Here is a 61,219-nt window from a genome sequence, read left to right on the forward strand (position 1 = left end):
GTAAAGGATAATAGTAAAATAAATCATTTTAGGTTGTGCATAATTAATTGGCTCAAACTAACAAGGCCAATAAATAACTCATAAAAGTCAAAATTAAAATGTTGTGGTAAGCAAGGCCAACTTTCTACACTATACTTTAAAATGTTTGGTTTTTAAAAATAAAAGTGCATGTTCAATCAATACACATAACTCCTTTAAATTACATATATATCTCATCACTCTTTCTTTTTTTTTTTTTTTTTTTTTTTCTGATGAGAGAAACTTACAGTCATTATTTAATAGTGTACATTGGTCATTTGATAAATTTATAATTTTGTAATAACTTGTAAATAAACTATACAAAGATAAACCAGACTATGATATATTCCGTCAGTTCTTATGTATAGTAATCGAGATTTTCATGATGGGTGTTAGTAAAAATTTTCCAATGATTAATTATTGCAATTAAGTTGAGCACTAGGCTCATCAACTGGAAAAGGCAGATCTGAGTGTGGAAACTAGCTAGAAAGAAAGAAAGAAATGGCAAGTGGTCAAAAAAGTGATGAGCGTAGGGGCCTTAGGCCTTAGCTGTTGGGATAAAGTTTCCCCATCACCTCCTCTTTATTTACCTTTTGCTTTCGTATACACCAAAAATCATAAATGTATTTTCATAACTAATCTAAAAAGGGAAGGTCCATCTCGCGATTTATTTTCACCAAATAATATAAAATGTGATTCCATGGGATTCAAACTCATAATCTCCCACCTAATAACACAAGTACTAACTACCAAAGTCACTCAAAATCTTGTATACTAACGGAGCATTTAGTTGGAGAGAGGGAATTACGTGGGAAATGAATTACAATTCCATGAGAGCTGAATTACTCAGAATAAAGTGAGAATTTAAATTCTAGTGTTTGATTCACATGAATAAAATTATTGGTAATTCCAATTCCAATGTTTGATATACATAAGAAATGAAAGGTAATAAGTAGTATAAAGTCCAAAATACTCATTGTTGTTGTCAGACATCAATTTTAGGTGTTGTCTCATCATTATCTTTTTTTCTTCCTGAAATTAATGGAATTAAAATCCCATGGGATTTTAATTCCATGAAAATGAGGGAATTATAATTCGGTCCAACCAAACTAAAAAATTTAGTGGTCTTTGGAATTAGGTGGGAATTAAGTAGGAATGAGATTTAAATTCCCTCCAACCAAACGCCCCATAAAGGGTAGGGAGCTCCACTTATATATGGGAATGCGCTAGAAGCAAAGTAGTGGGGAACACGTGTGTGGTCAAGAATGAAGATTGTTCGATATCGTCCATTTGTCAATTATCTGTGAGTCCTTCAACAATATAAATAGAGTGTCTTCCCTCCCATTGAAAACCACATCTTGAGCTCACCAAACCCCTTTTAGCTGAGTATTCTGAGTCTTCTCCATCTTACTGACATACCAAAGTTCGATTCATAGTGTTAACGTTGTTGTTGGGCTTTGTATGTACTATTTTAGACCTTTAAAATAATATTATTCTCACTATCTATCTAGTTTTATTATAGGAAGAAAAAAGAAAATAAAGTGAAGTGATGGATTTAATCGCTCACTGACTAAATTGCCATTGATTTGGTTATTGAGAAATAAAATTCATACTTTCAATAATAATGAAATGACTAAGTCTATATAGCAAATAATTAATAGACTGAATCTACCCATCGGTTACAATAGAGAGGTTAAAAAATCATTTTTAATGAATACTCCGTACATAAAAACGTAGTTAAAGTATATCACAAGGTGTAAATTTATTTATTTATTTAAAGTGTGGGTACTTGAAGTATTATTACTCGATCTACACAAAAAAACTACGCTCATCTTTGCCCATTATAATATTCTGTCAGTCTCATCATAATCATTCGTCACTTAAAAAATACATTTCTTCCTCGAGAGAATTTGCAATTTTCAATTTTGATAGGAAAAAGGATTATCAATTATGGGCAACAGTTTTGACTCAGTGCATGCCCACTACTGGTGACTGGTGAGGTTAATAATGTATTTGGTACGTACTTTTTTCACAGTTTATAAGTAGGCAGAGAAAAGAGCCAAATGGTTAGGTACTGGTAGCAAGCAACATTTGGCTAGCTATGTGTGGCAATGCATCATTACTTTGTGTTTAGTCTTAGTGTCTTACACAAAGTATGAATCAGTTTAAAAAAATAAGAATATGGTAATTCTGTAAAAAGTGATAATTGATCACAGTCATCCTTCAAAATTTATTAATAATTACAGAGTAATAATTAGTAAAAAAATATACACGGGTCAATTTTATAGTTATTGTAAACTTTTAACTTTATATAATATTTATAAAATTGAAATAGTCCATTTTCTCATTATTTTTTAACAATCATCAACTATTGATTTACCTAAATGGATTAATATGATCAATCTTCACTTTTGTATGTGAGCATGTTATCGCTTAAACCTACATACGTGCGTGTGCATATGGAGCATTATTCTGTGTATGCATGTGTTCTGTGCAACATATGAACATGCTTAATATGCACACATCATAATAGTTCATATGCACACCCGCGTTTTTAATTCTCCCAATTAATCTCATTCATAGATCGATTTTTAATGTACCAGCCAGATTGGTTCTCATGGACTCATAGAGAGGTTGGTTCACACACACACACACGCACACGCACACACACACAGGTGATATGAAAATAATATTTTCTGCAAAATATGTGAAATAATAGCATTCGTCTATTTATGTTGATTAGTGCTCGGAAAATAAGGACAAAATGTAGTGATATCTTCGTAATTGTTATGACGCAACAAGTAAAGCTTTAAAATACATATGTTGGGTCAAATTTAAAATTTTGCAATTTTCAAACCAATTATCCAATCAACTTGACTAGTCTTCCCTGATTATCTTATCTTATGTTTATGCAACCTTACTTGATTTACTTAATAATCTAAACTAATCTTTACAAGTGTCATATCTTATTCATTACCATTTATCAAAGCTCATCAACTTAGTGGCATGATTGAGTGAAAAAAACTTATCCATCTTTAATCAAACATAAAATGTTCAATCATTAACTTTAAGTAGAGAGCAGCTACACCCCAAAAAAAAAAAAAAACAAAGTTCATCCTAATTAATACAACCGTTGAAATCGTGGGGTTAGTTATGTCTTTTTAAATAAGTTCAATCTAACATGGATGAACCTAACGCAACTGGAGGAAATAATGGTTTGTGTTTTGTTTTGTTTCCTTTGTTTCCAATGGGCAAATCATAAAATCATAGGAGTTGAAGGGAGTAGAATTTGGCATCATTTACACTCTAAAGTGAAGACAATCCGATGGTTAGAAATTGAGTTGATGGAGACTTTTGGTCCCCTTAGTCCATTTGAAGACTATCAAATTTGGTTGAGAGATGTTTTCTATATATGCATGCCACCAACACTTTTTAACCTTATTATCTCAAAAAAAAAAAAAAAGACACTATTGTAATCTCCACCCTACCAGGACTATGTGGTCTAATGGTACCCGGGTTGGACTTCCATTTGGAAGGTTATGAGTTCAAGCCTCAGTGGAGGCGTTATTGATTATTTGTGTTTCAGTAGGTTGAGAAAGTATATGAACAGATACTACAAATAAAGTACAACGTGTTTGGGTTATTTAATTTAATGAATCTAAAATTGAATAATACCTTCAACAAATAGTTATTATCTATGTTGTATGATAAGATTTGTTGTGATTAAATACACTATTATTATCAAATGAATAATAACTCCTAAAGAGTCTTGATATATTAATTATTCCTAATTTATTATCATTACTTAAAAAAAAAAAAAATACAATGCATGAGTTGCTATCTTTTGATAGTGATATCCCTCCTGAGAAACAATAATAAATCTCATTTTCAAGATAGTGGATAAATGATATATGTACTTAAATATAAAATGTAATGACATTTTTGTCAGTATATAAAATTTTAATGAGATAATACATGTTTTGGCCCCTCGACTATGCAATATTACTTAATTTAGTCATTTACTTTGAAAATTATTTATAAAAAAAAAAAGTTGGAATTCAATTTTTGTTGAATGTATGTGAAATGTGACTTCATGACACTTGAAGTGAAATATTACACATGAGAGTGGAACACTATTGTTCATGGTTATGATCATGTGCTATTTATTTGAGTGATTTTCTTTTTCCCTTATATTTTAGTTATTTCTAATTTTGCTGGGACTGATTTGAATTTGAACAAAAAAGTTTGCTACATTATATAAATAACTTATAAAAGTCTCATTAAATGAACTTGATTGAACTCAACGGATACAGAATGGATCTTCAATCCTAAACTATCAGTAAACAAAATAATTGATTAATTAATTATTTGAGCTTGAACACTATGAAATGTTGGGAATTGAGATTTTTAAACCGAATTGAAACCGATCTTTTTTCAAACTGAATCAAAACCAAATCGAACTAGAATGTTAAATCGAATGGTTTCGTTTTTTTAAGAACCGAACAAATGGAAATCAAATAGTGAAACGGCCCCTAGTAGGGATGGCATTTTTTTTTTAAAATTGTATTTCAAGGATTGAAAATATTAAATATGTAAAATTTACATAAGTAATTATTTGCCATTTTTTTGACACCAAATTTAAAAGCTATCTCATTAGTGTGTTAACATAGTGATTTTTTTTTTCATAATTATTGTTTTATACACATAATATTGTTGTTACAAACTTGAGTTTTTAAAGAATGCAATTATTATATCATGGTTGCAGTAGGCGGTAGACGCTAGTCGGGCGGTAGCGTAGTGCCTAGTGCCTAGACGGCCTAGGCTGTCACCTAGGTGGCTAACTTAAAAAAAAAAAAAAAACAGTGCACATGTGTGAGTGTATGTCACACACACACACACACACAGACAAACACACACATATATAATGAAAAAAAATTAGTAAGGCCGAGTTAGGCGCCTAAACAGCCGCCTATGGGAAAATTTCCATGGCTTAGGGGCGCCTAGGCCTAGGCCAATTTCTGCAAGAGTGGGTTATATTATTTTTCATTTGGTGCATTAATTTTCTAGCTATTACTTTTTCTTTTAATCTTTTTAAACTTAAGTTATCTCAGCTTCGCCGAACTCTGCACAAGATATCCAATCATGCCCATGGGACTTTTTCCCATTTTTCCATCATGCTTCTAGTGAGATTTGAATCTACACTGTCACTTCAAGGCTCAAGCCATAACCTTTAAGTCAACCGATGAACCAATTACGTTAATCCCCGGATATAACCATATACTTCAATTAGTATAACCCAAAGGTAGTTGCATTGTGTTGTATTTGTGTTTGTGCATGATATTTTTATTGTTTACGAGTGACAAGTGTATATCGAAAATATTTTAAAAATTCGAGAATATATATATATATATATATATATATATATATATATATATTTGCATTCAGCATATGATTTACCTCTCATATGTAACTTATATGTTATTACATAGAAGTTAAATTTATCCCGTACATACATTAAGGTAGTAGTTGTGATTTCACTCGTCAATCGTCATCCAACAAATAAAGAGGGTCGATTTCAGATCCTACAATTGTCTCCCAGATACAGTGATTTTTAATAAATATATTTCTTAAAATTATTTTTAAGAGATTTAATTGGTTGAAAAATATCAAATGGCCATTCAAAGTGAACGGTGGGTTCTCCGCATTGGGGGGAAATTTTGGTGACAGTTGCTATAGAGAAACTCTATATGCATTTTCACAACAAAAAGAAAGAATTAAATAAAATAATAATATATTTTTTTTCAAATAAAATAATACTGTAATAATAATAATAATAATAATAAATATAATAATGAAAACAATTAAAAAAAAGAGTGGATTTTTTAAGGGGAGAAAAAAAAAAAAAAAAAAACAAAAGGTAGAAGAATGCGAAGGGAAAGCTCTGAAACAAGTCTTTTAACAATGTCTGTCTGTCTCCTGTAAGTCTCTCTCTCTCTCTCTCTCTCATCTGTATCTCTCTCTACACAGCACTACACTACACACATGGTTTTACACTTTCAGCTGCAGAACTACTCTGCACTGTTTTGATAGTTGAAGCTTGCAAACTTACAGTGTAACAGTAATACCTAGAGTTAAATCGAAGAGGTTGAACAAAACATTGATTCAATTCCCGAGATTTTCTTAGGGTTTCTCTCCCACTTTATGCTTCTAGGGTTTTGTACCAGCTAAATCTCCGCTCACTTTTATCCTCTCCAGAGAATTTTAGCTAATTTATTCGCCTGTTTTTTTCTTTTTTTCTTAAAAAAATAAATAAATAATTCAGTGTAATTCGCGGTGGTTGAGAAAGGGCGGGTCTGGGCTGGATGTGTTGGAAGATCGGGGAGAAAGATGATAGATCTTAGTGCGGCATTGAGATAGGAGGTTGGAGTTTGGGATGTTAATTGAGAGTTGTTGCATACAGGAAGGGCCTTAAATCAGTCTTGCAAACATGCCTTTTGCTAAGCTCGATGACTCTCCTATGTTCCGTAAGCAGGTTGGCTCTATATCTCTTTGAGCTGCTTCGAGCTCTCAAGTTTGAGCTTTGCTTGATCAAATCTCAATTTAGCTGATTTCTATGTTTTTGAGTATTGCCTTCTCTGTCTTTCGGTATGACTGAGGAAATGGTGGATTAAAAGAGTGAATTTCGTGTTTATTTATTGTAATTAACATTTCTGATAGTTTGGCTGATCTCTTGTTGGATACATGTAAAGGGAAACAATTTAAGTTATATGTTTAGTTGTGGGCTACCACTTAAATTTCTGTAAGTGATCTATGCAGTAGTTACTGGGTTCTGATGCAGACTTTTCATTTTCAAATCTAAACATTCAATCTTGAATGAATACTGATACATTGAACTTAAAAATTACAATAGGTTATTGATCAAAGATGTTGAATACTAGTTGAAGTTCCTCCTAGGGAACTGAATGAAAGAATGATCTATATGAGGAGCTGAACTGTAGAATTATTACCTGAGTCTCTGTCAATCATCCTGTTTAGGAATGGCCTAGCCAATTCATGTGTTATATGTGTAGTGTGGTCCATTTGTTTTCCACTAGAATTTTGTCATGTGTTATGAAGGTTTAAACTGTTGTCTTTTTATTCTTACCCATTAGCATCCTATATCATTTAATCTAATTCAGATAGTGTTGTCATTTTGTTTTTGGATTTATGCGTAATTTGTAGCTAATGTGCATTCATATAGTTTTTCTCTCTAATACTTTCCGTTGTTTGTTATTATCTTTGTACTTTTTGCTAGGTTTTAGGGGAGTGATATATCCTGGTTTTCACTTTATCTTATACTTCTGTCATTTTAACAAACAGCTGCAAAGTTTGGAGGAAAGTGCTGAAACTTTGAGAGAGAGAAGTTTGAAGTTTTACAAAGGATGTCGAAAATATACGTGAGTAAAAATTTAGCAGGTTCCAGTTGTTTCTTATTATATGAACTTGAATATCCTCATTAGGTCATGTTTCTGAGGACATAATCTTCATATCCACTTCTCAGATACTCTCACTTGAATTCTTGCACTGCTATTCTTCTGCTTTTATAGTACAATTTAAATTTTTATCTTTCATTTAAGGCTGGCTTCATTACTTGATTTGTCTAGCAGATCATACTTTAGTGAAAATGTGTTTGTTTTAAAATGATCTTTTCTTTACTTGTCTTTTTTTTTTTTTTTTTTTCTTCTTCTTCTTCTTCTTCTTTCCAAGTGCTGATGACATCTGCTTTTCTTTACTTGGTTGGTTTAAAATGATCTTTTCTTTACTTGTTACTTCTACACCATATATTTATGATCTATGCTAGATTTCTATATTTCTTTCCAAGTGCTATTGTTGGTTTGGTTTACTCTGGTACTCTATTCAGCATTTTATTCTTGAACTTGCAGGGAAGGGCTTGGAGAGGGATATGATGGAGACATTGCTTTTGCAAGTTCTCTGGAAACCTTTGGCGGGGGGCACAATGACCCCATTAGTGTTGCTTTTGGAGGTATGCCTTACTATTGGCACTATCGTTATAATGTTGGATCATTTATTTGAATGAGATCCATTTAAGTCTTGCATTAATGATGAGTTGAATTCTGTTGTAGGTCCTGTTATGACTAAATTCACTATTGCACTGAGGGAAATTGGGACATACAAGGAAGTTCTTAGGTCTCAGGTACAATTTTCACTTGTCAGTTTGCTCTTAAATAGTTAAACCTCTACCTTCATGAGGGCTTAGCATTTTCTCGTGCTGTACAAGCGGCTCCTTCTTTAGTGAAATTCATGAAATGCCTTACGTCAAAAGGTTGTTTGCACAAGTTCCAGTATTCTTGTTACATTTTGATTGATCAACTTCCTTGTTCTGTTGGTTTTCCAGTATATTTAGAAAACAATCTCCTGCATAGTTCACTAATTTCTATCATTTTCATGTTAATAATTTAAATATTTGTTTCTTCAACACCGCACCCCCCCCCCCCCCCACCCCCCACTTCTCTCTCTCTCTCCCCTCTCTATCCTCACACACATGCATGCAGACAGAGAGAGAAGAGATGGTCAAAAGCACACTATTCTTCACTGACATCCATGAAATATATTGTTTTTTTTCAGGTTGAGCACTTGCTGAACGATCGATTGCTGCATTTTGTTAACATAGATTTGCTAGAGGTCAAGGTACTAATATTCCTTTGAATTTCAATCTGGTTTATATGTTGCCTTTGTGGATCTCATTTGTTTTGATTTGTATTTGTAAGTGTGGATTGCTTCTGATAATTATGTTTTTTTTATGCTTCTGGTTCTAAGTCGATGATCAGTGCTTTAATTTCTTTGTATAATTTTCCTAGTAAATTTTTCCTAAGGGGTGTCATTAGTGCAGGAAGCTCGAAAGCGCTTTGACAAGGCTAGCCTTTTATACGATCAGGTAATCAACTTATTTGCTGAGTTGAGTACATGTTTTATTTGTAGAATGATAATAATGATTGTTGTCAAGCGGGGGAAGTTAACAGACAGTTTTTTCTGAAGGCACGTGATAAGTTTTTGTCACTAAGGAAAGGCACGAAGAGTGACGTAGCGAGCATGCTAGAGGAGGTATTCTGATAAGCCCATTATGTTCGGTGCATAGCTAAATGCCACTGTTTTGTAGTTATTTTGTGTTTAGGCTTTAACATGGCATGGAATTGGTGTAGGAACTTCATAATGCAAGGTCAGCCTTTGAACAAGCAAGGTTCAGTTTGGTGAGTAAATTTGCAACTAACATAATTTGATTTCTCAATCAGATTGCTTCTTATAATTCTGACAAATATCTCAATTTTCTTGCAATTTGGATGCTTGCAATGCAGGTTACTGCTCTTTCAAATGTTGAAGCAAAGAAAAGGTTTGAATTCTTGGAAGCAGTTAGTGGCACGATGGATGCCCACCTTCGTTACTTCAAGCAAGGCTATGAACTTTTGCATCAAATGGAGCCCTACATCAATCAGGTTGGTGCTAGTGTCTTTTAGTAGTCGCAAGGTTGAAAATCATAAACACCATGTTGCGCTGTTTAGTTTTTAGTTAGGATTCCTATTAATTGAGGTTATTGGTGGCATACTGACACTGTGCATGTTACTAATTCCAATGTTTGATGTCAGGTTTAATATCTTACTAGGTGAATAAAAAATCATGTTCACTTCCCTTCCTTCACAATTTTTTTTTTTTTTTTTTTGGTGTGTGTCTGTGTGTGTTGGGGGGGGGGGGGGGGGGGGTGGATCTTATCTGGCAACCTGTCAAAATGAATACATTTGAATGCTTCCAAATTTTAGGATGACGTCATGTAATTGGCTTGAAAAGTCCTGGATTCTTGACTGGTTGAGTGTGTGCTATTGCGTTGGTAGGAAGTATTCAAGCATCGCATCATTGTTATTGCAGGTATTGACATATGCACGGCAATCTAGAGAGCGGTCTAACTATGAACAGGCAGCTCTTAATGAGAAGATGCAAGAATACAAAAGGCAGATTGATCGAGAGAGCAGATGGTCTTCAAGTGGTTCTAACGGATCTCCTAATGGAGATGGTATACAAGCCATTGGTAGAAGTTCACATAAGGAGATAGAAGCAGTTATGCAATCTGCAGCTAAGGGGAAGGTAAGAGATTTACCCATTATGCATAGAAACTATTTAGAGAAGTTAACATTTCTTTATTCCTTTTCTCTAGCATGATTTACTATTCTCTTCTTCCTTTTTGCACGCTATGTGCATTTAACAACTGAGGTCATTTTTCAGGTTGAAACCATCAGACAAGGTTATCTTTCCAAACGCTCTTCAAACTTGAGAGGTGACTGGAAAAGACGGTTTTTTGTTCTTGATAGCCGAGGAATGTTGTATTACTATCGCAAACAAAATACCAAACCATCTGTGAGTAACATGTTGCAGTAGTTGTGGAAAACCTGAAAATCTAGTTTACTCCAATTCTTTCAATTCTTAATTTCTTATTGACTCTGAGTTTTGTTTCTTTAGGGATCAGGTAGTCAACTTTCTGGCCAGAGGAATAGTTCTGAGCTTGGTTCTGGACTGTTGAGTCGCTGGCTTTCTTCCCATCATCATGGTGGGGTGCATGATGAGAAGTCTGTTGCTCATCACACTGTGAATCTATTAACATCAACAATAAAGGTTGATGCTGACCAGTCAGATCTGCGGTTTTGCTTCAGGATTATCTCACCAACAAAAAGTTACACATTGCAGGTGAATTGTCATAGTTTCCTTTTAAAATAATCTGACCATTATGTTATGTTGCTATGTAGTTATTTTGTTCAGGGTATGCAAATTCAACTTTCTCCCTTTGTGTGTGCAGGCTGAGAGTGCCCTAGATCAAATGGATTGGATTGAGAAGATTACGGGAGTTATTGCTTCTTTACTGAGTTCTCAGGCTCCTGAAAGGGTAACCTACATTAGACAGATATGGCAGTATTTCTAAAGTTGTCTTTGAATCTCTGCATAGTTGAACAAATATTGTTGTCTTGTTGCAGCGTTTGCCTGCTAGTCCAATGGGCAGTGGACATCATCGATCTGCAAGTGACAGTAGTTCATTTGATAGCTATGATGTTGACCCTGATGAACATGCATCTGAGAGATTAGCCGCTACCCATCTTGAACGCCCCTTAAGAAACTCACAACAGTTACAAATTGCTGTGAGAACTGAACAGCCAATTGACACATTACGGAAAGTATGTGGGAATGACAGATGTGCAGATTGTGGTGCGCCTGAACCTGATTGGGCATCCTTAAATCTTGGTGTTCTTGTCTGTATTGAGTGTTCAGGTGTTCATCGTAACCTTGGCGTTCATATATCCAAGGTAAACTTTAGTAGTTCCATCACTTGTTTTATTTGAAGGCCTTTTACATCTCAGTGACATACTAAATTTCTTATGTTTGGGATTTCTCATGCTGTTTAATAAAACATGAAAGCGGGGAATTTGCACATTCTCACTTAACCCTTTAGGTGATTGCCCATGTACCTAGCGCTGACCTAGCACTTTACACGCTAGCTATTAATTATTCCTCAAGACTTAATTAAAGGAATGGATGCAAATGATCGGATAATTATTTCTCCGAGTAAAGTGAATTTTTTTGGCATATCCACTAGTCATTGATGTTGAATGCATGAATTGGGTGGAAATATTTTTAATTGAAGCAATGGACTGAGATAATCCAATAATTATTTCTCAGTGTAAAACTGAAAATTTTTAATGACATATCCACTAATGGTCAATGCATGGATTTCACATTCATACGGGCATAGAGTTGATTTGGTGGAGATATTTTTGGTTCCCCCGACTTGGTTTGATTTGTTTTTTATGAGTGTCAAAATCATCTGAAATCATATCTTGCATCCTCTTGGTTTGTAGTTCTGAATTATGTGCTGCTACAAATTTATGAGGTTTTATGCAGTAATAAATTGAAAAATGTATGAGGTTCTTTTCATCCTCTCGTAAAGGTTGTTTTAGTAAGGTGTTTTTGTTGGGTTGATGCCTATCTATGGGATTTCAAACCTAGGTTTTGAACTAATGCACATTGTCAGCTATGGGACAATAGAATTTAAAGTAGTCAAAACTGAACTGGCTAATTTGGTGAGACTTGCTTAGTATGTGTGTGTTAACCATTGGAAATTTGGAATGCACTATTGCACTTGCTATAAGGTGCTCTCTAGCTTCAGATTTGGTTTGACTTCATTTTGATAGATTTCACTATTTCAGCATGTTAGAATCTTGCCTTGCTGATGAATGTCTTCTTGTGCTGTTGCAGGTGAGGTCACTGACTCTTGATGTTAAAGTATGGGAGCCTTCTGTCTTAGCCTTGTTCGAGTCTTTGGGCAATGCATTTGTAAATTCAGTCTGGGAAGAGTCACTGCAATCAAGAGGTGCCTTCCAGGTTAATCTTGGTCCTACAAGGTAAATATCCCCGTTTCACCATTGAATTATTTACTTCTAAAATTAGTTCTTTTTTTCATTTCTTGCCTTAGTTGAACTTTGGGTTGCTAATACCTGTTACTTTCGAAATTGAAGCTTGTACAAGTCTGATAAACAGCAACTTCTTTACATTTGCAAGCCAAGTAAGGGCGATTCAATTTCAACTAAGGAAAAATTTATTCATGCGAAGGTCTATTTTCATGTTTTTCTTACGACTTCTCCTTAAATTTTTGTGCCTGCATGGTGCTTGTGACTTAAAAATTCTGGTATTAATTTGTGTGTTACTCATAATTATAGTATGCGGAAAAAATGTTTGTCCGGAGAAGTAAGGACTATCGGCCAGTGGCACAACAGATGTGGGAGGCTGTCCGGTCTAATGATAAGAAAGCTGTGTATCGCCTCATTGTCAACTCTGATGCAGATGTTAATGCCGTTTCGAAGCAGTTACTGAACTCCTCTCTAACTCTTGCCAAAGTAATGCTGCTTCAAGAACAGCCTTGCATCGATGAGAATCCTAGTTGCATAGATGTGGGTGCAACTCCAAGTGAATGCCAATCAATCGGAGATCTTGATGGGTGTTCCCTGCTTCACCTTGCTTGTGAAACAGCGGACATAGGAATGTTGGAGCTGCTGCTTCAGTATGGTGCGAATGTAAATGCTCCTGATTTGAGAGGCTGGACACCATTGCATCAATGTATTATCAGGCACAAAGCCACATTCGCAAAGTTGCTTCTTACAAGGTAACATCAAAAGATATTATATTCATTCTACCAATTTCTTCTTGAGATTCATGTGCACAGATGTGTGCATGCACCTGCAGACCCACCCAACTTGTTCTTTTTAATCAATAATGTCTTGAAACTAAGAGAGGTCGGGAGTTCAAACCCCCTCTCGTATGGAAAAACCAATTTGGCCAGCACTTTGCCCCTTTAATTGGGTCGGCCCAGTGCGAATGAGGATTAGTCTGAGTATGGTACGAGCTTAAAGGTGCCTCCTACAGTTAGGGCCTGCTCAGCACCCCTCATGGTCTAATTAAAAAAAGAAGAAAATTGTCTTGAAACTAAACCTGAAAATATTCATTTCAACGACTCTAGGTTAGCTAGTCTTTTGAGTCCGTAGTGAACTGCTGTTTCATAACTAAACATTCAAACTGAGAATTCTGATGTAACCGCAGGGGAGCTGATCCGCATGCTGTAAATGGGGAAGGTAAAACCCCGATTGATCTTGCAGTGGAATCACATTTCAACGATCACGAGGTCCTTTCTATACTATCAAACGCAAATGGGTAAATGGACTTAACAGAGGAAAGTGTGAAGGTCGAAGAAGAAGGATTGACGCAGGTTAGCCCTGGTTTGAGAAGGAATTCAGGTTGTCTGTATTTTGTAATTACGTTTGTAGATCTAGGGCCCGATCAATCCTCGCCCATAGACGCTCCTCTATACAAGTTTAGGGCAGTCTGAGTTGGTGGTTGGCAAGAACGCTGGGATTTGCACCCATGACTCTGATATGGATGACATTAAAATTAAAGCGAGGCGCTTGACCTTTTATTGTCATCACAGAGATATTTCTCACAATGCCATCCCGGTCGAGGTCATTCATATTCTATAGCGCTGTTATTACATGTTCATTATTCACCTTGTTTCCGATTTGAGTGGGTCGAGAGGTTTTGTGTGAGGTTTTGTGTACATTATCTTTTAGAATGGGAATGTCCTCTTGGTGGTGATGTATCCTTATTTTCAAACATCATGGATCCAACCTTATGTGGTATATGTCTGCCCTATTAGCGTGCTGATAAAAGTGTGTATTTTTGTAAAACCCATATTTTTATCTGTCTTTTTGCAGGCAATATTTTTGTTGTCTCTAAATAATGAGGAGACGACGAGTACAATACACAATTGATATAAAGAACCAAGGAGTATGTTCAACTATATACTCTATATGATAATAAAGAATATTTTTCATTGTAGCTTACAAATAATTCTAAATAAATTAGGAAAACTAGAGAATTTGAGAGAGACGAACTTAAAATTTTATGATTACTAAATTAATTATTCAATTAATCTCGGTTGGTTACCAAATTAATTATTCAATTAATCTCGGTTGGGAACGCTCCCAAGTCCTAACTTTAGTCTTACTATTGTTTTTAGTGTACAATTTTTATTTTTATTTTATCATCATGTATTTAACTGCTACCAATTCAATTTAATTGTTACTCCCTCTGTCTCATTTTATCTGTCCTACCTAGTATTCATTGGTTAAAATAACTTTTTCTTTTTTTGTTTATTTTTTTTTACTCATTTTTAAATTTAACTTTTTATGTGTAATATTATTTTTAGTGTAGTTTCTAAATATATAAATTTTGTATACTAACACTAAATTTAATATTATGAAAATTTGAATTAAAAATAACTTCAGTCAAGTCTCGTTAACCGAATTAGATACATAAAATGAGACGGAAGAAGTATAATCTAACCCGCTCTTTCGAACAATCATTATATTACTGTGAATCATGAATTACATTATAAGGTAAAACACTGACATCTTTATTTTTTGTGTACTATAAATTAATTTTTTAAAAAATTATTTTTAACGTATTGCATAAAAATGAATATTTAATATATTAAAAATAAACATTTATTGATGATCCATAATATATTTCACACAGTATTCTGTGAACTATAAAAAAATACATTTTTAATATATTAAAAATATATTTATATATTGAATATATATTATTCAAAATAATGTACTTTCAGTATTTAAATATTGTCATTTTCTAAATACAATGTATATTTTTAATATATTAAAAATACATTATTTGTGTTTTTTTTTTTTTTTTTTTTTTTTTTTGAAATGTACATTACTTAATTATATATAAAATAATATATTTTCTGTACATCTTTATGAACTTTTTATTTATAATCCACCGTACTAAATGTCATTTTATAGGTAAGAATCCTTATTTACGGGGCAGAGCCCAGTTGTGACCCGGTCCTTTCTCTTTCTATGACAGTCTTCGCAATCGGTAAGGAAGACCATCAATGGAGAAGAGAGACAGCTCGAAGATGAATATCGCGATTATCCATCCCGATCTTGGAATCGGTAATTATTAATGCTTGCAAAAATTCTTAATTTTACTGAGATCCTTGATTTGTTTTTCAGTGTTTTTACTCGTGATCAATTTGTTAATTCTCTCTGTTTTAACTTAAGATTAAATTTTGTCTTAAATTGCAAATGCACAGTGTTATCTGATAATTCTCAATCTGCATACCGAAGCTCACTAGCTATCAGTTTGGTTTATATTAATCTATATATTTAGTATTTAGTACTGAGTTTTTAACAGTTGTTTGTGTTATTATGTTTCTTCTAAAGATCATTCCATGTTGCTGAGTTGAATAAAATTGCTTTATGATTCATTCATTATACATTTATATGAGAAGAACTCGAAATAATTGTCTGTTATAGTGTTATGTAAAGATGAATTTTGGCCACTTGTTGTTCTTATGCTGTTTTGAAAATTTGAGGTGCTCGGATAAAAAAAAGTTAGAATCTTGGTTGTTATGGAGTAGATTGGTTCAGTGGCATTATGCATTGAGTATCTTAGTGCTTGTTTAGATGAAAAATGAAATGGTCTTCTAAATCTTTGAGTAATTGATATGCAATAATTACATTTTGTATTGCTTAGTTGGTAGAGTTTTTTGGTCCTTCATTTTCACTTATGAAAGGGTATGGCTGTTATTATGATATTTAGAGATCTATTCTTTTACTTATCTCTCTCTCTTTTTTTTTTTTGAGAGCTTTACTTATCTCCTAATTACCGCAATATTTAGGGGGAGCTGAAAGGCTAATTGTTGATGCTGCTGTTGAACTTGCATCCTATGGACATAATGTTCATGTTTTTACTGCACACCATGACAAAAATCGCTGTTTTGAGGAGACTCTTTCTGGTTGGTTTCTTACTTCTTGTAATATTTTCTGGTTAGATTTTTCTCTATTATTTCCTGCACTAGCTTTTTGTTTCTCTTCTTAATCCAATTGATTTTAATTACACAGGCACCTTTTCTGTAAATGTATATGGATCATTCCTACCCCGGCATATATTTTATAGACTCCATGCAGTATGTGCATATTTGCGATGCATTTTTGTTGCTCTCTCTCTGCTGTTTCTGTGGCCATCGTTTGACATTATACTGGCTGATCAAGTTTCTGTTGTCATTCCACTTTTGAAGCTAAAAAAGTCAATGAAGGTACTGTGTTTCAAAATTGAATCGCATTCTGAGTTATAAGCAAAGTAATTTATATTATCTTACACCTTACACAGGTTGTTTTCTACTGCCATTTTCCAGATCTTTTACTGGCTCAGCATACAACCATTCTTAGGAGGATGTATCGGAAGCCTATAGATTTTATAGAAGAAATGACAACAGGTCTTTTTCGGTTGCCATACTTATAGCTCTTAACGTTTCTTTTCACTCCCATTTCTTAGCTACATTCAAGTTTATTTTCGCATCATCATCTTCTGACTGTGTGATGAACTGTAGGTATGGCTGATTTGATCCTAGTTAATAGCAGGTTTACTGCATCCACTTTTGCAAAGACATTTAAGCATTTAAATGCACGTGGAGTTAGACCGGCTGTGCTATACCCAACAGTAAATGTTGATCAGTTCAGCAAACCTAATGCTACTACTAAGTAAGAAGCTTTTCCATTTCTAATTGATTGGAGGTCTGATTTCAACACATTGAGATGCATGTTTCTTCTTCTTCTTATTTATTTATTTCTTTTTTATAATTTACAATTTTAAATGGGGTGCTCTCCCTTCCCACACACCACTACATCATCACCAAAGAGAAGGAAAAAATTGTAATAGATCCAAATCAATATTAGTACAACTTTCTTAGAGATTTAGTATAACTTTGTCTATCCACTGTATTTAGGTTAAACTTTCTATCCATCAACCGCTTTGAAAGGAAAAAGAATATAGAGTTGGCAATCTCTGCATTTGCCAGGCTCCATAATCATGAATTGAACGATTATCAATGTGCTAGCGTGGCTGATGCTTCATTGACTATTGTAGGTATGGGTTTTGTTCATTCCTTGGTACAGTTGGTTCAGTTAAATAACTAATCTTACATTTGCATTTTCTGTAGTTCTGTCTCTGCAAATGAATTGTTGATTTTGAAATATCACTTTTAATACTAGATAAGTCATATTATATGATAGTTGAGGGCATTCTCTGATCTTTCTTTCCATGCATATGGCTATTGCAAGTTTGCAACTATTTCATAGTTTGAGCTTAGAACTTCAGAATAGGTTTGTACAATCACAATAGACTTAAAAGATTTTCAATTTCTTCAGCCAATATTGTCAAAATTGTATTTCGGGGTGGGGGGTAGTGTAGAATTAATTGTTGCATTTGTGTTTAGGTTTACAAGTACATCCCTTAGAAGTCTGGCTTTCTGCATAGTAGATCATTACAGAGTTAAATAACAATGGGGGTAGGGCAGAATTAATTGTTGCTTTTGTGTTTAGGTTTACAAGTACATCTTTAGAAGTCTGACATTCTGCATAGGAGATCATTACGGAGTTAAATTACAAATGGCAAGATATGTTAAAGAAATCATTTCAAGTAAATTTCTGACAATTGCATCAATCTATTCTACCCTATGACATGCAGTATTGTGTTGGGTACTAGTTTGCCATTGTATATTTGCAGATGAATTTGTTCCAAAATAACCGCATTCTATATTCATGGAGCCTTTTTCTATTTTGTTTCAGGTGGCTTTGATAAGCGCCTCAGAGAGAATGTTGAATACCTGGAAGAGTTGAAGGTCTTGGCTGAAAGACAAGGCGTTTCTGACCGGGTTAGGTTCATTACATCTTGCTCTACTGCTGAAAGAAACATGCTTCTCGCTGAATGCCTGTGCGTTCTTTATACACCTAAGGTGTGGCCTAATGCAATGATCTCTTCAATCCGACTGGTTTTACACAACCTTTCCTTTGATCTTATGACTATATCTCTGTAGGATGAGCATTTCGGCATTGTCCCTTTGGAAGCAATGGCAGCATATAAACCCGTAATAGCATGCAACAGTGGGGGTCCAGTAGAGACAGTGAAGAACGGTGAGACAGGCTTCCTCTGTGATCCTACCCCACAAGACTTCTGTTCAGCCATGGCTAATTTCATCCGAGATCCTACTCTGGCAGCAACGATGGGCCAGAATGCTCACCAGCATGTCACCGACTCATTCTCAACCAAAATATTTGGCCGCCATATCAACACCTATCTTGTTGATGTTGCTCGAGGGAAGGAGGACTGATCTTTCAAACTTCTTGTGATCTCAAATGGTGAGTATGGATGTGATTAGGATTCTGAGATAAATCACACTTTTGGTCAAGTGAGCTTACTAAAAACCAAGAATGAATTAGATGCTGAAATTGTACTGCAATTGTGTTTCAACTTTTGTCTTTCATACCAAATACAGCTTTAGATTTGTTTAATTTATTATGCCACTAATCACAATTTTTATTAAATATTAGTATTAGTACCAAGGTTTATATATATATATATATATATATATATATATATATATATATATATATATATATATATATATATATATATATTTGAAAATTTCGTTTCCTGCGGTTAACTTCTTAAAAAAAAATCTCATATTTCAAATGTATATAGTTGTATAATAAAATCTCATAATCTTTTTTGAAAGGATAATGCACATAATCTAACATAATACATAATACATAATACACATAACGACATAAACTCTTAACTCTTAAAAAAAAAATTGCATGTTTCAGATGTACATAATTGTATAACGAGTAAATACCCAAAATGGTCCCTTGACTATAGCTAAATTCATAAATTGGTCCTCGACTTTCAATTTCAACCAATTAAGTCCTTAATTTTGTAATTTTAACACAATTTGGTCCTCTGTTTATTTGACCGTTTGTTGACTGTGATATTTGAGGATATATATGTAATTTCATGGTCCATCGTCGGTTTTTTAAGGTTCTGGTTGCATTTTCAGACCGCACTGTTACATTTGAATCCACTGCCGAAAGCAATCTACCAAATCCGATTGCCTTTCTTCATCCTCCCTTTGGATTCAATGTAGTTGAGTTCGTACCAGAGCCAAGAAGACGACGTGTTTCCGAACCATTGCAACGTCATCCTGGAGGTCTGCACGTGCTCCGACGAGAGCTGAAGTTCTTCTGGAGGTCGTCGATCACGGTCAACAAACAGTCAAATAGATGGAGGACCAAATCGTGTCAAGATTACAAAGTTAAGGACTTAATTGGTTGAAATTGAAAGTCGAGGACCAATTTGTGAATTTAGCTATAGTCGAGGGACCATTTTTGGTATTTACTCTTGTATAACAGAGTACACATAAACTCCGTCGCATTAATTTCCCACACAACTTAATAAAACGACGTCGTTTTGGGTCAAGGCGCATTTTGCGCTATGATTCTAGTAAATAATTATATTTTGGAACAAGATGCATAAATCAACATGTACTCAACATATTCTTATTTTTCCTTTAGTCAATAGTTATATACTTGTATTGTTGAGTCATTTTTCAAGTTTTTAAATCTAAATTCTAGCTTTCAAAAAAAAAAAAAAAAATCTAAATTCTAAAAAGTAAAAAAAGGGCCCCCACTTCTCGCGTGCGTCGGTAGCATTGGCCGATCGGAGGGACATTGGACAAGAAGGACCTGCGACAGTAAAAAAGGTAATTATTCATCTAACAAAAATAAAACTAAATTTAAAATTAATAATTTAAGGAAAAAAAAAAAAAAAAAACAGAAAACTTTCTCTAATCCCCAATACACATTTTTTCCCCATTTCTGAAAAAAAATATACGGAGAGAAAAAAAACCAACAAAATTCTACTGTTTACACATCCAACGGCGGATAATCATCTTGGCATTCCCAACGCTCCAGATCTTCCTGTCGTCCTCCCTTTATACACAGGTTTTGAGGGCTTCGCTTTCGGCCCCGAGACAGTGAGACCAGCTAACCTATGGCAATCCGTCGACGTGGCCGTGGGTCCCGCCTACTTTCCCGCTTATAGTACAGTATTTTCTGTAGAGACAGAGATTTAGAGAGAGAAATATATTAATTATTAAATAATTTCAAAATTTTTTTTGAAGAAATATAATTTCAATTTTAATTCATCAATAATCTAAAAAAATTAATCTAATCCTACAATTTTTTTTTTTTTGGGTGAGAAACACACCGCCCCAGCGACGACTATTTAATTCTTCTAAATTTAACTCCTCCCGCATTGGTTTGATTATATAATTATAGTAATTAATATTTATATAAAGTTATATTAATCAAGCATATTAATAAATATTTGTAAACATAATATGATTATTTTAAATATATATATAAATTATGTGTGTATATAATGTTTGTAAGTGTTACTCCTTCCGTCCTATTTTATTTGTCTGGTTCAGCTAACGATGCTTGATTGAAGTTATTTTTAAGAAAAATGTTACATGTACTCCCTTTTATACTCCCAACATATACTCCTACACACAAAACCTTGATGTAGTCATTTGTATTGGGACCCACATGAAAAAAAAACTTATCCAAATATGTCATATCAGGGAGTAAAATTTAGAGAGTAAGATTAGAGAGTACATGTATTAGAACTCTATTTTTAATTCAATTTTTTCATAATGCTAAGTTTAGTATTACTCTTATCCCAAAGTTTAGTATTACTCATTATTATATAAAATCTATATATTTAGAAACTACATTAAAAGTAATATTAAATACAAACAATTAATAATAAAAATAATTTTAAAATACTAAAGAAAATAAGTAAAGAAGAAAGAGTTAGTTAAACTAATGAATAGTAACAATCTATGTAAAATAAGGCATAGGGAGTATATATGTTGTAGTGAGAATTGGTCAATTTTGAGGTTAGGGGAGCAACCTCTCAAAGTGAGGGGTTCCTTGTGCGCAGTGAGTAAAAGTCTAGCCTCTGTAATTCATGTTCAGTTGAGTTACCATGATTTAGATCCTCCCATGGGAGCCCTTAGGATTGGGGTTCAGGTTTTTTTTTTTTTTTTTTTTTTTTTGGAAGAATAAAATTTAAATATATAAAATGTAAATGAGTTAATATAGGCAAATCCGTATAACCTATGGGTTAAACGGTATGGGTTTACTTGTGAATAGCTATGATGCAACCGGCGTTAAAAATGGATTAAACAACATTCGATCCGTTTTGATAACTCTACATTAAATGCATGTTGCTAAGATATCAGTTATTTAACTAACCTTAATGGAAAGGGAGCTTGTAAGCTTACCTATAGTTGTGTTTGGAATACCATAATCTTGCAATTATTATTCACTCATAAATAAGATTCGTCACCTTTATATTATACGGAGTAATAATTATAATCGTGTAACGTCTTTTGCATTTCTAAGTAATAAAATAAAACTCTTGTAGTGCTCTTAGGTCTCTCTTAATTGTTATTAACATTATATACTTCTTGTAAATTGTATTAATTCTCATAAAGTTCGTCATGATTAACTATTTTCTTCCCACAATAATTAAATTGCACATTTATGTTTGTTACAATTGACTATTTTCATCCCACAATAGGTGAACTACATACTTATATTTATATATTATATGCTCAATACTACACCTCTTTACGTGTGCGAGCAGGTGATGTAAAAATTCGGACTCATCCATGATATTGTGCATGAGGCTAGCTCTGATATCAAATTAAAGAATATATTTCATTTCAACTAATAGTCTACATTTATAGTTAAGCTATACGCCTATATATTTATGTTTATATATTATATTTTTCGGCATGTACAACAATAAATTGGAAGTTTATAATAGCTTTGAGCAGTGTTTTAAAAGCTATTTTTGTAAAGCCGTGGTTGACAATAATTGCTCCCAATTTCTTGCTTCTTTAATAGAGATTTTAAACTAAGTACAATATTAGCTTCTTTTATTTTGTAGGTTAGCATTTTTGGTGTCATAGCCAAAGACTGACTGCATTTGAAAACTCTGGGTTTTCTCCTACTCATATAGAAACCTTGAAACAAAATGACCAAAATACCCTCCATATTTGAATTTTGAAGTAGGTTGATGAGGGACCAAAGTTGCCCAAATTGGACACAATTGGGGACTATGTTTATTTGCATTTTGCATATTGTAACCAATTACAATTTACAAATTATTTAACTAAAATATAATTTTCACATTACAATATGAGGATAATATGGTTTTATATATTTTTTTTTAAATTTATTGTTGGGTACAAGGTGGGACACATATGATTATCTATCACTACTTACAACCTTTCTTGTGACAAAAGGTGGAATTGCCCACCCCAAGCACCCCACACTCTGACCGGACAGTTTGTAAATGGGTTATTATCATGGTGACTCAATTGATCAATATATGCTAGACTTTTGCTCATTGCCAACTAGGATCCCCCCTCATTTTGAGAGGCAGCTCCAATGTTGCTGCTTACAACCTTTCTAACAAAGTTTTTTGCACTTTTGGTCCCACGAGTATTGTAGCACTAACATGATTGATCCAATGACTTTTCAAACCTTGCAAACTTGATCTACGACGATCATTTTTTTTTTTTTTTTTATATAGCACAAATGGTCATTCTGACTAAATTTCCATCCACGGCTCAACCCTGCTATAATTTTTTTTCCCGGTCACAAATGGACTGAAATTTAGCCGGAAGGACCATTTGTGTTAAAAAAAAATGATAACCGTGTATCAAGTTTGCAAGGTTTGAAATTCGTGGATCAATCATGTTAGTGCCACAATACTCGTGATACTAAAAGTGCGAAAAACGCATTCCTAACACTATGAATACCTCTCTTATCCTCTAGGTAAGCCCGATTCACTTCTCATGACATACTGCTCGTTTCCTTCCATCCAACACCACTCTCTATAGCTATCTTTGCGAGGCTATCGAGAATTGACAAGACGACAACCATGTACAAATTACACAAGAATCATTATTTTATTTGCTCATGAAATATTAAGTATCTCATATAGTCATATTAAAGAATTTTGCAAATCATTACATTATCAAATACACCCTATTTTCGAGTGTTATTCGAAAAAACTTTATAACCTCTATTAACTTCTTTTAATAACAAATTTATTAAAAAGAAAAATACATTCAAAGTATCGCTCTAAATCATACACCACTACCCCAGTTCACAACACATCAATTAGCTTATGATTGATACAATTACATGCATTTAAATATATTTAGATTTTTATTTTAAAAAGTTATTTCGAATGATAAAATTTTTTATTATTATAAAAAAAAATTCTAGAAACATTTTTATAAATAGTGAAAGTAAAAATTGTATTTTGAGTGATGGGCATTATAAAATTTATGGAAAAATAACATAGGGAAAGTAATTATTAGGTGTACGAATGAAAGGAAACAAAGCAGAAAAGAGTGGGGATTCTGGGAATAGATAAAGGCATAAAAGCTCGCATGCCGCCTCCCCATTCTTTCTTTCTTCTTCTTCTTCTACTCAACTACTGATTAAACAACGTCACATTTCAGGAAAAGAAACGAACAGTTATACCTAATACTTAAGATAATTTCTTATTTTAATGTAGACAAAATCCTGATTAGTTTTCTTTTCACCCCTGCTGATTTTTTTTTTTTATTTTTTATTTTTCTAAAAAAATCTTTTCTTTTTCCTCCTTTGAGGGAGTTTTATGTATGAATGGTTAAGGAATATGTTTTTGGTTGGCCCCCCATTCTCTCATGCGCCTTCTTCAAGCAAATTCTTGATTGCATTGACAAAAAAGGGCTTTTCTAAGCTCACTATACTTGTGTTCTCCACCCTCCATCTCTGAGACTTGAGTGTATGTGGGTATTTGACCAGTGGCTTTGATTCTCCTGGGGATATTGTATTCTTTTATGGGATTAATTCCATCTTTCTTCATTGTGAAGATTTCGTGACAGGGATTCTGTCTGCTACTACATATATTTTATCCCTTACATTGGAGCTTTGCTGGTTTGGTTTCTTTGGGCATTTTTTTTATCTGTAAAGTTGGAGACTTTTTGTGTTTTGCAGCTTCAAGATTCCTTCAGAGAATGTGATAACCCCATACCCTCCACTCTTTATCTTCCCTTTTGTACAGAGTGTGTAGCTCTATGGGCATTTTCTTGAAGAAATTTGGAGCCTTGCTTAGTTTGTATCTTTGTTTTGGTTGCTTTTCAAAACCCTAAGAACAGGTGGTTTCAGTTTATGCCAGGGGTTTATGTTGAGTCTTTTGTGACTTTTAAGGCTTTCTTCTGAGACTACCTTAGCTGGAAGCTTTAAGGTTTCTATGGGGAAGAAGATGAGAAACCTTAGCTGCAATTCTTGCAGCATAAGTGTCAAGATAGTGTTTTTGTTGTGCATTTTCTGCTTGGATATGAGTTGTGTGAAATGCCAATCATGGGTTGTCAAGGATAACTCAAGTGAGCCTCCTGTGCCCCCTATTCCACCTCAATTTAGGAACAAGTTTCAGAGGATTCTGCTTAGTATTCTTCTTGGAACCTTAACAGGCTTGATTTCTGCTCTTCTCTTTGCTTGGCTAGTTAGGTGCTTTGTTAGGTATATCAACAAAGCCCCAATTCTAAAGGGTCCTGTTGTGTTTTCCCCCAAAATCCCTCCCAAGACTCTTCAAGCTGCTCTTGCGAATGAACCCGAGTTGCTTGGCTCGAGCCCTAACGGAAAATACTACAAGACTGTTCTTGATAATGGGCTAACTGTTGCAGTCAAGTGGCTCGAAACCTTCGAATCTGGCTCCCCCGAGACTCAGACCAAATCTGTGAAGAGGAGGGTGCAACAGGAACTTGAGGCGCTTGCTAGCCTAAGACACAGGAATTTGATGAGTTTAAGGGCTTATGTTCGGGAATCGAATAGGTATTATTTGGTTTACGATTACATGCCCACCGGGAGCCTTGAAGATGCTCTGAGTAGGGTGAGGGAGAATGAGTTGGAGCTTAAATGGGAAGCCCGGCTTCGGATTGCAGTTGGGATCGTTAAGGGGCTCCAGTATCTTCATTTCACCTGCAACCCGAGATTTTTGCACTGCAATTTGAAGCCTTCCAATATAATGTTGGATGCAGAATCCGAGCCTCGGTTGGCTGATTGTGGATTGGCTAAAATCATCCCTAACTTTGATCGAGCAGCATCGAGCTACAGCCCTCCTGAGTCTTACCAGAGCTGCAGGTAACCACCAAAACTGTGCTCACATAGCCTTCGTTTGGAGTAATTGTTAATTGTGCTCGTTTTTCGTTTTCAACTTTGCTATCTCGACCTGTTAAATGCTTTGACAATGATGGTTCTTTCATAGCGATTCTTGTTGATCAATGATAATTAATACGAGTACATGCTTCTTGTTGATCATGGTATGGTATGCCATTGAGTTTTGTTTGGTTGCTACAAAATTTGTTTTGTTTGGTCTGACTCTGATACCAAATTGAAACATGTGCACCATCTCAACTAAAAGCCTAAAAGCTGATAGTTAGATTGCACATTAATGGTTATATGCTCAACAATGATTAAAGGAATTGATTGGATTAGTTTCGTCTGTACCTATTTCTTGCTGGTCGTGATTTCTTCCTTTTTTGCTATGCAAATTTATTTAGATTGTTTCTGAAACTGGACAAGGACTGAGTTGTGACTTGTGATGATTTTACAGTAGGTATACTGACAAGAGCGATATCTTCAGCTTTGGAGTCATATTGGCTGTTCTATTAACTGGTCGAAACCCAATGGACCCGTTTTTTAACGATGCATCGAGCGGGGGAAGTCTGGGGCGGTGGCTGCACCGCCTGCAGGAAGCAGGCGAGGCTCGGGAAGCGTTGGACAAGAGTATTCTCGGGGAGGAAATGGAGGAAGACGAGATGCTAATGGCAGTAAAAATAGCCGTTGTATGCTTGTCTGACATGCCAACCGATCGCCCCTCCAGCGACGAGCTCGTGTCAATGCTCACGCAACTAAATAGTTTCTGAAGATCAGATCGATCCCTGCAAAGTACGTTGCTGAGAGAGCTTTAGGTTGTTTTCGGGGCTTTCTTTCTATGCAAAGTTATCCAAACTAGTTGCTTATTGGGTTAGTTATGCCATGGAAACAACCATTATGCTCTTTAAGGTTTCTATGTTTTTAATGAAAATGGTTGGTCGACACAAGTAGGGTCTTTACTCTTTACTGTAACTTGAAAATTCTGAACTCTGATGATTGAGTGGCATGTAAATGAAGTGTTGTTTGTGAAGGAAGGTGATGAATGATGATACTACAAACACATTTCCTAATTCCTAACAGGCAAAAAAGAAAGGGGGAAATTATTATGTAAGAAGACATCTGCATTAATGGTTTCTTAACCTTATAATGGTGGTAGGGCTGGTTTGGTTGTCTGTTTTTTCAGACAACTTTTCTTCTGAAATCATTTAGTTTTGTTTTGGATTAACATCAACTCCTTGTGTAATGTTTGTCTTCATCTGGCTGCGGGATGTTCACTATTACTCGGTTGATAGAGATATAAGTGTTGGGTAGAGGTCGGTGAAGGGACAAAGTTCAGCATCATCAGGTGACAAGGAGAATTGTTGGGCGAAAGCCGGAAGGTAAGTCTCGGCCTCTAAAAAATGTGGCGATACAAGGAAATAAAATTACGTCTTTGTTACGTTCTATAGCTTTCGGTATAATGGTAAGCATTTGATTGCGCTTCTGGTAGCTCAGTTGATTTCTAGGTGATAGATTGTGGATAAGGACAGATAGTCGAGCTATAGTAATAGTGGTGGGCTCTTTGTGACTACCAAACAATTATTCTCTTATCTAATGGGTCGTTTTTTTTTTTTTTTTTGAACGATTATCTAATGGGTCGTTGAGTTACTATGATTTAACTATTTACTATCTTGATAGTTCAGGGTGTGAAATTTATGGGAAGGAAGAAATTTTGTCTTTTAGGGCAAGGAATAAGACTAGCCAAGTAAATACTCAACACTCTATATGTAAAATCATGTTTGAGAAATGCTTTAGTTCTTTTCTTCAACTTATTGAAGAAAGAAAGCTTTATTGGAAAGCATAATTGTGAAGTTGTTTGAAAAAGAACTTTTATTTGACTTTAAACAGCTTTTTCTCCTTTTGATAATAATATTATATAAGCTCTAATGAGTTGTAAGCTAAATAAGTATATGTAACCTAGTGGTGAGATCTTTAGGATAAATTGTTGTAGAACACGAGGCTTGTGATTTTAGTAAAAAAGAGTTCACTTTTTCTTAGAGTTTTAATTTTTGAAATTTTCTTGTTAATATTTTTTTAGTTGAGCATGTTGTATAAAGTCTTTATAGTATGATTTGTAAGTTATTATACAAGAGATAGATTTATCCGGTGCCTTTCTCATTATTATACTCATAGTATTCTTAGATGATACTATGAGTCTTTCTCGTTACCTAAAAATATATATAGAATTCTGAATTCTCTCTATTTCAATGATACTCCGTAGTTAAATTTCAAGTTAAAGTCTAATTGGGAAGTAAAATAAATCTCAGCAACATTTACAGTCTTACGGTGAAGGTTCAATTCTCTCTCTTTTTTTTTTTTTTTTTTTTTTTTTTTTTCAAAAAAAGGTTCAATTCTCATTAGTAACCTAGTTTGAAATTTAACCCCCTATGGGAACCAATATAACAAGTTCTTTATCTTTGAGTCATTAAAATAAATCTCGCTATTTATCTCCCTATAAGACATTTAGGGTGTGCAATGGCCAAATGCTAGTGCTCATTGAGTTCAATTGCAATTTCAATTTAGTTAAAGCCTAATAGGGAAGGTAAATCGCAACAATGTTGATAATCATAGGGTGGGGGTTCGATTCTTGTCAGTAACATGGTTTGAAATTGAATCTCTTGTGATAACCAATGCAACAATTTTTTTTTACCCCTAACTACTTAAAATACATCCCACAATCAATTTCTCTACAAGATTTTAAAGCTGAGGTCCGCATGGATATAGCTCACTTTGTACTTAAGCGATAGATTACGGGTAAGGGCGTATGATCAAGATCTGACAACAACAGACCTAAGAGGTCGGTGGGTCACTGCGATTAACTCCTCCACCATTCTTTCAGATTACTGTATGAAGGTCTTTGGGACGAGAGATTTTGTCTTTTGTGAGTAGGATTTTAAGTGGAACAACAAATGGTTTACTAAATGGGTGGTGGGCACTCAGCCAAAAAGAGTTGCAGTTGGTATGTAATGCATTATGGGTGTGATAAAACTGCCTTAAAAGAATGGTTAGGTGAAAGATGATCACAAAAACTTGAATGCTTTTTGATGTGTGATTTAAGTGGTTAAGTCCTATTTGGGAAAATGCTCATCCTGTCAACTTTGTCTTTTAACACAAGTGTTGAGTACCAATCATCTAACCGTGACAATCATGCATGTGATGTGCTGACACTGTTGCTATTTGGATAACAACATCATCCAATTGGTTAAAATTTCATCAATTAAATTCTTCGAAAATTAAATTGACAAAATTTTTAAAATAGAGAAATTAGTATCTTGATCCATTGAAATGATTTAATTGATGAGATTTTAAATAATTCAAGAATCAAATTAGTTGAAATTGAAAATTAGAAATTACATTGACAATTGAAAAATCAAAATGATAATTTTTCCTATGATATTAATCGTGCAGATGACATATGCCCTTTGTCCTTGTACGTTTGGCCTATCAACACCATATTTTGGGCCATAACAGTTAGTTGCTAAAATAGTTAGTTTTAGCCTTTCAGGACCAAAACATTTGTTTGGGTTATAGTCCATATTTGGTTATGGCCAAACATTAATCGTTATATCGTCCGACATCGTTTTTATAAGTTGTGTGGTGAATTGACACAGTAAATATCATTTCGTCGGTTACAATTTTTTTTTTTTTAATATGTATTCTATTAAGAGTTATATGTATTATGTAAGATTATGTGTATTATGTTAGGACTTGCGCTCTTAGTATTAAGATGATATGTATAAAAAAATCATATAAAAACAAATCTCATATAAAAAGTATAGATTTATTTTATCTATTCATCTGAATTATCTATAGCTAGAAAATAAGAAAAAGAGAAATAGCTAGAAAATAAGAAAAAGAGAACGAAAAAAGTGCAGTGGCATTCTCATAATTTCAATTTTAGTAATAAATTATTGTGGATTGCTATATTTAGTCATACTCTTTTAATTTTGCATCATTGCATCAAAACAAACAATTAGACTAACATACTTGAATCAAAATAATATGAACTATTCATTCCAATAAATAATTAGATCAACATTTTTTTAGTTCCAGTTGTAGGTCTAACTTTATTGGGTCTTATTAGATTTAATAAAAATTATTATTATTATTATTATTATTATTTTTGAGAAGATTATTATTATTAAAAACATTTTTCTGGTTGGCACATGCAATTCGCACCAATGCAAATTGGTGCGGACAACCTACAAGTTTTGAAGGTAATATATTTACCTTATACTAATTTGCAAGGGGGGCATTTATCATATTCATAGTAGATACCACTATTTTTATTTATTTTTAAATCTTTTCTGTATTCTAATAAAAAAAAATCTATTATTCTGTAATCATATTAAGTATCAAGTAATTTGATATCAAACTAATGTGTGTTTTCACATGAAGAGCTCTCTCAATACCTGTTTCTATCTATTCATATAAGTTTTGAATTGAACTCGAAGTCTTATTTAAGAAAAATTAAACCAGACTTCACACAAACCATGTGTTGTTGGGCACTTGATAATAATGTGTTGTAGGCCTTGGAATGTGTACTATAGAGATGAAGTTGTGGTTGATTAAATTTAACAAGTTAGGAGACATGGTGAGACCCAAATTCATGAGCTCTACAAGAGAACAGTACCAATTGCCAGATTGTACAAATGTTAAAAAGCTGCATCTGCTAGTAGAAAAACTACTTTTCAGGGATCTTGACTCAGGGAAAAGGGTATTCAGCATCAGTTCTACTACATGTACTCCCAAATCGTACTCCCTGATGTGGTGGACTCTGATAGGTTATTTTTTTCATGTGGACCTTGTAAAATGAGCATAACTCAACTGGTTAACCTAACTTTTCTTCGTTAGAACTTAAAAGTTGTAAGATGCAGGGTTTGATTCCTACTCGGAGATATGAAATTGGTCGTATTGTAAACATTAGTGTACAAGTATATTTTAAAAATCTGACAAAAAAATCCATCCATTGATCCACATTTCTGTATAATCATTAAAGTGTTTAGTAAAGCAAAAACAAGGACCATATAGCTGGATTACATCATTCCCAATTGAGGGTTTAGACTTTAGGCATTACTTAATACATCAAGTTTATCACAAAACAATAGAGTACAAAAGCCCTAATTGCTAAATTTATGCAACATTTTCAGACTCTCTATTTCCATGCCTATTAGTTACTAGGCTTCCAAATTAACAAATTGCTTTTCATACTAAGAAAGCTCACAAACAACCTTGAGGTTAGCATTCAAATCCCAAACCCATAATTCTAAACTGTTCCTTGAGACAACAACCAAGTCTATTATACCAACCCATGGAAGGCGGCGGTGTCCAACAGAGCAGCTTTGATCTCGTCGGGATGAACATCCATCACTTGGTTACATTTCTGTTCAACAAAAAATATAATAGACGCATATCAATCATACGAGTTATAGATTCACAAGTTTTATGTTCAATCAACTTGAGGTAGTTCTCGACATGTTTAAGAGATCGCAACTTATACAGAGTGTTTGGTTCATGGAATAGGTCGGGAATTGAATACCATTCCCGCGAACAGACCTATTCCATTGTTTGGTTTGTCTTTTCATGGCTAAGAATAGCATTCCCGAGAATGAGCTATTGGTGCAATTTCGAGATTTTGAAAGGTTCGTGCTTGATAATGCAAAGGAAACTTACCTCGGCTCTAAAAACGTCTAATGCAAAACCGTTGAAACAGCTGATGACTGCCTGGTGAATATCCATTCCAAGGTTGTCCAACGCCTTTATCGTGGAGAGTAAGAGCCCAGGCCTACGGCTACAGAACATGTGGATATTGAAAGCGTTCTCTTCTCTGAGCTCGACGTGGACCTGCAATTTAACAAACCGCATAGGATATGAGAAAGTAGAAACGAAGGAAAATCGTAACGCTCATTGCACAGCACAACATAGCTGATCTGCAACTGCAACTAGCACGAATTAGACTACTTCTAAGCCACATGCAAAACTGAGTCCTTTCAAACGCAAAATTACAAAATCAAATTGACACCTAATCTAAATTCAGAAAACACAAAATGGTAGACTTTCTTGGGGTGTTCTAATTAGGTTATGAGAGCATCGAGATGAAAATATTAGTAACTATCACAAACATTCTAAATCGACATGATGGCTAGGAAGGACAGCGGGGAAATGTACCATAGGTGGCTGATTATTTGGGCTTGGTAACGAGGTTTTCCAAGATTCCTCCTTCACGGGAAAGGGCAGGGTAGGCATAGCAGAAGTGGACGGGAGAAGTCCAGCAACAGGCGGTACAGAAGAGCCATTAGATGCCAACATCTGTAGTTCATCGTTTAGGTCCTTGATCCTCTGTAGAAGCTCCTTCAAGTAATCAATAGCATCAGCAAGAATGGAGGCCCTGTCCATCTAGAATCACAATAGCAATGTTAATTCAATCAAGAATGGTCCTTTAACAGGTCAAACAATATCCATAAAAAGCAATCAACAAATTTGTTATACCCTCAAGGGAACCACAATAGTTACATTAAAGCATAATGTCTCAAGCTAATATATTAGCAAGTTAGTCAGACTGTTAACTTGGTAATAACAAGATTACAAGTTCAACTCCTAGTGAGAGCGACCTATCGGTCATCTAGGTTTGAGCCCGGCTAAGGTCATGAAACTGTTAACTTAGTAACCACAAGGTCACAAGTTTGACTCCCCGGAAGCAACCTATTGACTTTCTTGGATTAAGTCGATCAGTTATGAACAACCTAGATTGGTTTATCTCCTTCTGGACCGTTTTAATTTGAGTTGGCCAACTATAGACAAACTAAGCTCGTTTACCTCTTTGTTATCTTTTTGCCGGCTAGGGTTACAAAGGTTTAAGAATAAAATCATGGGAAGATTTTCCAAATGGAGAGGGAAATGAATTCTATCTGACCTTGCTGATTTTAGGGACGACAGACCTAAGCAAGTATAGCCTATCGTTAAGCTTCTTTCTTCTCCTTCTCTCTGCCATAAGATTTTTCGCCGGAGGTCTCCCCTTCTTCCCTTTGGGGTCCCCGTCAATCACTGAACTATTGGCGTTCGAAATCTCCAATCCATCATTCACGTTCTCCGACGGGTCGTCGGAATCCGAGTGCCACCCACTCATCCCGGTGATGTCATCGCCGCCGCTCGTGTGCAGCGATGACCCTATGCCTCCAATGGTGATTTGAGAATTTTCTTGAAATTCTCCGGATTTCTGACGCATAGCCAGTCTCTTCTGGAAGAGATTCAGATTAGAGCTCCCCATCCCCGGGGATGGACTATTATTATTATGGAGCGGCTTCAAAACCATCGCTCCATATCCATCCAAACCCGGCGGGGGGCTAAAACCGCCGCCATTGTCGGCGAGAGGGAGCAAACGCGCCTCCGCCGGGGAAACAAACCCCAAATCGGAATCCACCAGCCTCATCTGTGAACCCAACCCCCCGTGAAACCCCATGGAATCATTTGAATTCCAAGCCGGAGTATCCGAGAACCCGGAATCGCTGAGCAAATCCAGATTATCGTCGAACGGGTAGTTGCAAACCGCGCTGAGCAGCGAAGACAAGTAAGGCGGCTTGGGATGAAACGCCGCCGCCGAGAGAGGGGATTCAGTAGGGTGAAGACCACCGCTATACCCCGCCGACTCCATAGGATTCTGCAACAGAGGCGTCGAGAAATCACAATTCTCCTGTGAAGAAGAGCCCTGAAACAAGGAAGATGACCGTGGTGGGTCTTCTCCATTATGGCTATTCACGTACCACCCACTGTCACTTTCACAGCAATACGACGGCGCCTTCATTTCTCGCTTGATTCTTCCTCCAACGCCGTCGTTTCTGTTCCATGCGAACCCCTTCGCCGCCGCTCCTCCTCCTCCGCCGCCGTCGTCTTCATCCAAGCTCGCTCGTTGCTGTATAGGCTCCATTCTGGGCTTCTTGCTCGACCACACAGATGAAAAATCAATGGAGAAAGCGGAATAATTGTCGGGTTCGGGATAGCGGTGCCGGTGGGGGCAGAGAGAGAAGAGAAATGTTCATCTGCTAGGCTTGGGATGTTCATATAGTATCAGAGTATCAGCCATCAACCCTGCTGTTCTTCTTCGCTGGCAAAACGGCAAAAGTGCGTGTCGTACTGGGGAACCTTTCGTCGCGTTCAAAGTACAATTTTACCCTTTCATACATTTTCTTTGGATTATCATAATCCATTGTTTTAGGTTATAAATAGAGATGTAATATTTATTATTAAAAGATACTGAGTATTTATTAGAGATTGTAATGATGTAATGATTGTTTGTTTAATTAAATACTATGATTTATTGTGTATATATTGATTGAAACTGCACACTCACTCTTTGGTAAGTGTGAATAATAATTATTGTGTTCACATTAATCATATTTTCTTATGGAAAATGAGATTTCACATTGCTCTCGATAGCTTAATCATTTTGTTTAGAGCATCCGCATCAATTGGGAAGAATGTGGGGATAATGTAAGAGTGATTAGAAAAGAGAAGGGGAATGGGAGAGGAAAATAAAAGAGAAAATTAATTTTTTTTTTTAAAAAAAAATTAAAAAACTAATGTTGTCAGTCGGCGCGCCTGACGCACCATCAGGCGCGTGCAGTGCACGCGCTCGGCTTTTGCTCAGGTTGTGCGCGAAACGCACACAGCCTTACTTCTTCTTCTTCATTTTCTTTTTCAAAATTTTTTATATTAACCCATAATTTGCAGACTCATTCTTTTTCAAATAACACATTCCCACATCAGTATTATTTTTGGCTTGAGTGATTTATTTCTGAAATAACTCTACATTCTCCTCTTAGTGTGGATGCTCTTATAGACTATTTGCATTTAAAGAAAATATTAGTATAGTTTTTTACTTTGTATTCGACCCTAATGTTAAATTAGCACTTACCTTCTGATATGTGTGAACATAAGTTATTGCATTCACACTAACGACACCATTGTTACACTAGAGATGAATCAGATGAGGTGTCACCTTAGCTATACTGGCTTAATCATTTTTCTTTGATACTCTTTAAATTCCAATAAGACATTAGTATAAATAATACTCCGTAATAATTCTTTGTAACATTAATATAAACAATAGTTCTTCACTCTTTATACAAATTCTTTTCCCTAAAGATTGAATCCTAACCACAAGGGATCTGCTCACTTTAAACATAATCCCTATACTACTGCTACCAAGATTCAAACACAGAACTCTTCTCTTAAATAGTGTCTATTAAAACATTGAGCAAAGCCCATGCCAGCAATCTCTACACAAATTTCGATTTTAAGAATGGACTATTAAGTTACACAACATAACATAACAAGTTGCGAAAAGGCACTTGACAAATATATTACTCCGTATTTAAATATGAATAGGGTAAGCAGTTTAGTATAGGGTAGAGTGAAGCCTTTGTGGGTTTCGTATGGCATTAGAAATTGAATGGTCAGTTCAAGTCACGGGGATGGCTTCTTCCTTTTCAATGTGTTGAACGTACCACTGCATTTTATTGCCTGTCATTTTACCCACGTTGCGCTTAACCCACCACGGCACCACTGTCAATTAATGTAAAATAAATTCTTAATTTTTTTTGTTTAATTTTATTGTAAATACTAATGTACAAGTATTTAGGAGCGTGTAAATCAATTGAAACACTTGTTAAAATTTATTTCCTCCATCAATCTTTAAGACAAAAAGGGTAATAGATCCTTAAATTTTAAGTCCAAACTTAACAATTGCGTGCTACTCATTTTTCACTTCAAAAACATTTTTTTTTTCTTATACACCTATTCGTCGTACATAGTACTATAGCATCAACCCTCAACCAACTTTTTGTTGTTATACTAAGCCTAGCCCTTGGAAGTTTCCGGAAGGGTTTAGGTGGACAAAGCCGTAACAATTAACTTTTAGCATAAGTCTAAGGTTATAACTTTGGATTATAGCTCCAATTAAGTGAAGATATTCATCAATAAGCATGGATACCCTAAAAATGAAAGGGAAAAGTGGGTAGGCTTTAGTACTTTTAACCCTTTAACTATATTTGTTGCAATTTTAGAATTATTAGGATTGAGAAAATATGTGTCACGCAATTTCAAGAGACCTCGTGCTATTTTAGCATGTGAGTTGCGACATTCATGCTTTCTCAACTTAAAATGAATTTTAATAGAGTGATGAAAAATTGCAATGATTTTTAAAATAATTAAGGGTGGCAATGATAATCACAGATTAAAATGAATAAATGCTAAGAATGGAAGGATTAAAATCACCCACTTCACTTCCCGAAATGAAGTTCTCCTAAAACCTAAAATAAAATGGATGAGTATAATATAATAAGGTTATTGAATTCAAAGATTTGACAATAGAAAGAAGAAAACAAAAACAAAAATGGATTGGAAGGCACACGTAAGTAGAAGGTAGAAGGTAGAAGGTTGACAGTGGACAGAGACAATGCCCTGGGTATGAAGGAAGTTGGTAAAAGAAAGAAGAAACGTGTAAAGAAGGAAAAAAGATGGGAGTGGAATCTTGGTCATTACCCTGGTTATGAAGCTAACAAGTCAAGGATAGTGAGCAATTTGAGAACGAGGTTGAACTAGCCTTAGCTCTGGGATTTATTATTCATTTCCTAAAAGATAAAACAAGTGGAGACTGAGGTTTAAACGCATCTCGGGTTGCCCGTGAACTGTCTCACCGCAACACATACCCAATCCCAATCACTTCCGCCCCTCCCTACTACCTCAAACATATTACATTTACATATTACATTACATATATGAAGTATGGGAACAATGATGCAGAATCGAGTCTCACCAGCAACAATTTGAGAGCAACCTCTCAAAGTGAAGGGACACTTTGTGCACGATAAGGAAAGATCTAACCTCTGTATTCAGTTGGGACGGGGTATGGGGAGGCTTGGAGTTGGGGGTTCAACCTTTTGGGAATAATGAATTAGATTTCACTAGCATTATTAGTGGGAATCAAATCTTGTCCTATCAAATGTAAATTATTTATTTCTTATTTATTCAAAAATATTAGTGATTATTTATTATTATGATTGATACTATTGATTACAATAGACACCAAGCAACGTAGACCATCTAGTAATATATATATTTATGCTATTGCACTGTGAAGGATAATCTGTCAACATATATTTAGCTTACATTATTAAGGTAAAATGGCGCATCAAGTGGAAAGGCAAACAAATACATACACTAACTTGCAGTCGATGAAATCTTTGATGGTGTGGTGGATGGAGTTACTTTCCAATAAGAGAAGAATCCTGGTCGGTTTCTTTGCGAGATGCCTCCCATAGTCGATGCTCAATGCCCAATTTCCTCAGCTCCATTAGCCCTTGTTCAACTGAAATGGAACCCATTAATAGTGTTATTACAAATATAGTTCTTAATTGACCAAAAACACATAAAACACCCTGCTTACCCTACAAGTAAATTTGTAAGTAAATTATTGTTTCAGTGTTTTCTTGTAGTGAGAGACCAAGATATTTAGCCAGTTCTCACTCAATAATCTAACAAAGGTCACAATTACAGAGCCATGTTTGGCAGTTAGCAGCTTGTAGTTACGACGACAGGAAGAATGAGGCACTGTGCTAAGTAATAAGCTAAATGAAATCATAAAATCCAATCAATAGCATATTCTGAAAGCTGAAAATTAGATATTTTGAGACAACGAGGTACCATCAACAGCATCATGTGAGGTTGGTGATTCTGCACTGCGGCCGATCCAAAATTGAAGCTGTTTGTTGGCTATTTCCTCCTCTATACCTAGGGCCTTGGCTCTTCTCCAAAAGTAAGTAAGCCATGCCTAAGTAGATTCAAAATGAAGACAAATTAAACACAAACAAGAAAGCAGCAGTTTTTCTTTAGGTAGACAAACATTGGATAATGTTGCGGCTGCTAACCACCAACACTAGATATATGAATTAGGAGAAGCATGTATACTGATTACAACGTTGGTTAGGGAAATACAGAGGCTGGCACACAAAAGAAAGCAAATATATATATAGAAGCAGGTAAAGAAGCCAACCTCCTTGAAAAGCACATCTTCAGACTCCTCAGGGCTCAGTTCTGCAGAAAGAAACATGCACATGCTAGAGTAAAATTCACAATGGCAAGGAATTTTATTTTTTTTAAAATCAAAACGAAGTACCCAAAATTTTCAGGTGAGAAGACTCCAGAAGAATTTACACAGACAAAGACAGTGATAAAGAACAAGAAATTTTCTTTAGTCAAATTGAAGGGAGACATGAAACTGAAATTATGAAACGTTCTCTGTGCATTAAGCCGTGTCATGATGATGCCAAGAACAAGAAAATATGCCTTTAAAATATCATATTAAACTCACCAATTGCTTCCATATACTTTGGATCACCAGGTGACTTGAGATCTGTCACAGCAGAAGCAGATGCATTACAGGTTAAGATACACAAAATATGAAAGTCACCCAAGTATCTTAAATCTTAGATTTAATAACCAAGAGATGCACAAAGTTTGAAGAAAGTAACCATTCTGCTGCTAAAAGGAAATGCAGCATGACTCCAGAAGAGAAGCCCAATTAGTGTGTGTGTGTGTGTGTAGAAGGGTACTTTGGAGAATCATAAACTAATACGTTAATCCAGCCAAGCTTGTCATCATATAACCTGAGATTGATGTTCGAGCAGTGTTTGGGCGCCGTTGTTGAGCCAGTGCAAGGACAATTGCGTCTTCAACCTAAAAAGTGTCATCATAAAATAGTTATAGCAAATGCCAATGTTTGTCTAGGAAGACTAAGAAAATAATACAGCACAAGTAGTAAATATACATCTGGACATTTAGCCATTGGAGGTAGTGTTTGGTGTACCGGCCAAGGACCAGTTGACAATTAGGTCATGAGCAGAGCTATAAGCAAAAAGCTCAATTTGTTGAGCTTATTTTCTATAGCACTTTTGCTAATTTTTTCACTATGTTTTGATTGGCTTATTAGAAGAGTTTGGGGCTTTAGTAAATGAGCCAATATTGGGTATGATAGAGCAAGCAGAATTTATTCACTACAGAATTATGGATAAATGATGAAGACAAGAGCATAAAGTTAATAAGTATAAAAGACGCGAATAGTCAGAATATCATCAACTTTAAGAAAGTAGACAAAAATCCTGAGAAAAAAAGTGCACACAAAGACACCCACTTATAGGGGCAAACCTTGAGTGACGTAAGCTCTTTCAAGCCCATTTCTACTGAAAGCATACTCTCAATGTTTCCTTCTCCAGTCAGATCACTCAAGTCCAGAACATGTTTGACCCTTTCTGGATTTTCATCACCTGTTCAATAATATCCGCATTAATCTCACATATAAAATAAAATATATTAACAAATCAAGAAATCGCTATGTTAAAGTTAAAGATAAATATTTGTGCCTTTGTTTTATTTTTATTTTTTGAAATTATTATGGATTACATGTAAAAGTTACTAGCCTTTTTGCCAGCATTCTTCCTTAGCTTTTTGTCCAGCAGAGAGGACTATTTCAAAGGGAAGAGGGGCTAAAGATGACCAATATTCATATTTAGTGATAGCAATATCCGAACAGATACCTGCAAAACAAATAAGAGCCCTGATTCAAAGTTAAAGTGGAAGGCCCATTCAAGGGTCACAGGTAGCCATAAATTTCATTTCCATGGGGATGCAATAGCTTAGAAACAAATTTTAATACCCCCACCTGCTCCCATCTCAACGGAAAAAAGAAAATAAAACATACTACTTACCATACCGAGCAGCTAAACCCCAATAACGAGCAAGCCAACATCTTTTGAGAACAACTTCTTCCTGAAATATGAATAAAATATTAAATTAAATGTAATAGCATGTAGCCCATCAAATAGTAATCTAATCTCCAGAAAGCACAGCAACAAACCATTTCATTCTGGCTTAACACCATCCTTTGTGTCATAGAGCGCAGAGCTTTGACTTCAGATCCAGTCCCTCGAAGTTGATCAACAGCAGCTGTTGCCTCATTTTTCGCATTCTATATCAAATAAAACATAAAAAGTCAGAACATTAGGCAGAAGAATGCAAAAGCAACAGCAACACTTACATTCATGGTGGTACACTTACCTTAACATCAGAACGGAGTGTTGCAAGCTCCACATCTACCCCCTCTTTTGCTTTTGCCTCTTTTAGTGCAGCCTAAAATAACTTACCGATTACAATCATATTTTAGAAGTGGATGACAATTGAGGATAGTGATCAATTTCAATTCTTCTAAATTTTAGTTCCTTTTCTTTTTGGCAAGTGGAATGCAAATAAAATTCGAAACCAAATGCCATGGCACACGACCGAAGATAAGATTCAACTTACTCAACAATCTAGTTAACAAAATATCCAAAAATTACCTCCCTCTGGCGCAAAGAAGCTTCTTTTCTGCAAATTAATAAGACTTGCGTTTAATCATGTTATATTACAAAGAGAACATAAATAGGTAGAAATATAAGAAATTTTAAACTTTTTTATGAGAAAGTTCATAAATTTTATGAAACCTGTTCAATAATTTGGCTTCTAAGGACACTCCTTTACCAAGAGCAGCAACCTGAAATAACCAGGATTTATTTAGATTGATTTGTTCATATAGGGGGTTTTAAATTTCAAAAGAATATAAAATTAATTATATGAAATTCAGGTAGCAGGGAAACAGAACCAAAATGTCTTGTTATGTTCTAACAATCTGACGTGTGGATGAAACATAAGTACAGAGAAATCACAATCAAGAAGAATTGAGAAATCTCAACTCAATTACTCGTCCACATAATAGTGAACGAAAAGTTCAAAAATAAATACAGAGTAAATAAATAAAGGAAATTATCACCTTAACATGATGCATAATATAATAATATATACTAACCTGCTTCTCAAACTCAACAACTCTAGCTTCAGCTTCCCTAAATCTCTCCTCAGCAACCCTAAGCTGTACAAAAAAGTTCAGTGTTAGAATTAAGGACAGAAGATGAAAGAAGAGAAAAATTAACTACCAAAACATCCACCTTTTCCAGAAGATTCTCATTTTCTTCTTGTAGCACATCAAGCTGCACATAAGGCCATAAGGAAAAATGAGGTTCACAGAGAACAGTGCTATTAGCAAGAGAAAACACTTCTTGTATCTTGCTGCAGAATATGTATGCACATATATAGAACATAGGGTATGGAACCTAATTATGTCAACTTAGTGCCTCTTCAGTAATTAGAAAATTCTCCAATTTTCTGAAGAAAAAAAATGGAAACAAAGTTTTCTTCAAAGTGTGTTTTCTAGTTTTTAGAAAGCATAAAATGAAAAAGATATATATCTAACTTAGCAAAAGCATTTGGAAAACTCTAAAAAGATATCTTTCAAAATTTTCAAGTGCAAAAACATACATGAGGCTTCACTCATGATCAACACCACCACCTCCTATGTGTGTGTATGCCCACCTTCGACCACTAACACCTCTACCACCATTACCACCTATGCCCACAACTAATCAATACCACCATTGCCTACCATGCACATTAGTATTTTAATATGAAGAAAGCTAGAAAAAAAAATTTTGAAGTTCAAATACTTTCATACTTCATAAATTGAAATAAAATTGAACGTGAGCATGTTTTCTAATTTTCCAATGGAAAATGAAAACTAGGAAAATTTTAGAAAAATGAAGATAGATAATGGAAAACATTTTCCCACTTCATCATGGAGTGCAGAAGTGCCATGCTGATGGCCCCCGTCTTTTAAATTTACTTGTCCCAAATTTGGTGAGAATCTGCACAAAAAAGTTACAAAATTAATGCAAAGAGGAGAAACAAAATACCCCTCCATTGTCAGCATGCACAAGTATTGACCATGATGGGCAGTTACTATGCATCCCAGAAGCAGAAACTTGCAACAGTGAGAGCTTTTGAGCTGGGCAATAGTGTACATCAATGTTTTTGCTTAAGAGTGAAAAATGTTACAGTAATACAGTATACATATCAGAACTTAGCATGTAAAATAGAGATGGTTGCACCATGGTTACCTTTTCTCTTGTGGTTTGTTGGTAGGAGGATCAATTTGTGGTATGGGTATTGGAGTCTTCAGTGACGAACGGCTAGTTGGTACTGCTGGTGCAGGACGAGTTGACGTTAAAGACCTCCCAGCTGATGTTGACCGATGAGATGGAGTTTCTTCCACCATATTCTGAGCTAGCTAATTAAAATAGCAAGAAAGTAAATAATTAGCATCTAGAGGTACCATACTGATAACAACTCTGCAAGTAAAATTGGAAAAGACTTTTGCTAATTTGAAACTTATTGTTCAACTATAATCTCATTGTACTTTCAATTGCAAGAACAAGAGCTTCATATTTGAAATAAAGAGGTGAGACATGTGAAACTGAGGGCAGTAAGTCCTTGTTAGAGGAGATCATAACTATTAATGATCAAACTTATGAACTTCAAGAACAACTATTTCAGCTGTTCCACTCATGTCAACTCTATCTAAATCCTTCTATATACTTATATTATGCTAAAAAGTAAAAACCATGGCCAAAGGTCCAACATATCACTACATATAGCACAAAACTAAAATATGTACATTGTTTCGTGAATTAACTCTAATCAAACCCATTATTAACTCAATTGAGTAACTGATTACACTAAAACGGCTTACCATTTTTAAAATTTCTTTTTATAAATTAAAGGATGGCATATTCGTCATAATTAAACATAACTATTGCCTAACATGTCTAATAGCAAATTTGCAACCGACATAAGCTTTCAACATTTACAGGAAAAATTGAGATCTAGTCCACGAAATTACCGAAGGAGAAGAGGATCTGCTACTGATCTTACTGGACGAAGCAGATGCCTTGGCAGCATTACCGTTAATTTTATTGTTACTGGTGTTGGGTGGGCCGGAGGCAGTTCTGGACAGAGGCAGAGGAGGAGGAGCGAATCGGAACCCGAGATCATCATTATCTTCGTCCTCGTCTTCGTCATTGCCGGCGGCGGCTTGGGAGGCCATGACCTGAGCAAGCCGCTGAGCAGCAGCTTTGGCGGCGACATTCTGAGTGCGCTTAATGCTGGACATACCGGAAACGGAGGAGGAGCGACCATGGTGCGGACGCGGCGCGGAGGACGCGGCGGCCGGTGGATTGAGAACTCCGGATTCGCTGCTCCAATGGCGCGCGTACACCGGACTGTCGGTTCTCCTGGCCTCCATTGTTAAACCAGTAATGTTACTGCAAAAAAAATTACTGAAAACAGAGAAATGCGTGCTGAAATTCAGACGAAATTTTCGGGGAGACGCCTAGATTTGAGAGAGTTGCTCTCCCTGAGAGATTTACGGAGAAGGATATTTGTGTGTTTGTAGTTGGTGCCGGAGAAGCGGCGGAGCCTCACGCTCCCGGAATAGCGCTTGGTGTTTCTCGTTGCGGTGCGGCCGTGACCCGTGTGGATGCAAGTAGCCAAGTATTACACAAATCTAGACTATGAACTATGAAGTATGAACCTACTAAAGTCAAAATTATTATTCATTAAAGTTAACACCCAACTTTTAATATATTTAGTACTACGTATTACATAAATCTAGAGTAAACATTAATGATTTACAACTCTCAAAGTGAGGGACAGCTGAGTTATCATGATTTACAACTCTCAATGTTCTGTCAGGCCGAGAGGTGGGGGCCCTTACAGTTTGGGATTCAATATTTTGAGGAGCAGGAGTATTACATAAATCTAGAGTAAATATTAATATGATTTTTTTTACAGAAAATGTTCGTAGTCTATCTGAGTATGCGCTATGAGTAAAAATATTTCTTGTAACCTTAGAACATAATAAGGTAAATCAATTTAATAGATTCTCCATTATTGATCATCTCAAATTGATAAGGTAAATAGCACTACAAGAAAAACAATTTTTAGTGACAAAAATTAGTGACGGGTAGAAAAACCTCTCACTAAATGTATTATTTGCATAGTTTTTGTGAGGGTTGAAAATTACTCTAACTAAAAGTTTATGATTTAGTGACGAAATTTTAATTTTATACTTATTTTAAAAACATAATCTCGCTATTGATACAAAAGATGTTGTTACTCTCGCTATTGATGTTTGAAAATCATTTCACTAAAATCTAATTCCCACCAAATACTTAGCAAAATTTTCCCGCTTCCATCATCTCTATTATGCAATAGTCTCCAAATACTTAAGCAAAATTAGGACTTCTTCCATCGTCTCTAACCAATCACTTCCATCGTCACTGACGCGCCCTCCTTCGCCAGTTTTTTGTTGCCCCGTTCTCCATTGGAACAGAGGAAGGTCGCCGGTCACCCTCCGTCGCCGCCGATCTTCGCACAGCAAGGCAAGGTTGCCAGTCACGCTCCATTACCGTCACTCTTCGCACAAGGTCGCCATTAGGAGTGTAAATGAGTCGAACCGCTCTTGAACGGCTTGATCAAAGCTCGACTCGAGCTCGATCGAAATCGAGCGACTCGTTTAATAAACGAGCCGAGCTTGAGCTCAAATATTCTAGACTCGAGCCACTCGCGAGCTATATATATATATATATATATATATATATATATATATATATATATATATATATATATATATATATATATAATATTAAAATTTATAAAACTTAAATCCTTTAATAATTAAGAATTAAATTTCAAACCCCGAGCCCCACCACCCGCCCCCCCCTCCCCCCAAATACCTAATCTCTAGTTCTTACTATTTGTTAGTAAATAGTAATATTAATGATAGGATTCTCGTCATTACAAGAATATAATGAGAGGAAATTATGCTAGTTAGTAGTTGTATTAGTGACATGATTTTTTGTCACAAAAAGAACGTTTTAGTGACGGTAAATATACTATCACTATATGCTTATTAATGATGGTATCATATCTCGTCACTATTTGTTTTTAACTTCAGAAGAAATAACGACAGGTGGTGACGGTAAATTTCACGTCATTAAAAGCCTTTTATGATGGTTTTTGATTTTTTTAGTGACGGTTTTACCTCTCACTAATGGACAATTTTCTTGTAGTGTAGATAGTTTACACACAAAATATTTCAAGAGTTATTTTGAGTGACATTCGTAATTCTTCAATAATTAATTTTATTAAGTCGGATCTCTTTATTTGAATAATGTATTTATATCTTCCAATGTAGTGGTTCTTACAGCAAATGATAGTGTGTGTGTGTATATATATATATATATATATATATATATATATATATATATATATATATATATATATATATTATAAGTTATTAGGTAAATCTTTTCTTTAAAAAAATGTATTCTCTCCCTAGGGTTCTAGTGTTTCTCTTTCTCTTTGTGTAAACGGTTATTTGCATGTTTTCTTGTCCTTGAGCTTTTGCTGTGATTTTCGTCAACTTCTGGCCTTTGTGTTTTCCTGGTGCTTGTGCCATTGCCTAGACAACAAGATGGACGTCAATGATATTGTTACAGGCCTCTTGTGTTGTTGCTAGATGGTGGTGTGGCGGGCAGTCAGAGGATGACAATGGAGGTCGATCAGGTTGGATCACTGGTGGTGGAAGTGGGCATTGGAGTAGAGCCTAAACGGCGCAGGGGTGTGGAGGGGGTTGTGATGGATAAAGCTAAGGGGGGAGGGGTGACGTGGTAATGTATGATAGTTCAAAAGCTAGTTTCTCGACGGTCTCTTGTTTTCAAACTATCTTGTCCCAATGAGTACCCTAAGCTAGAATTGTCGTGGCTTGGGCAATTCGCGGACAGTTCGAGAATTAATGGACCTTGTGTCCAAGAACAAGCCCGATTTTGAATTCTTGATGGAGACAAAGGTGGGAAGGGGGCATGCTAAGAGTTTGCAAGTCAATTTGGATTTTGATGGATAATGTTTCTCTATGGACAGTGTGGGACTGAAGGGGGGTCAGGGCTGGCCTTTCTTTGGAAAAAGAATAATGTGGGAAGTCTTCTGAGTTTTCCCATTCCATAACCGGCCATATTGATCTTGAAATTGCTCCTCTTGGCCGGGAATGAGTGACGTGTTTTTATAGAATGCCAAAGAGGGCGAGGGGTAAGGCCTTCTTGGGCTCTAATGGACCGCTTGCTGTTACCTTGAGTGGTGGTGGGGGATTTCAATTACCTTATAGTTTAGTCGTCGGAGAAAAAAGAGCGTTTGAGTCGAGTAATGCGAAAGGGTTGTTGGAAGGTTTTAGGGACTCTCCCTACTAAATGATAGGATATCATTTCACTTGTGAGCAAGGACGTGCGACTGGGGTTTGGGTGGAGAAAAGGTTGGATCGAGTGGTGGCTAGTAGAAGTTGGATTGGTTTTTTTTTTTTTTTTTTAATTCAAATTATATGAGATTTTAATTAAGGGAATGTCATATGTTTTCTTAGATTATTTAAGATTTCTTTGAATATGATTATATGATATAAAATATTGAGCAAATACCAATTTTGGTCCCACGAGTATTAGCAAAATGACAGTTTTAGTCCACATGTTTAATTCCTACCAATTTTCATCCACGACTATTACTTTAGTACCAATTTTCATCTATGACTATTGTTTTAGTGCCAAAATTCATCACGCCAATCACACATTTGTTTAAAACATGTCGAAATATGAAATTATTAAGGGTATTTTCGTCTTTTTAAAATTAAGATCCCAATTTGAGCATGAATAAAAAGATTTAAGCCCTAAGATCTATCGTGATTCGTAGTTTTTCTCCTCAAATTAAAGTAGGATGAGGAGGAGAACTGTCAATTGGGATTGATCTTAGGGCTTACATCCCTTTATTCATGCTCAAATTAGAGCCTTAAGTTGAAAAGGACGAAAATGCCCTTAAAATTTTTAGATTTCGACATGTCTTGGATAGAGGGGTGATCGGCGTGATGAATTTTGGTACTAAAATAATAGTCGTGGATGAAAATTGGTACTAAAACAATAGTTGTGGGATGAAAATTGGTAGAAATTAAATATGTGGACCAAAATCGTCATTTTGCTAATACTCGTGGGACCAAAATTGGTATTTGCTCTAAAATATTAGAAGTATATAACATTCAACCAAACACATTATATTAAACCAAACATAAAAAATAATCCCTGTGACTTTAGTTAATTAGCAATGAATCAAGGCAATTAATTAATTAATTCTTCGTAGAGGAAAACAATATAATCTGCGAAAAGCTTTCTTGAATTTTGGAATGGCGGCCAATGAACTCCTTTTTTCCTTTTGCTGCTTCTCAGCTCTCTCCACATCAAGCAAACGCCTCACAAACCTAATCTCTTTCTTCAGCCTCCCAATCTCCGCCCGCTGTTCCTCGTACTTCCTCAAAACCGACGCCAAAACACTTTCGTTATCCCTCACTACCTTCATCCCATCCCAAAACGCCTCCTCCGCGCCGCCATCGTCATCGCCGGCGTCTGGGGAGGTTCCGCAATCAGCCGCCGCCGACGCCGCCTTGACGATGCTGTAGTCTTCTTCTCCTTCTTCGTCGTCATTAACGATTCGGGGTGAGTCCGAGGATTCCTTGTCGGAGTTGTGGACGAGGCGATGAGTTGAGAGATGGTCGTGGTTTTCGGCTAGGACGCGGTAGGATTTGTGGAGGTCTCGGACGAGGTCGAGGAGTTGAGGTTTGTTGTGGTAGTACATTTCGGCTCTCTTCGCGAATGTTTCGCCGTCGTCCTCAACCAGGTTCAAGATTGTCTTGAACTTAGCATCCACCTCTGCGTATATCAATCCACCAAATCAATATAACTAGAGATTATATATATATATGAAAGAAACTGTACTGTAACATGCATGGTTAAAAGTATGAATGAAGTTATACCCTTTACTTTTTATTATTATTATTATTATTATTATTATTATTATTATTATTATTATGCACATGCATCCACCATATATTTTCTTATTTTTTTAATAATAATAATATATACACATATGACATGTAGTGACTCTCCTATATGGGAGGTCATGAGATCGAGTCTCAATGTTGACTCTGCTTCACCAGATTGAGAAAGTATAAATGAATTCATGAATAGATACTACAATGTAATTGAGTCAATAGCATTCAAACAAAAAATACACCTACATTATATATTGAAGTTATTAATTATTTCATAAAATCACTAAGAAAAATACTGTTTTTTTTTTTTAAATTAAAATCACCCTTAAAGAATGCCACTAGTTGGTCAAACCCTACTTAGGGTTAATAAAGAAAACCCAATAATGACATGTTATTAATGATTTAATTTTAGTGAAAAAATATAACATCACATGTATAGCTAATAAATAATCCCTAATTAAAACGGCAAACAACAATTAGCTAGGATCAATTAATTATGGATTGAATGGTAAGAATATGAGTTTTTTTGCACTTTTGGTCCCACGATAGTGGCATTATCAGGATTAATTCGTGACTTTCAAACCTTACAACCTTACAATTTCAGTCAACGACTATTGTTTTTGTTGCAAAAATGGTTCTTCCGACCAATTTTCTGACAAAATCTCACAGGAGAAAAAGTACCATTTCAAGCCGGGATAAAATAGACATTTACATTGATGTTGCAATATCCAACCGATATTGACCTCTTATTTTGACCAAAGTGCAAAAAAAAAAAAAACAAAAAAAAACAAAAAAAAAAAAACAATTGCTAAAGACAAACCCTAATATGCTCTCATTTAATCAACCCATATGCGAACAAGAAGAAAACATCAATTGTCATCTTCAACACGCCATCCATTACCGATCTTCGATTGCCATTTTCAAACCCAATTTTTCGTCTCTAGCAATTGGGGTTTTTTTTCTAGCACTTTGGTCAAATAAAAGGTCAACAGCGGTCAAAGATTACAAGGTCAATGTAAATGTATATTTTATCCCTGCTTAAAATGGAGAATTTTTTCTCCGATGAGATTTTGACGAAAAATTTAGTCAGGAGAACCATTTTTGCAACAAAGGAGAACCATTTTTGCAACAAAAACAATAGTCGTGGACTGGACTGAAATTGCAAGGTTTGAAAATCACGGATTAATTTCGATAGTGCCACTATAGTCATGGGACCAAAAGGACGAGAAAATAATACAGCCATGCATGAACACCCCCATCCGATCAGATCAAACAAACAGATTTGGATAGTATTCCGTGCGTATATAACGACGACAATCTTAATTAATTGATATGTATTCATCAACATAATATATATAATCAACCTGCAGATCAGAAAAAGAAAAACCCTAAATCTGAATTTGCAAGAGAGAGAGAGAGACCTGCTAAGGTGTTGTGAAGCCAGGGAGAGTGATGGGGACGAAACTGAGAAGCAGCAGCTGCTGATAATGATGATGATGAGATATTGTCCATGGAGATCAGAGCAATAGGTTCGTAGTAGTCGTTAGATGTATACGAGGAGGAGTCGTAGGTGGGAGTAGTTTGTTAATTGAATGGCACTATATATGTGTGTGTATATACATACACGCAATAAATAACACCTAATAGGAGTATAACACGGAGTGATTATAATAATAAATATATACACGATTATCCATATCTTCTATTCCTAGTAAAACTTGGCTATTCATATTCCTTCCTTAAAATTTAGTGTACTACATTAAGATTTAAAAGAGGACAATATTTTAACATCGTTTATTTTATTTTTTCCGTTAAATCTGATCACGTGATAATATTTATCTAATTTATTACTCCGTATTATTTAATAGTAAGATCACGTGGCAATAACATTAATAATTTATCTAATTTATTATTATTTAATAGTAAAAATTAGAAATTGGGGTTTGAACCCTTATTCTTTTAGATAATAATAGAGGCAATTCAATATCACCAAGCTACTCATAAATTCTAGTTTATAAGTGTAAGAAATAAATAATATTCTTATTCAAGTGAAATACTAAAATATAAAATAAGAAAAGACATTCAGATCGAGGTGGTTAGTTGGCATTCACTTGTAGTTTAACAAGTGAAATGCATGATCCAATATTAGATGTTGCAATCACATATTTGTTAGATTGTCCTATCCAACTAGTTGAGCTGTCCATGCGAACTATTCATATTTCTTTCTCCACTGGATTCACTGTCGTTGTACATACATTCCTTTTGCAAATAGTGTCAACCTTGCCCACAAAAAGCAAAATTTTTGAGACTTCCACACTATAGTCCAACAAGATAGTCGAGGGTCAATAATCAGGTAACTCAACATCTCATTAAATAGGAGGATTAGTGTCCAGTGTCCACCGTATTGGATGAAACTCTCACACTACACGCGAATCCTGTTGTCAGTGTGATCGTGTCCTTATCAATGATTTACTACCGAGAAATCAATTGAGTTGGCCATATGAGCACTAAGGTTCATAACCTAGCAAGCCTAATAGCGGCAACTATATCATCTTATATATGAGACAGTATTATATGAGGCAAATATTAAATATAAAAATTGATGGTACATAAAAACGCTTATGTCGGTATAAAATTTTCACTTCGCATAAATTCGCAATAAAAAAGTGAAATGGGTACCAGAACATGCATGCATTTATTCTGTTGTGCTCTGTCATGATATTTAAGCTACGACTGAAGCAAATGAAAGAAGTTTGGAAATCCTTACAAACCCTAGTGGCCTTTAGACATTTTTCTACTTAATTTGCACTAAGGTTTAGCTTCCATTTGCATTATTGACGTTTGTATTGAAGATTTACACTTCGGATGAAACCAATTCAAGGTTACGTTAATAAGACATGCATTAAGATGGTTTGAGAGCCCTCAACATTGCAATAGTAGATAAACAATCTTGGAAGTTCCCTACAACTTATCTCCTATTAGAAGCTATATTTTTGTCAAGTTCAATGGTTGATAACTTGGAATATAATACGCTTAGAATAGAATAATATTAGTAAGAACTAGAATGTCACTCGTACGATGCACGGACTATAAATTTTTTTAAGTTAATAATAGAAAATGTTAGCATTTATAAAGTATATTATGTATATTTTAATATGAAATGTTATTAAAAAATAATAGTGTTTTATAACCATGAACAACAGTGTTGAAATGCTATAACATTACAAAGCAATGAAATAATCAAGATTGGAAATTAATAATAAAAACGCTGCAATTATAAATTATTAAAAATTTCTTTGTAAACCACATTATTTGTGGAAGTACAATCATAACATAACATAAGACCTATTCCATTATCTGTTATATTTTTTATTCTATTGTAAAGTTTTTAGAAATAACATATTCTAATTTGTCCTTAATTAAAATCTAAAAGTTATATATATATATATATATATATATATATATATATAGGGTTCCAATAAGAACACTTGTGGCTTAGGTGAGAACATGAGAACAAATCGTGTGCATCCACCTAATATTTTGTAATGGTCTAGATTAGATTAAGTGTGTGCGAACGCGAATTAAATGTGTGCAAACACACTTAATCGCGTTTGCACACATTTAATTCGCGTTCGCACACGATTTGTTCTCACAATAAAATGAAATTTGATAGCATAGACATGCAGTGTAATTAAAATGATACTTCGTTGTTACTATAATGAAACTAATATGTGTGAGAAAATGAAACTAAAACAGAGTTCCATACCATGATCCACACTTCTACATAGGCCATGGTCCATAGTAAAATTTGCCCAAGTTGCCCAAGTGAAAGGAGCACGATTCTCATACCTAAATGTCACAAGTTCAATTCCTGCCAACACCCTTTTGGTCGAGCCCGTTGTATAGAGAATTCCTAATGCGGTTTACCTCTTCTATTACACAAGAGTAGTGTTTACTCAATGCACACCCTCAGATAGTAGTTATAGGTTTCTATTAAAATTTTGTAAATTGATGCCCATGATTTGATCACACAATCTCATTTAAAAAGATAATATCATCACACACACATTCATTACCATACGTCCATACCTATCATCGCTATATTCCATTACTTACACTTAGGTAGTTAGGTTAAAGATAACCTAAATTTTTTTTTATTTTTTTGGTCAAACCATGAGGTGTGTAAGAGGCGCATTTAAGTCCCTACCATACTCATACTACTCCCCATTCGCACCGGGCCGACCCAATTAAGGGGCAAAATGCTGGCCATATTGGTTTTTCCATACGAGAGGGAATTTGAACTCCGACCTCTCTTAAAGGAGCCGACCCAATTAAGGGGCAAAATGCCGGCCATATTGGTTTTTCCATACAAGAGGAAGTTTGAACTCCCGACCTCTCTTAAAGGATGAGAGTGCACTGCCACTCACGCCAATCAAGCTGGTTATAAGATAACCTAGATAACCTGCCTATAAGTTATTGGTTTAGATATTTTATAATTTTATAATTATGTTATATCCAAAAATCATATGTTAAAATGGATTATTTTTTAGTATGTTACATACAAATACCATATATTAAAACTTAACATATACTAGTTTGGAAAGTAAAAATTATATATATATATATATATATATATATATATATATATATATATATATATATATATATATATATATATATATATATATATATATATATATTTCTAAAACCAAACATATTCAAAAATATTGAATCTAAAAAATGACCCAAAATGTAAATTTGTTATTACGTTGTAGTCACACAAAATTGAATTTGAAAAACTAAAGTATACAGAAGCTAATTTTTATTTTCGAATGAAAAAACAGAACACTATAAGTCTATAATTAAATACATATATTGGTTCAGATGAAAACATGCCTTCCCGTGCAGTCGATGCAAATTGCACCACATAATGTTAAAAAATGCACCAAAATAACACTTTGTAGTACATTTATTTATGCATATATACTTAAAATAGTGTGTGCAAGGATATATATATATATATATATATATATATATATATATATATATATATATATATATATATATATATATATATATATATATATATATATATATATATATATATATTAAATGGTTTGCGGGTTGAATGGGCAAGCATGTGTAGTGTGAAATATGGAAAAATGGTCCATGCAAAAGGCATATGCAGATATTGCGTATTGGCATAATGCAGCCCGCACCAGTCAACTTCAGAACCTTATCCAATGTGTGACGACGAAGCAAAGCTTTGGAATCATACAAACATTCCCCTCTCCTTAGGAGTATCAGAATGAGAAGATATGCAAGGAGCATAAAAATCACCACTAATCCAAATTCATCGCTTTCTCACATACTAATAATTTAATATGAATGATTTTTAAAAAATAACTAAAATTTTACAAAATAATTCACTTGTTTATGTTTTATAAGGAATGGTTATTTTTTATTCATTTGATTTGTGGTTATAGCAAGTATTGTGTTAGTCTAGATCAGTCCCGGAATTATGATGGCTTGCTTGCTTAATTGAGACATATACCTTAACTCCACTCAATTTTTCTACTGGAATTGGAATATTGACAATGAATTTACCCGTACAAGATTTTTCCTTTCTCCACAACACTCAAAAATGGGGCCACTTTTTAATTAATGGCCAAACGAATCCTGAATTTTGAACAAAGCCAAGCAGCCATCTGTGCTGCCATGGCAAGAATGCTTCTGAAAAAATCTCAACCCTTCTTCCCCAACTCAATCAGTCACATTTCCCACCTATTATAGGTCAGTATCTCCAACTGGCATTTTCTCTTTTTTTTTTTTTTGGGGAACAAAATGATAGCAAGGAGATGGATGGATGGTTCATTCAGTTTCTGGCAGAGGATTATCCTGCATTCCTCCATGCATCAAGGTTAAAGTGTAATGTGACCGGTTTTCCTAACTCGGTTTTAGGCATCAAGAACATTTTGTCAGGTCAGGTGCAAGGAATTGTGGGTTGTTTATTGTTTAATTGCAAAATCAATTTCGTTTGCTCTTCGATAAAGCAAAGTTGAAGCCTCCACCCTGCAATTTTTTGTTGAAATCGAGAAACAACCAATCTTTAGACCTGATAAAGTAATGAGTGAAAAAACTTTCTTAACTTATCTGCAAGCAGCAAAGCGGTTCTTACCATCCAGGATGCACAACAAATCGCCCGGTAGAAAAAGCCCAGTTAACCTATATATGAAATAATATAATCAGACACCTAAAGAAACATCAATACATGATAATAGCCCCAAGGGGGGCTATTAGGTATGCATATATACAAATCACATAGTTATTACAATATATCATTTCACCTATTGCTTAAACTTATCGAATATCCAAATTGCAACCTGTAAAGATGTTTGAAAGAAATATACCTTATCAGTCCCAAGAGAATTGGCAACTACATGGGTAACCTTATCATCTATCTGATTGGTGCACACAGCACCAAACTGTTCAGCAGACTGCCATAATGGATGCAAGTGAGGATTAGCTTCTCCAACAGGAAATACCCTGCTGAAAAGAATACGACAACCAGCAAGAATCTTCCTTTGTTCTGTTGCTAAGATGTTCCTAACGTCAGCTTCATCCAATGATGGATGAGCAAAAAAGATCTGATGGATTCTCTCGATGACCTAGTTTCAGGCAATGAAAGACAATCAGGATGGAAACATCAAATGCATACACATATTACAAATCAATGTTAATCATCTCACCGCCAAAGAAGAGGCCAAAGTCCCATCTTCGGGTCTCTCATCATGATCAATCTCAAGAAGAGAGGGGCCTGGAAGGCCAAACTGGCGCCTACTGCAAGGAAAGTAAATATACCTACAAACCAAAGAGTAAAATATATATTTATATAGGAATTTAAGGAACTCGCAATAATCTAAAATAATTTTCTATGCATGAGTGCATATTTACCTTTCCACAGCTATCAGATTTAGTTTGTTATGAGGCCAAACTCTCACAGAGTCATCAACAATCACAACAGCCGATTCCATACCCAAAACCCCCTCCAGGTCCTTGCTTTTAGGAACCCTTTCATCGCCATCAATGAGATCTGCATCATCACCTCTGGAAATAACTCTTCCAGCAAAATAATCACCTTTTGGATCAAGCAATTTTGCCATTTCCGTGGCATAAAGTTTGTTTCCCATCGTGTAAAGATGTAGCTCAAAAAGCTTACTAGCCTAAACGCATGTAAAAAGATGGAAAGATCACAATGAAATCCATCTATAAACCACAGCATATATAAAAAGTTCCCAAGAAGTTACCTTTTCCAAAAAATTCCAGATCCCAGGTCGTAACTTTGTCCACATTCCCATATGTGGAAATCTAAAGAGATGCCTCTGAGGCTTCTCACGGTCCAATTCTTCTTTCTTTCTCAAAATTTCCTCATGTACTGGGTCTACTTCAATAAACTGAAAGCCAAGAATAAAACATTAAGAAATCTATATGACATGAAAACAAACTAAGTTCAAAATTGGCAATGCAAAATTGCAAATCAAGATCTGGATATGTTTCCATGCCTTAGCTGAATTCAGTAAAGTATGGTCCAGATCCAAGACAAGACAGAGCTTCCTTGCTGCAAACATTTTCTTCTGTTCCTCTATCCTTCTTGCTCTTTCTCTCTGTATAGCAGCTTTCTGCTGGTCATCAAAACCTTCAAAGAGATGCTCAACATCTCCCCAACTGTTTTGAGGTCGAGAAGGGACTACAGAAGCCACTTCAGATGCTAAGGGTTGGCTTGACTCCAAAACAACCCTCTTCCCTTCCAATTTACCTTGATGAACAAGTACTGGTTGTGTTGAAGGAGTTTGAGAAGCTAAAGGTGAGGATATAGACGGTTGAGAAACAGAGATAAGGTCAGCAATATTTTTCAAGTTCTTAGTAAATTGGTGAGAAATATCAGGTGGCACAGAGGAATTGGGTAATGCTGACTTCATATCCAACTGTTCCTGCTGCCTTTGAACACTTGAGCTGCAAGTAATTCCTTGAGTGTTTGGTACACCTGTAGTGGATTGGTCACCCTTCTGAATTGGGGGATTATGAAAAGCACGGCGAGGGTCACGCGGTTTCATGCGGACTTTTCCCAGGTCATCCTGCAACAACATATAAATTAAGATTAGAAAAAACCAATATTTTCAAAATGAAAATTCAGTCTCAGGTGTGACTGATACCTACCTTTGGAATAGCCATCGGAGGAGTAGCCTGAAGTATTCCTCCTTGCCTGGGGTCAGGTACAGACGCTTTGGAAGGAGCTATATTCACCGGTAGAATACCTCCGCTAATACAATTAGAAGAGCTTAAAGGTTGTGTTGTGACTTTGGAGGGCTCCATAGACTTTAGTTGTTCCATCTTAATTCTATTCATCCATATCGATGGATTTACTACAATGTCTTTGAGTAGAGATTGCAAGGTAGCTGCTACACTGGCATTTGTTGCTGATAAATTCTCAATAGCATTAATTGGGACACTTGGCACAGTGGTAGTAGTAGTGACAGCAGTTGCTACTTGTTCCAATTTACTAGCATCCTTTATGGACTTCAACACAAGATTACTATTTGTGATTGGAAATCCACCATCCCCTCTACCCCCTAACAAACCACCTGTTCCAGTATAAGATGGAATATCACTGACTATAACAGAGTCTGTCTGCTCACTTCTTTGTCTTTTCATTGATGGACCACCAACAACTAGGTCATCAACTGCCTTCTGCTTTCTTGAACCCACCATTTCCCCAAAACCTGTCATTCTAGTTTCAGTGTTAGAAACAGGCACGAGACATGGGTTAAAACTTTGAGCAGGTGCATCACTATTTAAGGCTCGAAGCCTTGGATCTTTGATTTTTACTGGAGAACTCCTTGATACAGGAGTTGCAACTACACCAATAGAACCAGCACTGTTAACATTGCTCAATTCTTGTCCACCAACTGGATTCATGTTGGGCAGAGAAGAAACAACAGGTTGTCTAGGACCTGATGCATTCAAATAATTGCAATTTGGGGTGATAGAACTGGAAATTTCTTCACCAATGTCAGTGTCCCCTTTATCACCATCTTCGGAGGGGGTTGGACTCGGAAGACTGTCCACCATGAAAAATGAACTACGGCTAAATTTTTGTTGATAGGAGGAAACAGCTTTAAGGGCATCTGTTTCGTAAGGATGCGTGACAGAGTTTCCTGTCTGAAGAGCTCCTCTTGGTAAGGGGAACTCAGGCTTCAATACTCCAGCCTTATCAATAGGAAAACTTGGCTTACTTTCTCGTGTAGGGGATGGAAGACTATCTACATCATGGTCCTTATGAAGGTCTAGCAAGGGACGTGATAACCCTTTAGGTTTGGAATTAGCCACCCCAAGCCTTGAAGATTCTATTGACAGGTTGGACTCAATAAATTTTGCAGATACAGATTCTAAATCCTGTCTCTTTACAAATGCTGGGCCTTGAAAGGCATCAGTATCAGATATATCTGAATCATTCACATTACCCTCTTGAACCAATCTCATCTCTGAGTCCTCATCTTCAGTTTTCAAGGGAACTGACGGAAGATCTAAAGAAAGAATCAGCTTGCCCACCTGTGACATCACGCATCAGTAAAAAGCTTCAACTACCCGATAGTGTAGTTAGCTAAGCAAAGTAATTAAATACATGAAGTATTTTAAAGCTCACCTCGTTGGACTGCTGCACGGAAAAAAGCAGTGGCTTTTTGTTACTTGCACCAACAAGCACTCTGTAAATGAATTTGTACAAATAAGATGGTAGAAATGGCCAAGAAATTTAACTTCCAAATACAAATTTCTCTGCAGATAGGGAAGAAAGCAAAAGGACAAACGAAATACTTAAAAAGAACAACCAAAACCTGGATAAGTGATCTTTGTGTTTCTCTTTCTCACTCTGTTTCATAGAGCAGAACACCTGCAAATGACAAGTGACTCAGCCACTCTTTTCCTAATAGGTAATAGACTCAGCCAACATATCATCACTAAGAAGGGAATTGTATCTCTCATTGTATAATTTAAGCTAAACAAATATTCTACTAGCAGACAAAATACAATAGATTAAACTTATATTGGATGTCGTACGGTGATAGTAGTTCGAATTGCAGTCAAAAACAGTTCAATCAAAGCATCTTTCTCTGATAATGAATTTTCAGAAACAATTTCATGCAAACTATCCAACAATCTTTGCAATCTGGAGCAGACTTCAACGAAGTATCTACAAAACAAGTTAAATACCACCGTTAATCATCATCATTATACATATTCCATTGTTTATAAATCTTTTTTAATTTAGTTTGTTCATAGAGAAACAAGTGACGAGATGTCTACTTACTTCTCTGCTTCTACTACAGTCACACTCCGAAGTCCTTCCCTAATGAAATTAACCTTATTCCCCATTTCATCCACGGCCATGGCCATGGCCTCAGAATTAACCTCCTTGAAATCCCCATTTTCAACAACCTCCGAATCCAAATCGATCTCACCTTCCTCCAACTCCCCTTCCTCTTTAACATCGTCTTCGACGTCGATCACAACCTTGTGGTTAAAAGAATCCTCCACAGTGCCATCCTTCTTACTCTCCCCGTTCACCGAAGCATCCGTCTCAGCCTTCTTCATCACGAAAAGCTCGTCCAAAGGCTTATTTTGAACCGCTTGAGCCCAAGCGAGATTATATAAACCCCTAGCGTAACCCCTCGATATTGGATAGTTATTATACAGATCTCTCATCGTCCATACCCTAGCCGTTTTCGGGTTCGGGTCACTCGAAACATTGGCATTCGGATTTACCTTGGCAGTTGAAGTAGAAGAAGTAGAAGTAGTAGTACTAGTAGTAGAAACAGAAGAAGGCGGAGTGTCTAGCTGCTTAATAAAAGCCTCCTCGGAGATCTCCTCCACCGAGGCCGAATCCGAGATCTCGCCTTCCTCCACGTCTCCAACCGCTCTACCCGCCGTATTACATTCCTCTTCCATGGAAAAATCTAGGGTTCTTTCCTTATATACCTTTCTACACCCAATTGGAATCGAATCGGTAGCTACAAACATGCGTGAACCCAACGAAAACAATTAATACGCACCAAATTTGTACCGAAACAGGGAGTGTTATTTTTTAGGGTTCTTATCTCCAAAAAAAAAATAAAAAAACACAGAAATTAATTGATTGAAATATCCGAATGTTCAAGATGAAATCGCAGATTCGTGTCAATCCTGGCTGGATTTGATCGGATTTGTTCCGAATTCGGAAACGTGGCGCAGGTTGGGATCGGAGAGAAGAGGAATGTTTTAGGAGAAGAAAGAGGAGAGAGAGAGAGAAATTTAAGATGGGTTTTGAGAGCAGTGGAATCTAGGATGCGGACGTAGGAAAGTACATCTCAGCCGTAGATCATCTGGGAGGTGGTGGATTTGGTAAACGTTGGACCGCCAATTGTGGCTAAGCGCCTCAATTTTATTTATTATAGTCTATCTTTGAATAATAATACCTCCAATTTTATTCAAACTCTATTACATTTATTTCAATTTAGGTTGGATTTAAATAATTTTTGAATTCTTTTTATAAATTATTTTTATGATTTTTTCATATAATGATGTCAACATTTTTGCCACACGCCTTGTATTGTTTTTATTTTGTAACTTTTTTCTCAAATTTAAATAATGATTGAAATGTTTGTTATTTCTATTTTTTGAGAATAGCAAGGAATAAGTATTTAATAGTTTTGTATATAGTATATTCTAGTATTCTAAGTACATTTTGGCCTAATGTTGATCTTTGATTAGTAAATGAACGAATCATTTAATTGATGTATTTACAAGTGTAGTATTTATAGTATAGATAAAATATATTTTTGACAATTTTTATGTGCGAGAGTGTATGTTTTTTTTCAATTTCGTGAGGTTGTCGATTCTATTATGGATAACCGCTTGTAACCATTTGCACCATTATGCTTGTTCATGTACCTACTTTGCAACCTCATGCATGCCTTGTATTTGTACTCGCGTGTGCAATCGCGATTGTGTTATCACGTTCGCTCCCTTGATCTCTAAATCAATTGCACATTTGTCTAAATGCATTGAATGGTGCGCTATCCCAATCGCACCTTTTGTCCAAGTGCATTAACATATCAGTTCTGTTTGTCCAACTATGTAGTTCTGTTTGTCCAACTATGTATAGATACTTATTTAGTTTAATAGTCTACCACCCAAAAAGAAAAAAAAAATAATTCCAAATTCTAGTCCAAATGTTTTCAATTCTTTAGAGTATCATCGGAAGTGATTTTTTCTTGAGTTGTTAGCTTGTGTAGAGGAAAGAGTGAGCGAGTGTGACATGACATAAAAGAGAGCGGGAGGGAAAAAAAACTCTTAGCTAATATGAGTTTTTTTCACGCTTTTTTATGTTAAAAAATAAGATTTGGCTTTAACTCACGCGCCAAGCGACCTATGGGTGCGTTAGTAATGCTGACATTTTTTTCCTTGTTTTTTTTTTTAATCCTCTTTTCCAAGGTGGCGTGCACAAATCCCATGCCAAAAACATAACCAATAGGTATGCTCTTATTTTTTTTGAAATCAAACCAAAATGAATATATTAATGAAGTAAAATGAAGAATAAAGACACAAGAGGACCCAGGACTAGGCTGAGAACCAACTACCTTAGCTAAGGGATGAACCAATTGGCTTACTATCCGACTATTGTGGCTTACAAAGCAATAACTAAAGTGGCATAAAAATAAATCACAATTTTATTCATACATTTTTTTTTCTTTGTACACTTGTCATCTAGAACAAAGAAAATCAGACAATTACCATGATAAAGAACAAAGAAAATCAAAGAGAAGATAATCTAGTTTTGTACTGAGATTTTTTGTAGCAAATTGAAAACCTCTTTTTTTTTTTTTTTTTTTGGATTTCTTCTTATTTTTCACTACGCTGCTCTCTTCTTTCTTTGGGCATTTTATTCTTCTTCTTCTTCCCACTCCACCTATATCTTCTTTCTTTAAATTTCTTCTTCTTCCACTTTGCCGATTCTTCATTCTTTCTTCCTATCATTTTCCTCTTTTCGCTATGTGGTTTTGAGTTTTCCTTATTGTGTAATAAAACAATGACTATCACTATATTATAAGCAATGAGATATAACATGACTCCAATCTAACTATATTATTACACTGCAAAATTGCTATCAGTTTATCACTTAGTGGATCCCTACTACATTTTTGAGAAAGTTGTTGCATTATAATGAAGGGAACAATAACAACTACAATAATAATATAAAGTAGTGATAATTAAAAAAAAAATAAAAAAAATTACATTCACTTGCCAACACTGCACGTGTCAGCTAGGCGCAGCCACTGCGCCAAACGCGCAACATCAAGCCATGACTTTTATTCACATTAAGTGGACCCCACAAAAATTTTTGATTTGCCGGAATAAAAACCATTAAAAAATAAAATTAAAAAAAAAAAAAAAAAACTGCACACCATTTGTTGAAAAATCCATCCATTTTTTTTTGTTATGAAAAAATTCTCCAAACCACAAATATGGTTACTCTAATATATTAATTGCTGGTGCC

General features: G+C 35.3%; 7 protein-coding genes across 9 annotated transcripts; 3 read left to right on the forward strand and 4 right to left on the reverse strand.

Moving 5' to 3' along the window:
- The first annotated feature begins 5,914 nt into the window (after positions 1-5,914).
- LOC109175930 (ADP-ribosylation factor GTPase-activating protein AGD3) lies at positions 5,915-14,302 on the forward strand. Of its 3 annotated transcripts, none has more exons than XM_019325313.1 (19): positions 5,915-5,996; positions 6,341-6,550; positions 7,378-7,454; positions 7,941-8,041; positions 8,142-8,212; positions 8,644-8,706; positions 8,909-8,953; positions 9,055-9,120; positions 9,219-9,266; positions 9,372-9,509; positions 9,937-10,152; positions 10,291-10,422; positions 10,525-10,749; positions 10,859-10,945; positions 11,034-11,360; positions 12,310-12,455; positions 12,570-12,663; positions 12,771-13,213; positions 13,648-14,302. In XM_019325313.1, exons 2-19 carry the CDS (start codon positions 6,506-6,508, stop codon positions 13,760-13,762), a joined length of 2,439 nt encoding a protein of 812 aa, XP_019180858.1. In that variant the 5' UTR covers positions 5,915-5,996; positions 6,341-6,505; the 3' UTR covers positions 13,763-14,302. The 3 variants fall into 3 exon arrangements, with proteins under 3 accessions (XP_019180858.1, XP_019180859.1, XP_019180860.1); XM_019325314.1 differs by lacking the exon at positions 5,915-5,996 and adding an exon at positions 6,006-6,203; XM_019325315.1 differs by lacking the exons at positions 5,915-5,996; positions 6,341-6,550; positions 7,378-7,454; positions 7,941-8,041; positions 8,142-8,212 and having other exon boundaries at positions 8,680-8,706; positions 8,904-8,953.
- A 1,140-nt stretch (positions 14,303-15,442) lies between these two features.
- LOC109175932 (alpha-1,3/1,6-mannosyltransferase ALG2-like) lies at positions 15,443-19,025 on the forward strand. Its single transcript, XM_019325316.1, has 8 exons — positions 15,443-15,575; positions 16,304-16,420; positions 16,527-16,720; positions 16,795-16,900; positions 17,015-17,165; positions 17,411-17,550; positions 18,252-18,418; positions 18,500-19,025. The coding sequence occupies exons 1-8, from the start codon at positions 15,515-15,517 to the stop codon at positions 18,791-18,793; spliced, it is 1,230 nt and encodes a 409-aa protein (XP_019180861.1). The 5' UTR covers positions 15,443-15,514; the 3' UTR covers positions 18,794-19,025.
- A 5,004-nt stretch (positions 19,026-24,029) lies between these two features.
- On the forward strand, positions 24,030-26,782 carry LOC109175933 (inactive leucine-rich repeat receptor-like protein kinase CORYNE). Its single transcript, XM_019325317.1, has 2 exons — positions 24,030-25,733; positions 26,206-26,782. The coding sequence occupies exons 1-2, from the start codon at positions 24,844-24,846 to the stop codon at positions 26,516-26,518; spliced, it is 1,203 nt and encodes a 400-aa protein (XP_019180862.1). The 5' UTR covers positions 24,030-24,843; the 3' UTR covers positions 26,519-26,782.
- Positions 26,783-30,788: 4,006 nt separating this feature from the next.
- LOC109175279 (transcription factor SCREAM2-like) lies at positions 30,789-33,948 on the reverse strand. The gene is made up of 4 exons (XM_019324516.1): positions 32,701-33,948; positions 31,956-32,183; positions 31,461-31,631; positions 30,789-31,170 (listed from the first exon to the last, which is right to left on the reverse strand). The coding sequence occupies exons 1-4, from the start codon at positions 33,709-33,711 to the stop codon at positions 31,087-31,089; spliced, it is 1,494 nt and encodes a 497-aa protein (XP_019180061.1). The 5' UTR covers positions 33,712-33,948; the 3' UTR covers positions 30,789-31,086.
- A 2,930-nt stretch (positions 33,949-36,878) lies between these two features.
- On the reverse strand, positions 36,879-43,282 carry LOC109176257 (coiled-coil domain-containing protein SCD2). The gene is made up of 18 exons (XM_019325715.1): positions 43,039-43,282; positions 42,607-43,006; positions 41,825-41,994; positions 41,497-41,572; positions 40,820-40,861; positions 40,681-40,743; positions 40,319-40,368; positions 40,175-40,202; positions 39,897-39,968; positions 39,697-39,807; positions 39,548-39,608; positions 39,260-39,376; positions 38,988-39,106; positions 38,450-38,519; positions 38,155-38,196; positions 37,837-37,877; positions 37,488-37,614; positions 36,879-37,152 (listed from the first exon to the last, which is right to left on the reverse strand). Coding segments are annotated over exons 1-18 (1,695 nt in total). The 5' UTR covers positions 43,041-43,282; the 3' UTR covers positions 36,879-37,048.
- Positions 43,283-46,833: 3,551 nt separating this feature from the next.
- Positions 46,834-49,172, reverse strand: LOC109175539 (protein NETWORKED 3A-like). Its single transcript, XM_019324806.1, has 2 exons — positions 49,050-49,172; positions 46,834-47,506 (listed from the first exon to the last, which is right to left on the reverse strand). Exons 1-2 carry the CDS (start codon positions 49,138-49,140, stop codon positions 46,923-46,925), a joined length of 675 nt encoding a protein of 224 aa, XP_019180351.1. The 5' UTR covers positions 49,141-49,172; the 3' UTR covers positions 46,834-46,922.
- Positions 49,173-53,179: 4,007 nt separating this feature from the next.
- Positions 53,180-59,021, reverse strand: LOC109176064 (RNA polymerase II C-terminal domain phosphatase-like 3). Its single transcript, XM_019325488.1, has 12 exons — positions 57,995-59,021; positions 57,745-57,877; positions 57,522-57,577; positions 57,332-57,392; positions 55,846-57,237; positions 55,191-55,763; positions 54,936-55,082; positions 54,583-54,851; positions 54,378-54,489; positions 54,039-54,296; positions 53,807-53,853; positions 53,180-53,700 (listed from the first exon to the last, which is right to left on the reverse strand). Exons 1-12 carry the CDS (start codon positions 58,702-58,704, stop codon positions 53,637-53,639), a joined length of 3,822 nt encoding a protein of 1,273 aa, XP_019181033.1. The 5' UTR covers positions 58,705-59,021; the 3' UTR covers positions 53,180-53,636.
- Positions 59,022-61,219: the final 2,198 nt, after the last annotated feature.

This window comes from Ipomoea nil, unplaced genomic scaffold, assembly GCF_001879475.1.
Source record: "Ipomoea nil cultivar Tokyo-kokei standard unplaced genomic scaffold, Asagao_1.1 scaffold0688, whole genome shotgun sequence".
NCBI lineage: Eukaryota > Viridiplantae > Streptophyta > Magnoliopsida > Solanales > Convolvulaceae > Ipomoea > Ipomoea nil.

What these genes read in the sequence shown, in the direction of transcription:
- LOC109176257 (XM_019325715.1), bottom strand. An exon ending in GCAGATCCTCTTCTCCTTCG is followed by an intron (nt 41,995 to 42,606) that starts GTAATTTCGTGG and finishes TATTTTAATTAG; the next exon opens with CTAGCTCAGAATATGGTGGA. An exon ending in CTCACATGATGCTGTTGATG is followed by an intron (nt 37,153 to 37,487) that starts GTACCTCGTTGT and finishes GTTCCATTTCAG; the next exon opens with TTGAACAAGGGCTAATGGAG.
- LOC109175930 (XM_019325313.1), top strand. Translation starts at nt 6,506, where the DNA reads ATGCCTTTTGCTAAGCTCGATGACTCTCCTATGTTCCGTAAGCAG. An exon ending in AAAGGATGTCGAAAATATAC is followed by an intron (nt 7,455 to 7,940) that starts GTGAGTAAAAAT and finishes TTGAACTTGCAG; the next exon opens with GGAAGGGCTTGGAGAGGGAT. An exon ending in CAAAAAGTTACACATTGCAG is followed by an intron (nt 10,750 to 10,858) that starts GTGAATTGTCAT and finishes TTGTGTGTGCAG; the next exon opens with GCTGAGAGTGCCCTAGATCA.
- LOC109175539 (XM_019324806.1), bottom strand. Translation starts at nt 49,140, where the DNA reads ATGGACAATATCTCATCATCATCATTATCAGCAGCTGCTGCTTCTCAG. An exon ending in GCTTCACAACACCTTAGCAG is followed by an intron (nt 47,507 to 49,049) that starts GTCTCTCTCTCT and finishes TGATATACGCAG; the next exon opens with AGGTGGATGCTAAGTTCAAG.
- LOC109175932 (XM_019325316.1), top strand. Translation starts at nt 15,515, where the DNA reads ATGGAGAAGAGAGACAGCTCGAAGATGAATATCGCGATTATCCATCCC. An exon ending in AGCTAAAAAAGTCAATGAAG is followed by an intron (nt 16,721 to 16,794) that starts GTACTGTGTTTC and finishes CACCTTACACAG; the next exon opens with GTTGTTTTCTACTGCCATTT. An exon ending in AAACCTAATGCTACTACTAA is followed by an intron (nt 17,166 to 17,410) that starts GTAAGAAGCTTT and finishes CACTGTATTTAG; the next exon opens with GTTAAACTTTCTATCCATCA.
- LOC109175279 (XM_019324516.1), bottom strand. Translation starts at nt 33,711, where the DNA reads ATGGAGCCTATACAGCAACGAGCGAGCTTGGATGAAGACGACGGCGGC. An exon ending in CAAATAATCAGCCACCTATG is followed by an intron (nt 31,632 to 31,955) that starts GTACATTTCCCC and finishes GTTAAATTGCAG; the next exon opens with GTCCACGTCGAGCTCAGAGA. An exon ending in TAGACGTTTTTAGAGCCGAG is followed by an intron (nt 31,171 to 31,460) that starts GTAAGTTTCCTT and finishes TTTGTTGAACAG; the next exon opens with AAATGTAACCAAGTGATGGA.
- LOC109176064 (XM_019325488.1), bottom strand. Translation starts at nt 58,704, where the DNA reads ATGTTTGTAGCTACCGATTCGATTCCAATTGGGTGTAGAAAGGTATAT. An exon ending in CTTTGGCCTCTTCTTTGGCG is followed by an intron (nt 54,297 to 54,377) that starts GTGAGATGATTA and finishes GCCTGAAACTAG; the next exon opens with GTCATCGAGAGAATCCATCA. An exon ending in ATTCTCTTGGGACTGATAAG is followed by an intron (nt 53,854 to 54,038) that starts GTATATTTCTTT and finishes TTTCATATATAG; the next exon opens with GTTAACTGGGCTTTTTCTAC.
- LOC109175933 (XM_019325317.1), top strand. Translation starts at nt 24,844, where the DNA reads ATGGGGAAGAAGATGAGAAACCTTAGCTGCAATTCTTGCAGCATAAGT. An exon ending in GAGTCTTACCAGAGCTGCAG is followed by an intron (nt 25,734 to 26,205) that starts GTAACCACCAAA and finishes ATGATTTTACAG; the next exon opens with TAGGTATACTGACAAGAGCG.